This window comes from Parus major, chromosome 3 (genome assembly GCF_001522545.3).
Source record: "Parus major isolate Abel chromosome 3, Parus_major1.1, whole genome shotgun sequence".
Lineage (NCBI taxonomy): Eukaryota > Metazoa > Chordata > Aves > Passeriformes > Paridae > Parus > Parus major.
The window spans coordinates 55159091-55231179 of record NC_031770.1 but is presented as its reverse complement, the minus strand read 5'-3'; the positions used below and the strand labels follow the sequence as shown (position 1 = coordinate 55231179).

Sequence of the window (72089 nt, the reverse complement as noted above, 5' to 3'; positions counted from 1 at the left end):
ATATCTCTGTAAGTGTCTGGATCTCTTTCGAGTCCATTTGCTGCAAAAGTGAATGCTGAGCCTGGTTTGAGTGAAGGAGCATACCCTTCTTCCTGCAGGTTTTGCAGTGAGCAGTAGTTACCACTTCCTTCCTGTCCTAAACTGCCACATAGTGTCTCTGTACAACCTGGAAGCATTGCCACACACCTCCTGAGAGTTGTGTGCACTTCTACATCTCGTTTTCATGTACTGTATCAAGCACAAATGTATAAACATTTAACCAAAGAATCATATAGTTTGAACAAAGACTTGTAAAAACATCAAGCCCAGCTGTTAACCCAGTCCAAGTCCATCGCTTCACTTTGTCCCTAAGCATCACACCTACATGTCTTATAAATACCCCCAGGGACAGGGAATCAATGACTTGGCTGGGCAGCCTGTTCCAGTGCATGACAACCCTTCCCATGAAGAAATTTCCCTAATACCCAATCTAAACCTCCCCTGATGCAACTTGAGGCTGTTTGTTCTTGTTCTATCACTTATTAATAGGGAGAAGAGACTGACACCTGTGTTGCTACAGCCTCCCTTCAGGCAACTGTAGAGAATAAAAAGGTCCCTTCCTGAGCCTCCTTTTCTCTAGGATAAACACTCCCAGCTCCCTCAGCCACTCCTCATGGGACTTGTGCTCCAGACCCTTCACCAGCTCCGTTGCCCTTCTCTGGACACACTCCAGCACCTCAATGTCCTTCTTGTAGTGAGGGGCCCAAAACAAGATTCAGGGTGTGGCCTCAGCTGTGCTGAGTACAAGGGAACAATCACATCCTTGCTCCTGCTGGATCTGTTTTTTTCTGTTTGCCACTGGCCTTCTTGGCCACCTGGGCACAGCTGTTTCAGCTTCAGTGGTTCTTGACCAGCACCCCCAGGTCCTTTTCCCTCAGGTCACTTTCCAGCTACTCTTCCCCAAGCGTATAGCACTGTCTCTGTGCCCGAGACAGGACCTGGCACTTGGCCTTATTGAACCTCATGCAACTGGCCTCAGCCCATCAGTCCAGCCTGTTCACATCCCTCTGCAGAGCCCTCCAGCAGATCCACATTCCATCCCAGCCCAGTGTCTCAGCTGCAAGGTTGACTGACTGATTAAGGTTACACTTGATCACCTCTCCCAAATCATTGATAAAGACATTAAATGAAGGAAAGGAACTGACCCCAGTACTGAGACCTGGGAAGAACCACTTGTGGAACAGCACTTTTTATCCCTGAGCCAAAGCTCTCTGTTCAGCCAGGGCGGTCTTTCCTGCTGGCTCATCTCTCAGCGCATTGGGACAGCCTGCTCCCGCACAGTTAAGGTTTCCTTCCTGAGGAATGACCAGCCTTCCTGGACTCCTTTGCCTTTCAGGACTGCCTCCCAAGGGACTGGAAACAAGTCTCCTAAACAGGCCAAAGACTGCCCTCCAGATGTCCAAGGTAGCCGAAATCTCTCCTTACTTCTCCAAGAATCTAGAAGCTGTAAAACTGCATGATTCTTTTTCTACATAATTTTGTTTGTTGTACTTAAGTGCTTATGTTTTATATTTGAATGTAACAAAAACCTGGGTGAACAAATTTTGAGAATAAAATAAAGATACAACTAGAAGCCTGAGAATATATTCCCTCTAACATGAATTGTACAGAATTACATGAAATACAGAAACATACCATTTCACTTCCCTTGCATTGTGCTGAAATAAATACATATAGTGAGATGAGATTACACAAAATTATGTGGGAGTGGAAAAAAATCAGGAAAAACTTAATCTGCTAAACTAGTATATTATACTGTGATATGTGATGCATTCTTGTAAGTGAAGTTATCAAAATTATAACAGCTTAGAGATAATTAGGATTTATATGTACTGAATGAGTTCAATCTAGCATATGGCAAGAGTCAAGCTAAAATGAATGCATTTATTTCTAGTGTTAGTCTCCCCATTTTTTTCAAGAAAGTCATTATATCCTCTCAAAATGCATTGTTTTGACAATTTTCTCTTTATGCTTCACAAGTTACACTAAATTGGAAAAATAATACTAAAATCTCAAACTTCTATAAAAGAATGAAAAGTGGATACCCCAATGTTGTGTAAAATAGGACTCAAAGGTTATTACTTGAAGGTCTTAATCAAGCAGAAGAACTGCCAGCCTAAAAATCCCACTAGAAGCTGCCCAATCCAGCAGCAAGGGTGCCAGAGGTTGGTGTCCCCACATCCAGGCAGTAGCACAGCTGAGTGTGCACTCCCAAAAGGTGTGTGTGTGCTCATCGTGTGAATGTGCATGCACAGGAGCGTGGGGCTGCATGCACAGCTCAGCAGGGACCAGAACCACGGTGCTGACACTTGTCACAGGACCAGCCTGATCCTGCCTTATCGGGGCAAAGCCTGAGAGAAGAGTCTGTATGCAAATCCATATCCAGCCAGAAAGGGTGAACCCTCCCGCAGTCGGTGTGGAACACTCCATTGTGCCAGCGCTTGGCCCCTGGCCCAGTCTGCCCAGCTCCTGAGGCTCCTGAGCCCTGCTCCACTGGCAGGGAAAGACCCCCTGCCCCATCAACAAACACTACTCCTTTTTACAGGACACATTTTATCCTCTTAACCTTTAATTTGTCTGCACTCCTCTACCCACCATTGTGCCTCTGGCCCCTTGTGTGTTGTGGAGATGAGTCTTTGAACACATAACCTAACATGCCAAAGCATTTGCCAAATGCCAAAGCATTTTTCTATGCCAAAGCATTTTTTAACGATGCTTTGGCATAGAAAAAATTAATAAATAGGTAAACAAACAAACAAATAAATAAAATTGGTTTAAAAATTCAGATTACCATGGTAAGAGTAAATTCTTTGAAATGAACCAGTAGCACAAAGCAATCATGATCAGATTGTGCCACCCTGTGGACTGAATCAAAAAGATGTTTCCTTTAGTGCTGGGCTAAAAACATGCTGCAGGAGCAAGCCAAGAAATTCTCAGCCACCAAAGCAAAAGTAATTTTGAGTTTCCTTACATTTTGATAGAGACAAAATGTCCTTTTGAACTGTGTCTTTGAACAACACTGGGCAGAATTTCAGCTGGCACCAATCTCAAGCAAACACGGACAAATATCTTATCAGGAAAAGTCATAATACCTTGGTGAATAATCTTCCTGTTATATAACACTAGGCAAAATAATTGCATCTCTTAACTTGCTTGCAGATACATGTGTGAACAGAAAAAACAATCTATCTTAAATTATAAAGAAATCAAAATAGTTACCACTCTGAAATACAATATTCCAATCAAACAGCAAATCCTTGTGGTAAAAACAATTAACAAGATGGAAACCACAATGTGTGTCAGTAGCCAACGTAAAGTGATGATTTGGAGACTAAAATAAAAGACCGACCTGGTAGGAAGAGAGGGCTCATGGGAAAGTTGGGGTTATTAGACAATATGGAGCTGTCTTTTAAAGTGTTATGTAAGAAATTATGAACAGGTTATTTAGTAAGGGGTGAGAAGCTTGGTGTGCCCCATGAGGCAGCTAAAGCATCTTACAAGAACAAACTGATGTCAAAACATGAGAAGGCAGGTGGTATCAGTCAGAGATTGGAGAAAGCATTATTTTCTTAAGAAGAAATGGATTTTGGACCTCATTGCTTTACTTCAGTAGTTATAATCAGCATATGGGTCTAGTGTGAGGCTAATCTCCCTGATAATACAATATCTACTTGGAGGAAACCCTGGGCCCATGATATTTCATAATCTCTAACCAATATATTTTAGATTCTCATGATCCCTATCATTACTCAGCTATTAGCTGACTGACACTCAGTGGCTATTCTCTGTCACTGTCATTATGCTTGAAGTTTCAAAGCTGCATTTTCTGAATTCTATAGTGATATGAATACAAAACATATAAAAAAGAAAAACCTATTCAAATTAAATATCTAAAATATGTCTAGTATGGTAATTCTTTTAAATGACAAGGCATATCTGAGACACTGATCACTATTGCGTGAGTGAAAGAATTTATCCAAAATCTTTCCTGACCTGATTTTAATATACCTTAAATTATTAGGTGAAAGAGCCATCTTGGTATTCATGTGAACTTCCAAGGGCAGAAATCTGCCATCTCTGTGAAATTAATGTTATCAGATATTATTTTCTCTCCTTTAGTGTTGACAGGTAGCACCAGAAATTCTTCTGAATAATGTCAAGATTCCTTTATGAGACATCCATGTTTTTTATCATGTTCATTTTCATTCAGGAGCTTGAATGTATTGTCTAATAGCATATAATGAGTAGGAAGAATGTTATTTTCTATGAAAACAGATGGTGTTGTTTAAATCAGTATTTCAATTTCTGTAAAAAAAATGTTATTTAGAATAAGAGATTTAAGAATAATATAACTTAATAAAGAGACAATAAAAATAATGGTACACAAATCTCTCTTATACAGAGGCAGGAATTTTATTAAGAACAAACATTTTCTGAATGTGTAGATCAAACCTAAGAATGAAATGAGAAGATTTCTAAATGGCCAGTAGAAAGCCCAAGCAATGTTGTAAGAATAAGTTATCATGCCTACAAAATGTCTTTTTTCCCCAAAAAATTATGTGCTACCCATCTCTTTAACTGTGTCCACTGTTATATAAAGCTATGCTTTATCCTGAAGGTGGCTGCAATTTCATGAGTCATTCATTCCTATAATGCCTGAATATTTTTTCACTGGATGTTTTCAGTATTTAGCTGTGACTACAAGGAAATTAGGTAGTTTCAAGACTACATTGCAAAATTTATTTCAGGAAAATACTGTGGCATAATACAAAAAATACAGAATGTAGTTTAAATTCATCACAATAATTATTCAGTAAATATGCTCTTCCACAAGGCAAAAAGTCCCCAAGGGAACTCTTTCTTTCTATCTTAATGCTTTGGGTGAACATCTTTTCCTATGTAGACCAAATCATTGTTAAATGATGTTCTTAGGAGAACAAACAATCTTTTGGAAGAGGTTATCTGTTGTAAAAAATCTCTTATAACTGTGTCTCTTTGACCTCCAAAAATTAAGTTTTATAGCTGAAGGAGAATCTTAGACAGCCCACTGGTAATTTATATCCCTACAAGATTTTACTTCAAATTTCCGGCAGTTATAAATCTGTTTCTGCATGTTATGGGGACCATTATGCAGTGCAGTTTGCAGATGCCTTTCAGAGTCAAAGTTATGGTATTAAGGCCCAGATGCTTCTAGCTCTTCTGTGCTTATTTCTGGAGAATTCATAAATGTTCTCTGTTCTCCAGAGACTGATTTTGTTGTTGTTTATACAGATTTTGTAAAGTACTGTCAGAGAAGAATGGCCTGGGTTTGTATTCACGTTGCATTGGTAAGGATGACTATACCAGCCACTGTTCTGACTATCACCTCTGGTTTTGAAGTGCAGCACCCAAGAACTAAAAAGGCAACCTGCCACAGAATTACCTGGACCACCAATACTCTGCAGCTCAGATTTGCCACAAACTCAGAGCCTCTGAACACAGAAGAGAGTAATATGGTCAGTAGTGCACCCAGCATTGATAGCCTCTAGATCCTTTGGATTTCTTTTGTTTTCTGTTGTCTTCTGAGGCCAACCATATTAGATGCTCCCCATTCTTCTTCTCTTTTCTCATCTCAAAATTCCCATCCCAGTTCCAGTCAGGTCAACCCATCCCAGGAAAAATCCAAACAGTTTTCATTCCGAGGTCAGCCTGCTCATTTTATTGACTGTGTTTCAAAATAAGGAAAGAGCAAGCAATTAATGACCCAGTCAGAGGGTATTTTCTCTGATTTTATCTGAAGATCAAATTTAGGTTGTCATCACCATGCAAGAGTCTTTCATAATATATTCCTGAGAATTGGCAACACCCATTGTTTCAAAAGACATGTGACTTATCTTTGTCCTCAAAACTGTAAAGTGGAAGCATTCTTGCTGACATTAATTCCCCTACTCCTGCTTCCCCTTACAATTTCTGATGGTCATCTAGTTAATGGAATCTCCACCTACTTCTTGTTTATTTTTTAAATCTCATTCCATGCACTGTCCTGACCGTCTTAGGATTGTTCCCTGATCAGTTCAGAGATCTTTGGCTAAGATCAAGTAATCTTAATTGAAAGGTTAGCAGTCATTCCTGATGTATGTCCTTTAATTCTACATTTTAGTCTTATTGTGCTTTCTTTCTTTCTTACTGTGCTTTCTTTCTTACATTTCTTAAGTTTGACTGGCCCATGTCAAGTAGTCATGTTGTTGAACGCTTTGCCTTTGTCTTAACAATTTCATTTCCATAACATTTTCCTCATCTCTCATAATTTTTTTCCTGATATTTTCAATCATTCAGAACATGATTGTAAGTATGTGTGATTCAATCTACTGATGCAGAATTCTGTTTGCTAAGTATTTGTTTCAGAATTCCTACCTCTGAAATGTGCTTGTTGCCCAAGACCTTTACAGAATAAATCAGGAGTTCTGCTCAAAGTTTCATCACTGTAAAATTGAAAGCATGCATGAAAGTGCAAATGCATTCTTTCAAGGAATACCAAGCTCTTTGTACTTAGTGGTCAATGATTTTCTACATCTGGAGTTTCTGCAGGCACCCCATGCTTGGATGCCTGTGTCCACAGCCTCTCACCCTTACAGCACAAGATTTATTAAGCCTACTCTCCTTAATAGCAAGCTATCTGGGAATAGTAAAAATTAATGACCTGCAGTACAAAATAGTTAAATTAATTATTCACCAATTTCCAAAGGACCTTAATTGCATTTCCATTCTCTGTGGAGCTCTCCAATTAGCTTGCTGAGGGACCGGGGTGCTCAGCGGTGTGGAGGTTACAAGTACAGAAGTTTGTGTGGGTGCTCAGGAGTGAGGGAGTAGGGGGGATTGTCAGAGGTGGCTAGGACGGCTAAATGGGTGAGAGCAGAGGTTTGGAGGTTTATGACTCTGGAAGGTTCTTGAATGACTAGAAGGAAAGTGTATGTGAGAGGAGTGGCTACTGCAGTCTTACATTAGAGCAAAATTCTGTAATTAGTATGGGACATAACTTCTCTGGGACTCACAGGTATGCTGAGGGAAGAGCAGCTTTCATGACATGACTTCTATATTTTTCCCATTTAGGCATGATCAAGTATCTGCTTTTGCTTTTGACCACTTCCATACTTAAGACAAGGTCAGATAAACAGGTTGCTGCCAGAGTCTTCTTGTTACAGCAGTAAGTAATGGTCCTGTTCTAATAAACAAGCAAGACAAGCATGACAGACTTGGCAAACAAGCTCCCCGTGAAATTTCTTTAACCCTCACATGCTGCTTTCAGGGAAAGGCAAAGAAAATGAACAAAAATTTAAAAAAAATTAGTGAATGTAAGCTTGCACTCTTGCTTTTCATTGTGATATTTTCCTGCAGAGTACAGGAAAAAATAATTTGCACAAAAAAAAAGAAATGCAAATCATCTAGTCTCACTGTTATTTGTCTTTACAGAACTTAAGAACAGAGTTGGGATTGACAGATGGGAAGCCTTGGGGAAACCATAATAAGAATAATTAATTACAAACCCAAGTAAGCTAAGATGGCATACAAAGCATTGCCTGTGGACTTTATAGTCCTTAAAACCTTTACTTTCAGTGTTATGAGGTATTGTTCCACTGTATTTTTCTGGATGGTTGATTTTGGCTTCATGTACTTAGAACATTTTGAAGTCATATAAATTTGAATTGTCCGTCAGTAAATCAAAAGTACTGTAAGAGAGGAGTACAAGTCCAGCTAAATTCAGGAGTGGCATTTCAAGCTTGTTGGGTTTATAGGAGTAAATGGATACACCATGACTATGGTGTGATCCTGTCAATCAGAGGATGGGAAGATTAAATGTTCATGACTACTGAAAGGCAATTTCCTTCAATTGTTCATCATGCCTCCCTTCTTAACCCTCCTCATAGGATTTCCTCCTGCTCTAAATTTAAGAAAAGGGAATTTTTTTTACTAGACTTTTTATTGTGTTAGTAAACTGATGAAGGACGTTATAATTGTCAAACATTTCTTGTTGTTTTCCTTCACATTACTCATTTACCTATGGTGTGACTCAGAAAGCAGATTTTGACTGTAAAAAGCCATTTGGCTAGAAAACATAAAAGAAGAATATTCAATCTGTTCCTCTATCAGACAAATGGAGTCATGAAAATTAAGCAGTATGCCCACAGTAAACCTAACTAAATCAAACCTAAATGGTATCTGTGGTGGCATATGGCTACTGCAAGACTATTTTTTGTGACTAGCCTGATAGACCAGATATCGGTCTGGAAAAAAATAATTAAGTAATCCAGATATAATACTTTAGACTTGGAAAAATCTTATTATAAGATGACTCTGATTTATTTATTTATTTATTTTTTTAGCATTGGAATCCATTGAAGGATTAACTTTTGGAAACAGCCCTAATATAATCATATGAACAGTAAAGATTTTGTTCTTACCATCATTCTAGTCTCATTTTTTGAGAAAAATTCAGATATTCAGGATCTATAAATATCCTCTAGAGGCTTATTTTGTAATTTCACACATACTATGATATCTCATTATGTTTAGGGATATTTTCATTATCAATGATGTGTTTGGATTAGGCTCTTACCTAACACTTGTAATGAAATAACTGTGGGGAACCTGCAGAACCTTTCCACTAAAATGACTATAAAAATGGGCCCCAGAAACATACCTTGAATCCAGTATGCTGTTTCTTGGTTTGACTGAGTGATAAAATGAAGTCAATCCTAAATCCTAGCTTACATCTCAGCAGAGGTACTTAACATGCACACAGATTCACTGGTGCACAACTCCACACACAAATGGTAGTACACAGGAATAAATTCTTTTCTTGTAATAAGGGAATGCTGCATGACAAGTCCATTAAATTCCATGTGGCCACTTGGGAAAAATGCAATTCTGTTTCCAAACAATTTGTGAAACAATTGTTGTTTCCAAACAAATTTGAAACAATTTACAAACTTGTAAAGGTAAGTGAGACTTGTTGCTCACACCAGAAGACTTATGTCTGTGGAAGAGAAGTATCTCTCAGTGTGAACAAGTACAGCTACATGTGTGAATATTATTTCAATGAAAAGGTAAATTTCAGACTATCCTAGGGAGTGGAGAAATGGATTCCATTTCATTCCATCTTTTTAACAGCAGATTGGACAGAATGCAACAGCAGGAGATTGTTTTGTTATCCAGTACTGGTTAGGTGGAGGTAAAATTTTCAGTTACCACCGAAGTGTTATAATAAAATGTTGTTGTCATACTGGATTGCTTTTGGGTGCTTCTTTCTCTCCCCTTACTTGTTTCCTTTCTTATGGAGCAGAAGAAAGAATAGAAGAGCAATCTGAATTAAAGTAATGACTTTACTACATGTCATGCTTCAGCACTGCATGTTTCAGGACTTTCAGGGCAGCAGAAGTGAATAGAGACTCCGCAGTTTATCGCTCTGTCCTTTGACCTCTAGCATTAGAGCTGAAGACAAGAAAATATCGTACTCTAAGAACGTAGTGGTGAATATCTTTCTTAGATTGTAGGTTAATGCAAAACTGACAAATTTGTCCATTAGGTAAACATTTTCTACATTTTGGAAAGCATATTGGTGGATTTCATTTTCATCTGCTGTGTGGGAAGTGGGTTCACAGGATGCATTTGTAAGAGAACTAACAAATAAAGGATTTTTTGGCTTGCTGACTCCAATTTTCTGCCCCTATTAGCAATCATGTCATATAATCCTCTTTAGTTATTTGTGAAGCTTCAACTTGAAGCTTGAAACTAGATGAGTTTATGCCTCCATTTTAATTCCCTGTGAGGAAAGAAATTTTAGATAACGACAGTACCTTGTTTTATTCTCTTCTGGGATGGTTATTTCCAATTTAGTTTCCTGATAAAAGTTAGAGTTTAAGTCTCTCAGCTTTCCAAATCGCTAGTGTCATGTAGGTCACCACAAAATATCAATCTGCTAGATAGGAAATAGTGAGAGAGGAAGTCCCTGACTTTGAGTTAGCCTCAAATAGCTCATCTTTGCCCCCTCCCCTGTTCACATTCTTGTGTCCCCGAGGATGACACCCATTACTGAGGTGTGCAGATGGACTCCCACAAGCCCCATAATGCCAACTCTCAACACCATTCTGCCTAGCTAGCACTTGCCTGTGGGAATTCAGCACCAAGATCCTAAAACTGTCTTTTGCACACATGACTTACCACTATTGCTCCCAGCAGGACCCACTGTCCTGGGGTGATTCTGAGATACATTTTATTTAAAATATTTAAACCTGAATCAAAAATACTTTTTTTTTTTTTCTTCTCTGACCTTAAGATTAACCAGTGGTGAAATGCAATAATATAAAATATATTTTGCTGTGTATCCTCTTTTAATTCTCTCCTTTTTCCTTTTCCACCTACACATAAATACACACAGTCTTCAATATCACAAATACCATGGAAAAAACCAGGAATCAGAAAGTTGGCAGAAAGGAATTTCTCTCCTCAACCTCTTTTTATGTCTCTCAGTCATCTTTCACTGAATAATATAAGACTTCTATATTAGGGAAAAAATATGGTTTCAGAGTTTTGAGTTGAATATTGTATTTAAAAATGTTCCAGTAAACAAAAAGAATATTCATATACTGCACAGTGACACTGTCTTCTCAATCACATAATGGTGCATGACTAGCAATGAGGAATCTTCTTTTTATATTATGTCCTGAGGATTTCACAGCTCCCAAAAAATACTGAATGTCTGAAATTCTCTTGACATTCCTACCCACAATTCTTTCTGTGAAAAATATGAAGGAAAATTAGTAACAACTAACACACTCCCAGGAACCAATGTGCTTTCTAAGATGGTGATATTACTGCAGCCACTTTTCTGGTCATTCATAGCAGCCACATCATATTGGAAGGTGTATTCTGATAGAACCACCATGAGGCAGTAGGACATTTAACCTGCAGCTGGTAAACTCAAGAACTTTGCTGTCTGAACTTGAAGCAAGTCATTAAAGCCTGTAAATTCAAGATGTAGTGTTTCAGCCCTTTGTCACATTATGGACAGCATTTAACATTGATAGTTTGATGGTAGATAGGAACATTTTTCATCACTGGTCAAATAAAAAAATTCCTGAGTTTTTTCTTCATACATCCGGAGAGCTGTAAAACTAACCAAGGACAAATATGAGACTGCTGAAATATGAAACAATTAAAGGAAATCCCAGCTTAAATCATAATCTCCAGATGGAAAGGGTAAAAAAAAAAAAAAAAGAAAAGAAAAGAAAAAGTTTCACTGGATGCTTATTCTATTCTTATTCTTTTTTTTTTTTCCAGTGAACTCTGATTTTATTTCAAATAATAATATTTTGTAGGTTCATGCAGGAGTATTCAATATATACACACACCTTTGTTTCCTCAGGATTAGGGCTAGTGCTGCAGTAAATTCAAAGCACCTCCCCTAATTTAATCAGTGCATTCAAAACCTTTAAGGACAGAATTAAATTAGTCTTTTCAAAGAGTTGAAAGACTGCTCATTTGGTTGGAATTGAACTCACATCAGTAATGTATTTGACATCTCATCATCCACATACCCCCATATCCCATCAGTCAGAAGTGACAGTGGGTTATACTTGCCAGTATAATGAAAGATGATGAGCGTTTTTACCCATGAGGGTACCTTGAGCTATGATGATTTTATTTTCAGGAAAAAATACTTCTCAGTAAAGAAAAATGAAAGAACCTGTGGTGTTACCAGTTAAATATATTTCTGCAATACTCAGAAAATAAGGGAACAGAAATAAAATTAGTCTAACACTTAAAATAATAAATTAAGAAGAGTCTAGGATTTATCAGTCTGCTTTAGGTTTTTGTTGAAGATTCCACAGGTTGCCCAAAGAAACTGTGGGTGCCCCATCCCCAGAAGCATTCCAGGCCAGGTTGGATGTGGCTTTGAGCAACATGGTCCAGTGGAAGGTTCCAACCCTGCCAAGATAGAGGGGTTGGAACTAGATGATCTTTAAGGTTTCTTCCAGCCCAAAACATTATATTACTTTGTCTTAGGATGTGATATGATATAGACCTTTTTATGTAAATTTTGTTGCCCAAATAAGCAATTCTTCCTTTTTCTTGCAAGAGAAAGTAGTGGAAAGACAGTTTGAAACTGACCTGAGAGAGCCTCCTGCTTAGCAAGTCAGTATAAACCCACATCACCTTTATTAATTTATAACTTTGTTTGCTTCATTTTGCATTTAGGCATTGTGGGTGTGTGGCACAGTAAAACTTCAGGTTGTGCAGTTTCTCTGATCTGCTTCTGATAGTTGCCCATATCAGTTTTTTTCTGAGGAAAGCAAGAAAACACCCATCTTGGAACACTCTGTCAAGGCAGGAACTCTCCTATTTCTCAGTGCTATTGACTTTTCCACAAAGGTTTGTATTTAGTACCCTTGATTATGTTGTAACATGCAATTATTTGTACACATGTTCATTTCTGATCTCAGATGCTTTTCAACTAGATTGTGTTCAATTCTTTTTTACAATGATCATCTCAATAGATGTAGTCAGTAAACTGAAATAATTTAATTTCCTCATTTTAGAGCTTACAATTATTCAGTTTTGGTTTATTTCCATATGCTCTTAGAGCACAAATCTAACCCTAGTCAAGAACAATTTATTTTGTATATTTTTAGCATGTATTCTGGTATCAGCGTCCCAACTGAAACTAAAGAATCCCAGAATTTGTTATGAAGTTGTATCTTGTTCACAGTCATCTGAAAATCAGATCTTTTTAATTTAGGTTCTTAGCCCAGTATTTGATATGCCATTTTAAGCACAAGCTTTGAAAACTACATTTCCATTAACCATCAGGGTGTCTTTACTCAGTATTTTTAAAAACAAAATAAAATTGAAACGTAACAGAAAAGGTTCAGCCTTAAAATTATGCCACATCCAAATCTTAAGATTGGAATAGTCCTAAATTTAGGAGATTCTAAATATTCATTGTGAAAAATAAATATAACTAATTCTGGAGTTGGGCTTGTTTGGGGGATTATAGTACAAGAGAAAGAAAACCCTCATACACCTCTTCAGAGAACAGAGGTTTCCATTCACTGCAGAATGTTTAAGAAAATAGTTAAAACTCGGTTTTACAAAGTCATATATTTTATCCATGTCCATTGATTCTCCATTAATTCTAGGTCTATGTCATTAAACATCCTGGCTATTTTCTCTTGTAGCTATGTTGTTATTGCTATATGTTATATATAGCAGCAGTACCTACCATTCCATTGGGGAATTAACACTGCATTGTATTAAATGTGTCCAAGCAATTAGCTCAAAGCCTGTTTGTGTTCCAGGGAACTCGTATTTCAGATTGGAGTGTGGAAAGGAAAAAATTTACAGTTACACTCTCAGGCCCATCTAGTCCCTCAAACCAGCCAAGGAACAATGGTGAATACTTAACCATCCTCTACACTAAATTAATATCCTAAAGAATTGGTGTCCATTAAAAATCTCTTGATGCATTTCTTTCTTATTTCTTTCTTATTGAAAATTCCCACCGTAAACGATTGCTTTTTGGATGTTGAAGGAATGTCTCCAACACAGAAAATCCTTAAAGGAAAGAGAAAGGAATTTTCTTCTCTCTATCTCAGGAGTTCAAAAACTTTCAGAGAAGGAGGTAATTTGGTATTGTTCTGAGTCAATTTGCTGTGGCTGAGGAAATGACGAGAAGGAAACTACTTCCCTGTCTCGGGAACCGTGTGGTGTTCCAAGATAAGGCAAGCACTTACTAATTCGAGTCCACAAGCAGGAAATGTGATACATCCATTTCCTTTCAGGCAAACAACACAGTTCTGTGGCAGCACAAAAGCTTTGCTTCTAGTGCAAAATCTTCAACATTCAGAAAACTATTGCTCCTCTGTGGACGTAGCAATCTGTGTTTGCTATTTGGATGTTATGGATAAGAACAGTACTTTTCCTCCAATCACATGGCCACCAAAGTTTTGGGGTAAGGATATTGATTTTTTTTTCCAGATTATTGCTAATGTAGATGCAGATATTTGTTGTTGATTGCCTTAAAAAGTACCTCTATATACTTTCAATCCTCATGTTGGATGCAAAGAGTAATGAATAGGTTTTGTATTTCCTGCAGTGATAAGACTGTTTTCCAAATGTTTCTTTGACAAAGTTTTATCGTGTTTTCAAATGAATGAAGACAACAGAAGCTTCCAGGGCAAAATTGGTTGTTTCAAAATGTTCATTACTGCAGTCATTTGAAAAGGTGTCTGTTGACTTCAGTCAATAATCAAATCAGGTAGACATCCTCAACTGCTTAATGAATATACCTACACAGCAGACATGACCTGTTTCATCTTTTGATGAAAATGGGATAGCAAAGGCTAAATGTGTTTCAGCATTTGGAATAAACTCTTATTCCTCCAGAATGAAAAGTTATTTGTAATTTATTGTGCTGCCACATAGTGAGATTTTCCTTATTTTTTCCTCAATGTGTATTTAGATTATTACCTATTATGGCTGTTTTCTTTCACCCAAATCTGGGAATAATTCATAAACTGAAATGTATAGTATGAGGTGAAAGTACATTTTATACTGAAATTCATTCAGGGTAATTAGATTAATTGATTTATCTTAAAGGATTCTGTGCAATTGTTGTGGAAAATATTTCCCTCCAAAAAGGTCTATTGCTTGCTATGTTTAATATTAACATCTATGAGCAATTATCTTAGAATGAATTACGTATCTGGTTTTCTCTATTATATAATTGCTACTGAGCAATGATCCCTCCAAGAATCTGAACACTATTTAAAACTAAAAAATAACATGCATCAGCAAAATACAACTTCAGTTGCACAGAAGTGCCCCAGGAAAAGGGTGGAAAAAACCCCAAAAACATATAAGCGGATGGAAATAAGTCCCTTTTCTTTCCTGTCATAAGGAACAAGAATCTGTTGAATGTCATCTAGGCTTCCTTCAGTGACACTTATCTTTTCCAACTGAGAGACCATGAGAGACTCACCTAACTTTTGTCTCTTGGGCTAAGGCGTACTGATACTCAACATCTTTGATAAATACTTACAGATTAACTGAGGAAAAATTACCCTCATTACTGTTTCAGAGTCTTTTCTCTGGAGGTTGTGTGCTGGACTCTGAAGAACAACAATAATTTTTTTACAGTGAAGACAGATGTAATTCTAAAATGGCTCATTCAGAATAAAAACTTGCTGCATTTGACAACCCAGAGCAGGACACTCCTTAGCAGGCTTATTGCTGAAAGGGCCAGCACCTGCTTTTGTCCTCATTGCTCACCTGGCTTCTCTGACACTGTACCCAGCCCTGATCACATCCCGTCTGTTTAGGGTCTGACTGATGAACCTCAGAAATCGGATTTTTGTGAGGAGCTTGCATGATCCTTGAAGGGGAACTTCCATCTCAGATTTCTCTTGCTTTTCTGATAGATTTTAGAGAAGATAATATAATTTTCTCTTTGTTTCCTGTAGGTATATCATGTATGATAGACTAGGAAGGGTCACTGTATAGTATATGTTAGAAGATGATGACTGACATAAGCTCACTCTGTGGAAACTTCTCTTAAAATGATAGAAGTGTGTTTCCTGACATCGTGGAGATACATGACTTGAGGTAAAAATAAAACCTCACATAATAGATATAAATAAAATATAGTTCTTAATTAAGAATGCAGGACTTGGAACTGATTTTTTAGGACATGGCTTACAGACTGTTTTCTAAGCCATCCACCATACAGTACTGTGAATGTTACTACATTAACATGTTACATTCCTTCTTGCTTGTGTGACTTCTCAGCATCTTCCATGGACTTAGCCAAAGTGTAAACTTCAACATATGTGCAAAGATTTTCTGGGAGGGACTAAGTTTGTGAGAGAGAAATCAGTGCTGTAAAAATAGTCAAAGCAACTGTTCATGATGATGTTTAATCTCTTAGAGTTTTATAAACTGTCTATTGTCTAACAGCTGGTTCCCTATGCTGGAAAATATACAGGCATCCTGTTTTCTATAGTTGTCCAGCTTCCAGTGATAACTTCACACAATAGCTTCTCAAAAGTGACTCTAAGAATTTTAGAACAATGAACAAACTAAGGTATCCTCTGCTTACTGATATGTGAGCACATATAAATCTTTTTACAATTGCTCCAGGCCAGTGGAATTGTGCTTTAAGCAAGCTGTGTAGAGAAAAACAAGATATAAACACCTCAATATAAGTCATTCTGTGTGAGTTGTCTAAGTAATCTAAACACTTTCTCTCATGCAAAGATCTTAATAAATGATAACATTATAAAAGGATCAGTACTCATTTTTTCTCAAGGTCTGTTTAAAATCAGTGACAGACTGGAGAGTCAATAACTGTAATGACTTAGCTGTAGACCTTGCAGGAATTCTTCTTTGAATTCAGATGTCACCATCATCAATCTGCAGTATTTTTGGAATGCTAAATTATGTAGTGGAGGAAAACAAAGGAAAAGAAAAACATTAAACTCTTATTCTGTTTTAAATTAATGAATTTATGATAGAACTCCTGGCCCTGTCAGCAAACACCCACTGTGTTTAATGTGTCATAAGCAAAAGTTTTAATCCTGGCTCTCGCTTGGCTAGAGCTTTTTCCTACTACAGACGTTTCGCAAAGTATTTGTAGATATCCATGTCTGTTTCAGATAAGTTGTCTGAGCTACTGCCAGGATGCAGGAGCTCATTCCTGTTAGGTTCCAGCTTCTGTGGAAGCTAGGTAACTGCTGCCCACCCTCCTTTGCAGTGGGAATCCATTGTATGATACTTTGGAGGAGGTAAGAAGAGAAGCACTTAAAGCCAATCCCTGCTGAGCTCCAGCACTGCTGATACCACATCGTAACTGTAAACAGAGAGACTGGATTATATTTTTTATTACTAGTTTCAAAAGGAGGCTTAATAATATCTGAGTCAGAAATTCAAGGTTTGATAGCCATTCATCAACTAATAATCTCACTTTTTACTGTTTTAATATAGTCTTTCTTGAGTTCATTTTGATTTATAAGATAATGGTGGGAGCAAAGATGTTTCCACTTAAACCAGGAGTACATTTCTTGTAATTCCTAAAAACATTTTCAGTTGCACACAAGTAAATACAATAAATACCTTCAAGACAATCCTATTTTGTCAGCATAGATAGCAATATAATTTCAGATCACTAAATTTAATTTAAATAGTACATTTGATCAATGTGACAGCAGTAGAGAGAAAAAGTGTAAGCAGATTTTAATCAACATTAACTTATATCCCTAGCCTACCCTTCAGTCCAGTTTTACTCAAGTGTCTATTTAAAAATGCAGCCTTAAAATTTACTAACTTAAAAGCTTTATGGACAATCTTTTCTTGAATCAGAATCCAGGGTGTTATTTATTTGGTGTGGGGAAATAATGCCATATATAAGGTGGCTTCCAGCATTTTAAGATTGAAAACAGCTTGGCACATACTATAGACATTATTGCTTGGCTTCATAAGTTACAAATACACCCATGCTTTTAAATATACCAGATTTTGCCTGGTCTCTCCCTCAACCCACTGATCTTCTTATCATTAAAATGTGTCTGTTTGTTGGAAAGAAGTCAGACTATGTGCTCTGCTGAAAAAACCTCGGCACTAGGGATGAGTGTATTCTAATGCCTGGTGCTGTGTTTATTGTGTTCCTGGTGTAACAGCAATGGTGGCTAAAGGCTGTGCCTCATTCTCTTTATGCACTGGAGCAATGCTGGTGAAGGGCAGCACTGACAGGATCGGTATCACAGCTGCTGGGCACTGCCAAGTCCAGCTTGGGTAGCAATGGGGCACTACTCCCATTCTGGGATCCTTCAGGAGTGGCAGAGTAGAAGCACAAGCAAGAGATCCTGTTCTCTGCAAGTAGGAAAAGAAGCATCTGTGGTGGCCTGTGGATGAGCCAGGTCAAGCCTCTTGGCTTGCACTCAGATGCCTGTGTCAGCCCACTTCCAGCACACCCACTGGATGCTCTCCCCTCATTCCCTTTCCCCTGTCCCTATACTTTGTACACTTTCCATTCATACTTTAGCAGCAACAAAAGGCTCTGGGACCTGTCTCAGCTGTCCTGCTGGAGGTGTGGGCACAGAAAGACAGAAAGACTGCAGTTTGGAGCCAGCTGTGGAGCACTTGACAGTAAATGTGGCAGTGGCAGTTTCTCACAGGCCACTACTGCTCCTAGCCTGGTGACTGAAAAGGACCAGCATCTCGGCACCAGAGTCACCCAGAGAGCTTTCATCCTGGTACTGCTGGCATTGCTTACAGGGCAGAGGATTTCAGTGAGCTGACGATGCAACTCCTTTCCTGGCAGAAAGGGGGAAGTAAAGTTGTGACATAGAAACACTTGTAGATGGTTGACAGATGACTGAAGATTTTTTTCTTAGTAGAGAAAATCTTCAGGGTTGAAGCGGAAAAAAGAGGGAGGAAAACACAACAAAAATAGAGCTTTGGATTCAGGTGATCTATCAACCTCAATGCTGTATTTCCTGAATTGTTATTATTCTTCTCTTAAATTCTCTTTTCTTCCTTTTAAAAATCACCCCAGTGTGTGTGCATTCTTCCTGGTATTTTAATTCATGGCAATGAGCCAAAATAGAGCAACGTGATTGCAGACACTGCATCACCCGGAGTTTTTCCTTGCAGTTTGTCTGTTTTGTTTTGTCAATTCTCTATGGTTTGGAAAACACCCAGTAATTTTAAAAGTGTAATATTTGACAACATATCACATATCATAAGGAATTCATTGCACAAGGAATAAATTTTTTCACAGGAGATATAATAATTTTCTTCAGAGTCCTTGGGTTATATCACTGATGCCTACAAAGGTTTGGAAATGGGATGTGAAAAAAAATGAGCTTCTTTCTTTTGAAATTATTGTAGTGGAGTCAGATGACTTCAGACTTTACAGGCTCCTGTTGTTGGAAGTAGCCCCAATGGAAAAACAGAGACTGGGAGAGACAAAATACTTTCTATCAACCTCATCATAGATTCCTGTTGTAGTGTTTTAGGGAATAATTTCTTACACTGCTTACCCAAAATAATACGACTCTCCAAAATAATAGGTACTCTTCAGAAAACAGAGATCTAAAGTAAGGTATAGTGCAGAAATAAGTAGAGAGTGAGTTTCTGGTAGAGAAAATAGATGGTATCAGCATATTTCATGTCCCTATTTGAAAATCAGAGATAATTTCCCTGTGCTTCTTCATAAGAATGTTCTCAAGAGAAAGGTGATGAGGTAAAATTTGGCACATGGTCAGACAGAAAGACATCTCTGGCTTTGCAAAAGCTTTCTGTAAAAAAGTAGATTTATCTGAGGAGATGTACAAGAGAGATACAAAATACGATGCATTTAAACAACACTATGAAAGACAATGAAATCTTTATTTTAATATTTAATCCTTGAAATGTTTCCCTTCTTATTACCAGCTTTAAATCTACTACATGTTCTTCCTGCTCCTCAGTGAAATGATGCTACAAATTTAATAGTGAAGCCATATTTCCAGATTACTTCACCAAGTATTTACCTTGAATGAGTAACCTTGTTCATATGGATGAAGAGCAATTGCAATGTCCTTGCACAGTGAATTTGCAGAAATCAGGACTATGAAAATCCCATACATCTCAGTGGGGTTTTTAGAATAGGGGCCAGTTTTGCTTTTGTTACAAATGTCACACACAGGGATGTCAGACAGACCCTGAGAACACAGGCAAAACCAAATAATGTTGGCACTAGTAAAACTCAGCTTCACCCATATAAGAACTGAGACAGAATTTTTCTCCCTCTTGGAAAAGGCTGTAGGATTGTGCACCCTCACAGGCCTAGCAGCGCCAGAACAACTTTTGCTGCACGGCTTCCAGAGCTACAGATATTTCAGTTGCTTTCTTTTCCACTTCAGATGTGATCCTGATCTGCATGACAGTCCTGTGATAGAGGTATAGAAAAAGTCACATAACTAAATCACTTCTCAAGTGATAAGTAGTCTGAAACTGATTTAAGTATGCCACATAATTTGAACAACATTCTAGGGCAGGTGAGACCCACACATGCCACCTTTGCTCTTCTTGAATCTGGTAAGTTCTCTACAAGGAAGACTTTAGTGTCCTATCTATCACCAGAAGATCTTCCCTTTTCCACTTCCCCTGAGCTGACTTGAGTCTTGTGTCACAAGACTCAGTGGAGCAGCCTGGGCCAGTGACTCAAAGAGGACACAGCTGTCATATAAATAGTGGTGATACTGAGAGCAATGGCAACAAGGGTGTGGGTTTAACTGAAGGAAGATAAAAGATGGCATGTGATGGTGAGGCATTAGCAACAGCAGCAGCTGCATTTGAACATCAACTCTGCAGTGCCAGCATTATAGAATCTTATTCTTTTGTAACACTCAAGGTCCCTGGCTCCTCATCTGAAATCCTCCAGAAATATTTTCATATCAAAAAAAGAAATAAATCCATGATGTCTTATGTAATTTAAAAGGAAGGCATTTCTCATCTTCCCCTTCTCAACTTCAAGATATGTTTCTGTTCCTCCTCAGCTGTGTTCGGGAAAAGCTGATCTATGCAGCTTTCCAGTTGGATTTCTTATGCACATGGTGGTACTGTTTGTTGGAGTGGCCATGTCCTTTTGCTTCATAAATCTTATACTGTCTTCTGGAGGGGGAGAATTATCAAACTATCCCAAATTTAATATCATTATGCTTGTTTTTCTATCAGTTAGGTAAAAGATTTGATGAACACATGAAAGTTTTCATTTCCATCACTGAAGCAAAGGGGAGCATAACAATAGTCAGATATTGAGAAAGTCTGACTGAGAGAGGCTTAGACTGAAAAAGTTAATATGTAAATGCATTCCAAGATCTTATGTGCAAGCCTGTCAGAGAGATAAAAGTAGATACTAATGAGGAACTTATTTTTTTCTTTGCCCTTATTCTGGCAAGCACAAAGAAAAGAGTATTATTACTGTAGTTGGATGAAAGCAACAAGCTATGTCACAAAGAGAAGAGACCTGTCTTATTCTTGCATTCTGTCTATTTGGAGCACAATTTCTTCCTTGTATATGAATTATTCTTTTAAAGTGAGTCTGTCATCCTCAGGCTGTGTTTTGTGGCATCCTAATTACTGCTTTTCTGCTTTACCCACCCCACTATACAGCCACTGATTTATCAAGCACTTTTTACCATCTTTAGCAGAAAGGACACAAATCTGAGGCAGTACAAAGAGAAGGAAAGTTTTTTCAGGATACTATTGAAATAATAATCAAGCACACATTTTAACAATTACACCTACATTATTGACTAATTAAAGGGTGCTTCTCATTGTTACATGAGCTGCCAGAAACATCATTCTTTATCCACCAAGTGCAGAAATCTGGTCCATAGGAAACAAAGTATATTTCTTCTTTCAAGCACTACACCAGGGAATGTTTTGGCATATGAAAGTGTCACATAACCACAGCAGTTTAGGGGTCTGTGTTCTCCCCAGGAAAAACACCCTGAAGCTGCATGGTCACCTGCTAAAGCCTAATGGTGTTCATACTCACTGGTCTCAGCACACTGTGAGTGCCATGGCTCTGCCACAGTTCTTCTTGCAGAACATACTCAAGGAAAATGCTCTGTATATATACACAGCTTCCCATTTTACCATTGTAATTTATTTTAAACAGGAGTTAAATGAGTTTATAACATTTGTTAAAATCTTTGTGAGCCAAGTGTGTGGTACCACCTCTCTTAGACAGAAGATTAATCTGAAGCATGGAGAGGGAATGAAATGTCCAAAATTAAAAAAAAAAAAAACAAAAACAGGAGCAGAAGGCAAATCAAGGTTCATGACTGAATCTTTTTTCTTAGTAAGATTATTTTCATTTCATAGCCAAATCCTTTTGTCTGGAGAAAAAATAAAAGAAAATTAAAAAAGAAAAATCAGAAAATATGATCAACATTTATCAACATTTATCAACAATGTAATTTTCCCCTGTTATTCAAGGTAGAAGCTTCATATACAAAAATGTACTAATTCAAATTTTGAAACTTATTGTACTTACTGTACTGAAGTTTGCAGCAAGCAATCCTAAATTATTCTTCTAATATGATTTATTCCCTTTTACTTGAAGAGGCAGGAAAGACATTAATTCGATTTTCACGTATTGAAAATGAGACAATCATATTTTAAAATTTATCTGTTAAATGACCTCAACTGAAACTCCATCAAAGATACAAATGTATACAGCATTGCTATGAAATAACATCTGGGAAGTTTTCAGCAAAATAAATGGGGGAGAAAAAAATTAGTTTAATATAATGTATATGTACTTTGGACTCTGACAAATGCTCTCTAAAGGAAAGAGCCATTGAAGTTTCTGTTTCTCACCAGAGGCCTCTGCCTTGCTTCTCTAGCATCTTATTTGCAGAAGAAAATTAATTCCCTGTTTCAGACATTTGCATTCACAATCCAGCATCCTAACATACATTTATGACCTGTTTGGCCATTTGAGTGGCATCTGTTAAATTTAAAACTTTTGCTTTTAAAAATTATGTTACGTCAATACCATCTCTCCATCATCCAGGGTAGCGGGAGATGAATCAACCAAGTAAACATGTGGCTTCTTTGGGAAGTACATAAGTTATGCAGGAAAAATATAAGTAAAGGAGGAAGCCATTGATGGCTCTGTTAATTGAAAAGTGTAGGAATCTCTGGGCAAGCAGGACCTGGGCCAGCCTGGTGCAAATACAGACTCCCAGACACCACTGGCTCATGTGAGACGAGCACCAACATCCCACTTCATACTGAGTCGCCAGCCTGGATCATTTGTCCTGGGTCAAGAGGAGTTGACTAATACTCCAGATCAGTGATCCATTCATTTAGAAATTAAGTCAGCATTTATTAGCTTGTGGTTGCACAGATTTTTTTATGACTGCTGCTTAATTGGATCTTTTAGCCCACGCTGATATATTCATAGAAATATTTGGTGCAATCTCCCAAAAAGATTGATGTTCACCCAGAAAGTACTGGGATAAAGAAGGATCATTTTTTGAACCTCAGATAATTAACTGAAGAGTACAGTACTACCACATATATATCAACATAATTCTGTTCTCTCAAATTTCTCACTATTACACCTGTTTCCAGAGGAAGACATGCAGCAGGAGATTTTTTTTTTACATTTCTGGATGTAGGTCAGGTATTACTGTAGTGAAATAAAAAAATACATACCACTGTTCCTGCTTCTTGAATACTTGTTTGTTGGATACTTTAGAAAAGTATTCAGCAAAGTTCACAAACATCTCTCCATTCTTCAACTTTGTACATATTTTTGAATTTTCACCTGAAGAAGGTCCTTGTTTTCACAATCTCAAAAAAGAATGATATTGTAAATAGAACAGTAAACAGTATTTTCAATTACTATTTTTTAACAAGTAATTCAGAAGTTAGACTGTCAGCAGAACACACTGTGGCAGTATTTCAAAAGCAGTATGTTATGAGTGAGAAAGGACTCTTTTGGAGAAACTTCACAGTTTTGAGCCTCCTTCAGCTAGGAAATCAGTAGATTTCCTTCAGCTTCTGCCAAGACACTATGCTGCACAGCTTTCATTAATTTTATCTATGTTAATCATAGAATCATAGAGTGGTTTGGGCTGGAATTAAAGATCATCTAGTTCCAACCTGTCTGCCATAGGAAGGGCTGCCTTCCAATACCTTGCTAAGTACATGATGTGCATTTAAAGTGGAGAGTAAGAGTTATCAAACTATTAAAGGGAGATTGCTCTTCTCTTGGGAAACAGGGAAACAGATGAGCAGGTTGCAGGGGGAGAGGGAGAGACACTGCACTGCCAAAAGATAGGAGCAGAAACAGGGTCTTGCCTCTCAGGGGGTAGAAAGAGACTCTTGAGACTCAGAGGGATGTGCAGAGCTTTCAGCACTTACTGCAAGTGCTGCATTGGGAGCCACTGTGTATAGGATGCACTGGGAAGGCTGAGATGCTCCTTTCCTTCCCAGCAGAGCTAGTGTCTCAAGGCACTCAGAGCGCGCTTTCTCACTCTGAATCGCCTAAATAATTCCTCTCTATATTCTTATAAGACTTAAGCTTCCAGTATACTTCCTGGCTTTTGTGGGTTCTTAAAGTAAGAATGAGCTCCATCTGTATCTGGGCCAGGCACCGACAACAGAATTACTGTGGTGGGACTGGGTATGTTTTCTACATATTCCTCACCTCACATTCTTCCCAATAACTCCTTCAAATCCTTGTTCTACCTCTGGATGTCTTCTGCTTTCTTAAATGTATGCTGTGGGTTTCAGTATTTCATCCTTAATTTTAGCCATTTTAGAAAATTCTGATTAATTTTAAGGTCTGTTCATATATGAGATTACTTATTCTAAGGTATAAATTATTTTTATCAATTTAGTAATAAGTATAATGTCATATTGCACTGTGTCAGACTGTGATTTAGTGTTTGGTTTAGCTTTATGCAGATGCTGTATAGCTGAGCTCTGCTTTAGTGAGGTGGGTAAGAATGTCTGGCCAGAGGATTGCTCTCTGCATATGCAGAAATGAAATTCTGTTACTTCTTTTGTTATGCATTAGGAATCGCAATGAAACCACATGGTAACAAAGTATGCCTGAAGGAATCTTTGCTTTGTTTCACATAGTTGTGCCAAAGGCATTAAATTAAACATGCTGACATCTCTATCTTAGATGTTTCCTTCTGATTTTTACAATTAGTTTTTTATTTGTTATTCCAGTAAAAATCAACTGCCAGTAATATCAAGGGAACATCATTAACTCTGAGTTGGTTTGTGGGATATTGAGATGGCATATTCCAATCCTCTGGCCTTTTATCACAAGGAATTATGGTATTAGTAATCAAAGCAAATGTATTCTGGTCCATGAAGATAATTTTTGATATAACTGCAGATGTCAAGAAATATGAGTTTAAGAACAGACTGAGCCTTATGCTCCTCCACGATCACAGATATTTGCATCAAGGTAGAAAACTGTCTAAGTTTTACATCTTTAAAATTCTTAACACTTTTGCTGTGCCTTTGTTTGTCAAAGCCTCTGCAAAATGCTAGTCCTAAGTATTTATGATGATGCAATTCAGAATTTTTCTGTTTTGGAGGTACTATGAACATCTCTGTAATCTTCCATCGGAATGTTTCTCCATAGCTTTCTCTGGCTCCCTATTTTACTAGAATGAAGGTGGTTTCTGTAGAGTTTAGATTTCCAGCATCAGTTTCCAGCAGAGGGCAATCTTGTTCCTAGATAGGTTTCTCATTTGTGATGTTAACCCTGTGATGAACAACCAACCCTCTGCATTTCAAAAGGAGTATTAATCCAAAAGCATGGATTACCTTGTTTTTTTATTCTTTTTTTTTTTTTTTTTAACTTGTCATTTAATTAATAATCTTTCCTATGCTTCTGGTGTCTATTTGCTTACCTGATAGGAGAAATTCTTAGAAACTGCACAAAACTGCGTCAGTATGGACCTTGAGCTGTCGTTTGTTCTACCTTCTTTTTTCAAGACAGGATTAACTATGTTACAACCCTTGACTGATGTTGCTTTTTAAAATCTTTACTGGGGGTGGATGCACTACATGCCTGGATTATCTATTCTAGTTCTTACCTGTCCTCATAGATAGAAACAGATTTTTGGTTTCCTTTGCTTTATTTTAAACTCAGCACTTCTTATTTTATCTGCTGTGGACATAAAAACATCATCCTGTTGTTAGGTGAAGTGGGAGAATTACTCTCTGTTGCTGTAGAAAAGAATCTTTCAGTAGCACAGGCTGAATTAAGCATCCCTTTAGCAATTTTGTGTCTGAATGCAGAGCTCTGATATTTCTGGCAGCAACTCTATCTCACATATTAATTCTTAAGTCCTGCACAGTCTGCTTTTCTTTTGGCTTATTTTCACCCTGCAGATTCTGTTTTCTGGACATCACAACTACCAGAACCACCTTATGCTGTAGCCTGTCACTCTCAGCCATCTTAAAAGAGTCATGTGTGAAGTTTCTTGAAGTTTTGCCATGACTAAGATCACAGCTGGTTGATATTACGCAGAAACTGATTCATCCACCCAACTGAATCATGGGCTGCCTACAAATGATTAATGAGAGGCTGTTTTGCTAAAACAATTAGTGGCAGTTGGGAAGATAGTAATATCAACACTAGTCAGATATAAAGAAATTGCTTTTTTGAGCTCAGCATGCTAACAGTAACAAAGGAGTTGGCTACTGATACTAACCCCAGCTTTAAAATGATTTCTTGGAGCTGGTGGAACCTGCATAAAATTTTTAGCATTGCTAATCACTTCAAACTCTCTGTGGTGGGAAGAAGTGGTGGCTCTTTGGGCCCCAGGTATACTTAATTTCCAAGCTCACTGCCTGGGATGCATGAGGATGAGTTGCTGTAGCCTGTCCGGCTTAGAGATGTACATTTCCTATTGTTGAGGAATCCATTCAGTGCAGGTAGCTCAGGGTGCAGGGCCAGCTTGTGTTCTGGGGGGCAGGAGGCTGAGCCCAAGGCAAAAGCCCATGACCTACTGAACCTTTGCATATTAAAGGGCCCAGGGACCTGTGGCCCTGCCAGGGGACCGGACACTTGGATGCTCAGAGACAGCAGGAGCCAAGGACCCCAGATTTTCCCACCCTTGGACCGTGAGGGGATAAAAGCCTAGAGGCTTCTTTGTTCTGGGTCCCTTCTTGGAGGCACCAACTCCAGCTGTTATTTAGTTATTGCACCATGAATAAATTCTTTTTAGGATCTAGACATCTGAGATCACAGCATCTGCTGTGCCAGGGTTTGAGCTGGTAAGGAAACCTGGTCTGACTGTGTGGGTTGGGGGGGGTAGCTGCAAAAGGGCTTCTGTTCCAGCTGCGGTGGTGCCAGTGTGACTGCCAGACTGGCTCCTGGATGGTCAGACAGGGAGGTGTCCTTAACACTGTCGCTGTCAGGAAGTTGCTATGAGTTTGTTAAAACTCTGCTGGACCCTGGCTGCTCCAGTCTGGTTTTACACTGTGTTATCATCTCCCAGTGGCTTAGCTGAACCTCCCTTGAAACCTGAGACACTGAGACTCCATAAAAATAGTGTCTGAACCATTGTCACGCTCAGGTTAATAGAACTGTAATATGAAGAATGCAATTCATGCTTTAGTACACTAGCTGGTGCTCTATACTAAGCTGTGCAATGGATGTGTAAGGTGTGAGTTCCCGTACTGGTTTGTATGCGTTTTATACCAGCCTTTGTCACCGAGATTTCATTTTGGGGAAAGATCATCTCTGCAAAAAGAGGCTGAGCTGACTTTTTCATGTTTGGGATAAAACCCTCTACTAGTTATCAGGGCTTTCCATCTTTGGGTCAAGGCAAGCTGAAGTGCAAATGTGTGTGCGTGTAGGGAGAGGAATGCTTACCAACTTAAACAAGGTTGGAGTAACTGGCTTATGACATCACATAAAGGAGAGAGAGCTAGCAAAAATGTGAGAAGACAGGAAATAGAATGGAAATAAATTTAAAATTCTAAAATTTCGTTTTAAAGTATAAAAATGGCTCTGTTCCACTATATGTCACAGTGGCATGTGCTGATACTTCTTCTTGCTAATACAGCTGAAATCAATGAGCTTGTGTGTTTTGCCTCTGAGCTTGCTGGAGTGCATCCACATGGAATAAAAGTTGCATGTCAGATGCACAACGTCTCATGCTAGTTTGTGGCAGGTGGAAAAAAAGAAAAACAGGAAAATTACTCTCAGACATTTAAGTAAATGAACAGTCTTGCTCTGATACAGCGTAACTAAAATGTCTCTGTAGAATGTTGAGTTTAAATGCTGAAAAATGCTGTCCTTGGGACAAGCTACCTTACCACTTCTAATAACTTTAAAATAAAACTTCCATTGTGGTCTAGGAATGGTACTCCTCACTTTAGTGCCCCACTCACCCCCAAGGCTCTCCCAAACCAGACTCTGTTCACTCACTCTCCAGCACCTTCCCCCTCCAATTTCTTCCCCAGGGGTGGAGCTGAGAACTGGATGTACAAAATTATGAAAATTATGGGTTGAGATAAGAACAATTTACTGGAAACAGTAATGAGATAAGAAACAAACAATAACACCAGCAATAGTAATAACAAATGTATACAAAAGTGGGTGATTTATATGTAAAAAACCTCAGTGTGACATGGCATGATCTAGAGACAATGAACCAACAGGTCCCCAACTTGCCACGTGCTTTGTCCCACCTGAAGCCACACCCTTCTTCCTGGAAGTGAGAGTTCCTTATTTCCACCCTATGAGGAATACCACCTCAGAGTGCCCACACAGCTCCAGGCTCTGCCCCCTGATGGCTGTGTGGAAAAATTATCTCTGTGCTGGCCAAAACCAAGACAACTGCTCAATTATTACTCTTTGAATAAAATAGGAGCAATGCAATAACAATAACAACAAAAACATTTAACAGCTCTAAAACAATATTTGGAAGTCACCCACTAGAAACAAAATCAGGAGTGGAGGTATCAGCTCAACCTGTGGGTGTTTTCTGACTTCTTGTGCTTAGCAATAAAATGAGCAGAACAGATGCTTGGAAAGCTGAGTGGTTCTTTATTAGCTGTATTAGCTGTATTAGCTTTATTAGCTAATACTGGCAAAGATACAATTCTAATTCATCATATGTGATCACAACTTGACTAAAAGATGTTTTTCCATTTCTCTTTCCCTTGCATTCAGTACTTTCTCCTGTCTTCCTCCACCCCACCCTGGTTCATTCTCTGATATGCTGTCATTGAGGGTGCTGCTTAAATGATTTTGAAAGGTACTACTGTGGCCAACTGTAAAGTTTTCCAAAGTATATATTTGTGAGCATAAGGGAAGAAAGATCCTGTGCCCACCTTAATTTTACATCTTGGGGAACTTACCATAAGGGAATAGGAAATATATAAGTCCCAAGGATTTCCTGAGGTCGAGGAACAAAATCCTATTGCAGTTCATTGCAGCCAGAGCTGAGGGCAAGAGAGAGATTCCTTGGGAAAATGAATCCCCAACACAAATGTGTTTTGAATTCAAAAGGATGGTTGATAAAAATGAAAGAAAAATGAAACTCACAGAAGTAAGAGTTTGTCCTAGCATGTCTGCAAGCCTACATGATAGAAGCAGGATACTCTATCACATAAAGAAAATCTATTTTATGAAGATTTTGGGTTCTTTAGGGACCGATGCATCTATGATTGTGTTGCTATTTTTTGGTGAGGTATATTCCAAAGTGAGGAAGAAAAGAACATGGTACACTTCTGAGAAGGCTTACTGATTGGTTATGAGCCCCATTTGGTTAACCCTGCTTCAGATGTCCAGGCCAGATGGGAAAAAATCTTTTCAGGCCAAGTGCTAGGAAAATCATCTTATTAGCCAGTCTATCATCACATGTTACTAATAACATGTCTAAATTTCTCCAGTGTGGATTCTACGATAGGCACTTGCCAAGAGGTAATCAATTTGATAGGATATATGCAATCACTTCTTATATACAGTTCATAGAGAGTAATGAAATTCTTAAAGAAAGCTTCAGTGACCTAGAAAAAGTTTTGCACAGTAGATGCAATAATCCCCCGTACAAACCTGTAGCACCACATTTCCCTAACTGCATGTAGAAACTAGAGAGGAGAGAATGGAGAGACTTCAAAAGAAGTTGCCTGATCTGTATAGATGTTGGGCTGACAAATGTGCTGACTTGATGTTCAGATCTGAGAGTAACATTTAGAAGCTATGGGTGTTACTCTGGGTTCTGAAATTCTAACCTTTTTCACATGGTCATGTTGGAAGTCCTGCAGATAGAAAGGTAAAGTGGCTAAGATATGCAGTTGCTTTTTCACCTTAGCCTTTCATTTCTGGCTTAGTACCTCAAAGTCTGTCCTGCACTGTTGATAAAAACCTTTGTTCTTCACCTAGGCTGGTGTTAGAGGTGAGAGTGGAGAATTGACTGAAGTGAGGTACCTAATCTTTTCTGTTATGGCATAATCAAATAAAGCAGGCAGTGCGAGCAGCCTGAGAAACATACAGATCAAAACATATCTAGGAGACTGGGTCCTGGGTAGTTGTTTTAATTAGAAGCATCCCTAACTTATCCCCAGATCTTTCTTTTCACTGTTTTCCTTAAAAGCAGAGGACAGAATGACAGGCACAGCTCTCAGGAAACCCTAAGATATTACAATGGCCCCTTGGGAGACACTTGGTGTCAGTCACTCTGACTCCCCAGAAGGCTAGTTCTGCTCTGGCACTGCCCAGATTAATGAAGAGAAAACCAATTTGGTGCAGGTCAGCTGCTCCACCCAAAATATCAGGTGCAGAAAGTCCCACTCTGCCTTTGATCTTTTTCTCTGTTTGGTAATATTTTCTCCAATGTACCTCAGGGCTATGATTTCTAGACATTCTAAAGAGGACATCAATGGGCATAGATTTACAATTCTACAATATAAGGTTTTAGAACTGAATTACATTTCTGTGAAATTCATCCTCTGCAGGGAGTAAGCAAAGAACAAGTTTGGCCCATTAGTGTGACCCACAGTTCCAACTAAAGTCAGTGAGATTTTGGGAACAGAAAAAATGAAATGTCTGTAACCAATGGGTCTAGTGATATTTCTGTAATAAGAACCAAGGGGGTTAAATGTAGGTCCAAATAGAAAAGAGAGCATATGGACTCCTGGCAACTGAAATAGTCAGTGTAAACCCAGCTGAGCTTCATCAGGGTATAATTTGTCCCTCGATTTTCCCATCATATATGGAGATCGAGAAATGAAAGAACTAAACAAGTTAAAGCAAATGACGCCTTTGTCCAAAGGGATAATTGTCTGTGCTGTACCTCCAGCACAGGTGAACAGCACGTGGGAAGGACTGAAGAGCTTCACTCAATACTTTTGTCAATTCCCTTATCTGCTTTTAACAGTGTGAAACTCTGGTTAGATTGCGCAGGTGGTGAAAATTATGGCTTGAAGGATGCAGGGACAAATCCTCACTCACCATGGTGCATGGCAACCCCAGAGCCAGGTACACTTGTGCTACTTGCTGTGCTTCTGCTTGCGCTGGAGGCTGCTGAGCCTGTGAGATCCCCTTTGCCAGCTGAGAGCCCAAAGAGTTGCAGGGATATCTGGTGGCAGACAGCACCGAGCCCTGTGCCTGGGGATTCCTTGGCAGCCTCAAATATAACCCAACTAGCACTTGAGCTGAAGTGCAGAAGAAATGAGCACAAGAAAAGATTAATTCTTGTGCCACTTTCCCATAGCCACGCAGGGACAGCAGTAGTGCGTGGGAAGTGCTGTCTTCAGGACTCCCTCTGGGATTTATTCAACTGGAGGTCACCAAGTTTTGGCTCTCCCTTCCCACCTTTGGGAGTATGAGTAGGAACTTGCAGTAACAGAATGTATTAAATCTATGAAAATGGAATAATAAGCTATTCTTGACCAAAAGGGCACATTAAGTCCCCCTGCATCTCTAAAGATGTTTTACAAAGGGCAGAATCACACTGGGCTTGTGAGAAGAAGGCTGCTTATAAGTGATCTGAAGCCAAGTGTTGCAGTGCAGGATGCTGCCTGTGGGTTCTTGCAGAAAGGAGACTGGGCAGTCACTATTTATCTTTAGTGTGCCCAGTCAAAAGTTTTTGAGTTGTAGAATGAGAGCTTAAAGAAAATTTGTCTTTTAGGGTCAAGTCTGATCCATAACGGAATGAAAGGACAAAGTGTTCCTGAGAGGGAGCAGCCCCTGCAACAACATCCAATGCATTATCCTTGCCAGTCTTTGTTTGAAAAGGATAATGTTATAAGCCTACCTGAAAGCAGAGGTTACAGGCCAGGAACAATAGGATTGTAAGCCTTCCAAGTATGAATCATATCACTGGCAATTTTTCCCTGAAGGGAGAAAAGTAAGAAGGTAGATAGGAAAGACAATAATGACTACTTCTTGAAGTGCAATTAACCAATAAACATTTACATTTCTTCTACTGGAAGCAAAGCTAATGTTACTTTCCCCTTTCCTGAAGTGACCTGTCCTAAGTTTAAGGTGACTTAAAAGAATCTGTTCCAGGGCGCCAGCACTGGGGTGCCTCTGTCTGCAAGTCAGTCCTGCTGGCTCTGCCTGGCACCTCTCCTCCCTCCTGATGGTGTGCTGGCTGCTCTGCATAGCTATCACTCAGGCCACTCACTCTCCTTGCATATTCAGCACCTGCTTTGGCCAAGTCCCACAACTCAGATTCACTGTCATTACTCTGGGGTTTGGGAATGACTGTCTGTACAGCACCATAAATTCAGGGGAACTATTTAGCAGCTGCTAGAAAATTCTGAGCCTAGTCTCAGCTTGCCTTTTCTGGCCTCTAATGTATGCATCCCAGTCCTGGAGTTAATACCTTCTGTCTGGCACAGTGTTATTGGGCCTGCTCTTCAGTATGCTCTAGGAGTTACTCACCTTTCTCTATCTAATGAATACAATTTCCTTTTTCACAAAAACGCTTCACAAATATGATAGAACAGTACAGACAGAACAAACATTTTGCAAGGTGTCCCATGGATATTTTTTGCTTATTCCCTCTTTGCTCCACCAGTTGTCAACACAGTGTTCCTTCTTGTTTTAGATCCAAGCCCTTCTCGAATTTTGAGAGGATCTATAAAGGTTTTGCATTCATTTCAGGCCTTATCCAGGATTACAAATATATCTTGGAACTTTTTACAACAGCAATAATACTGGTGCTCACCTGCAAACTGAGTGAAGTTTTCTGAAGTAACTATTGTCTTCTTAGAAATATACCAGGAAGAATCATGTCTCTCCATCCTGTGAAACCATGTGGGAGAGGAAACAATCCTAGCCATGGGTTTTGTTTACCTGTTTGGGTTTTTTTTGTGATCTTGTAGTCCTTGAAAACATTTCTAAAAGAGCTGGAAATTTACTTTTCTTAATGGCAGATTAATCCATCTTTAAATTGGGCATTGGAGATAGGAAATATTCAAGAGATTTAGTATTATGGATGGTTATCTATGACCATAATAATTTAGGATGTAGTCATTTACATTAATTACTGTGAGGATTTAAACGATCTGTTACTCAGCAGTAAAAGGCTGGGAAGTGTTCTCATGTTGTAATAAATACAGGGCTTACTCCACTAAGAACATGGCAGAAGGTACATCACTGTTTTAATTGGTGAATTTGCAAACACCTACACACAGAATGTAAAGGTCTATAACCAGGACAAGCCTGCTTAAATCCACACCTCCTATTTCTCAGAGAAGAAAATACTTGGCAGTTTTATAACACTTGGAGCTGGTGGGTGGCTGATTCTGGAAAAGGCTAAAGATTTTCTTTTCCTTGGTATGGAAACTGATGTTAAATACATTATTTTCTGCATGTCGTTGTTGAATTATGCAAATTAAACAAGCAAGCAAATAAACCAAAAAAAAAAACAAAAACCAAACAAAAAAACAACAAACAAACAAAAAAAACCCAAAACCCCCAGAAACCAAACCAACACAAACAAAAAACCCACACAAAAACCCCACAAAACACCAAAATGCTGTATAGTAAGAGCACCCTCAACTGCTGTGTTTGTGTTGTGAAGTTCATGTGTTGCGAAGACCTAAGGGCCTGTTCATCTTTTAAGGAGGCTGGAATTTTAATTTGATTTTCTTGCAGGAATATCCTTCAGGGTGACTTCATTAACTTTGACATTAATTTTTGCTGTATTTCAGAGCAGATAACAATAGCCTTCACAGTGTCCATGGTGATTGGACTGGTGATTGGAGGCATCATCTGGGCATTTTTCACCTGCTTGTCTCGTCGCAGAGCTAGTGCTTACATTTCCCAGGGGAGCCCCTCGTCCTTCAGCCGTCGGTCCAGACCTCCCTCCCATGGCCACGCTGCCAGCAGGACTGGATTTTACCGCAACAGCAGCTGCGAACGTCGGAGCAACCTCAGCCTGGCCAGCCTCACCTTCCAGCGGCAAGCCTCCTTGGAACAGGCCAACTCTTTCCCCAGGAAGTCAAGCTTCCGTGCATCCACCTTCCACCCCTTTCTGCAGTGTCCTCCCCTGCCCGTGGAGACGAACAGCCAGCTGATCACCCTCACTCCCACAAATACCACCACAACCCTTGTGGGAAGCACCACCAACAGCCTGAGTCGACCTGAATTCCACTGGTCTAACAACAACCTCCGCATCTGCCACTCCACGCAAACCCCACCTCCTGCCTATGAATCCATCATAAAAGCCTTCCCAGAATCCTGAGTTCGTCCTCGCTGCAAACACACACGTCCATCTTAGGAGGAACCTCAATTACCTCCACGATTTTCTGTGCATGATGAAGATCTCCGAGATGTCTCCAGCTGCAGTTGCAGAGGGGACATACTTTGCCAAGAGGCGTGTAGCAGTGACTTCATGGAGCCCAACATCCCACTGTCTGAGAGATCACTTGTCTTTGCAGTGCTGGCTTTTATTTACTGCTCTGTTGTATGCTTGCTTATTTATAGTGTTGTATCTTTAATTGCAGCCTTTGTCTCTTTATTTTAGAGGGAAAAATGCTGCCACATAAAAGCTAAATAATTTTCTTGAAGAAACAGATAATACTAGAGATTACTGATATACATAGCACATCAATGCAAATTTCACTATTCCTTTTCTTTTTTTTAAGAGGTTTTGATTTTACATGTTTTTGTTATGTTTTCAGAGAGCACCTCCCATTACCCACCTTCTTGCTGTAACCCCAGAAGAACTTCAGTCTGAGGAACCTTAAATGCAGACCTCATAGAGGAAGCACTCCTGGCTGCAACAGACATCCTGTTCTGTTGATTGCAAAGATCTGATCTGAAAAGACTCCATATTAGGGATGCTTGTTTAAAATTCCCCAGTGTGGGAAAAAACTGTGAAGTATATGAAGCTTCATGCAGAAAGAAGTTTTGAACAACATATCAAATGCATGATGACAATTCTAAGGAATTTTCTGTCTGCAGCCAGCAGAACAGGTAGTCGCATTTTAATACTCAGTGAAGCTGTATGGGCAGAACTCCTCATATTTCATTTTTCTAATTCTGGTTATCCAGATAAGCAGTATGAATGACAACTATTTTTTGTAATTAAGTTTCCTGATTTCCTATGGGATTAGTCATTTCCTTATTTCAAATTGTTTTTCTCAAATTGTACCAACGTTTAATTCTTTCTTTTATTCTCTGAAATCTTGTCTTTCACTAAAACAAGATTTCAGACATCTGTGGCTGAACACAGGGATTCTATAATGAATTGGGATATGAAGATAAAGATGAAGTATTAGTTGAGGCTTACATATATTCTTGACTTTTATATGTGTATCATGACAAACTAACCCCCGGCTTAGTAGAGACTAATTGCACTGATGTGACAAAATATTCAGGATTTGGAAATAACAGAGACAAATGGGACCCGAATTAAGTCTTATTGTATCTGTTTCCTGTTAAATATTTCATGTTCAAATTAAGGGCGAAGAATTTCCACAACTAGAGGAGCTGTCCACAATCCACATTTGCAAATATGCCTGTTGTTTCTAAAAGGCTTGGGCAATACCAGCCTCAGGACTCCTGATTCTGATGGGGCTTCTGTAGGGACAATAAATTCTTATCTCTCTTCTGGGAGGGACAAAGATTCAGTAGCTTCTGGGAATGGGCAAAATGCTCAACATCTCCCAGGTTTTCCAGGCTTTTGGAGACTGGCAGCTTGCATCCCTTTGCTGAGGTCAACATCTCCTGGGGAGCACTGACATTGACCTTTGATCCTCAGTATTCCAGCCCAATGTCCACCCATTCGCAAAAAATGCTACAAACATTAAGCTTATAAGCAATACTTACTGTAAACAAGAAGTATTCCTTATTGTAAAAGCAAATTATTTTGCATATATTTACTGGCTGGATTTCATTGTTTTGCTTTTAGTGTGCAACACATCTCTAGAGATGTGTGTCATTGCTAGAAGAAACATTTACAGAGTTTACAGAGCATTTCACTGCAGACACCATGGGTTCTAGCACACACAGAACTGGCTGGAACACTGCATTTGGCTGACCACAGGCTACAGACTTAAAACAACAGTCCTCTGAAGAAGGAAGGAAAGTTGTGCCTTTTCATTCATTAATATTTTTATTTCTTTTTTTCATTTAGAGTTTTTCCAAGTCTGTTGAATTTCTTTGCATGCAAAAGTATGTTCAAAGTGTCCTTCCTATAGGATAGGTGATGCAGCCTATTCTAACCTGCCTATAAAAAGTAGAATTCAAGCCTGCTCCCTTTGTTTAGTGGGTTTGATGAACTGTGGAAGAGACAACTTAACCTACCAGCTGTGTACCCAGTGTGCACCCAGCTGGCTAAAACTGCTTGTTCTTTGAGAGTGAAATAATTTTAGATGAGTAAATTTTTACCTCTGGATTTTAAGTGTACATTATATTACAGTAGAACTTTCCACAATTATTACACAATTGTAACTTGTATTACACTGTATTTAGTAAATAATGTAAAGAGGGAAGCTTAAATGTACTGTATTATTTTTCCTCCTGAAATCTGCACTGGACATCAAAACATTTCTTATGTGCCCTGGATTAGGGAGACTAAAACCACACATTTGGTGCATAGCCAATATGACTGTCAGATGCCTAAAACTTGTTTTCACATCTGAAATGTTTTGCAAGCATTCAGGAAGCTTCAGAATGTGGAATAAAGTTAGATGCTATAATATCAAGCTCATGTTTTTTCTTAATGATGAATACGTGACTTGCATAAAAGATCTTTTAAAGGGAAGAGTATTATCTTTAATTATGTAACCTGAGACAGTTAGAAATGTGAATGAGGACTCTCTCCTTCCTTTGCTTCTGTGGGGAAACACCCCAAAACTGAAGATGTTACTTGAAGTCAGAATTTGACCTATGATAACAGCTTCAAATGATTACAAGTGAGAAGGTCTCTCACAAGTATCAGTGCTTACAGGTATCAGATCCACTGGTTTATAACTATTTCGCCTTCAATTCACATTGTGTTTGAGCAAATGCTTGCTTTAAGCAAAAGGGCAATCGCTATAAGGTTCATGCTTAAATGGACTCATGCACATTTTATTTCATTAGGACCAAAGCACACTGCACAGGACCAACCCTGAAATTAACACCATGATTCAGGAATCACTGTGTGTCCGATCTGAAAAAAAAGATTATATTTGATTAATAAAATTATCTTTTATTTCAATTTAAAATACTAGAAATAAGAGCTGAATTAAAACAGTGTGTTACTGCAGATTTCAAGATTTCAGAGCATTCACAAGCATGCATTGAACTTGACAATTATTTTGCATGTAATACAATTAAAATGATGCTCCCAGAATAACATAGGGACAGATAGGCAGAACCAACATCCAGATATCCTGACACCTTGTTCTGCATAAGCACAACTATCCTCTTCATGAAGAGAAATGCTATCCTGTTATTGTGTACATCCACAGAAAGAGTCACTCCAGTTACGGGTTCATATAGAAATTTGACAGCTCTTTGTCAGAGAATATTTTTGTTCCATCTTATCTACAAAAGTAGCTCGTGCCATATTCCTTGACCTTTCCTCACTGAACAGCTGCTGATCACCTCTTTAGACAGCTACTGATTACCATACCGTAACACACTGATCATGCAGTATCTTTGCCAAATCACATTTTTCAAGTTCACTTTTAATTTATCATGAAGCTTTTGAATCATCTCAACATCCATTCTTAAGTATAAACTGAAAACTCTGCTCACTGGAAATATCCTCTCAGAGGTGAAATGACACATGCCAGATCCCTGACCTATAAGCATTTGATAAAATTAGGTGATGTCTATGATGCAGTACAGCTTCTGGAAAAAGAAAAAGAAAAAAAAAAGATAATACTAATTGGAAATTTACCTTTGCCAAGTCCAGAACAGACTAAAGAAAAGGGTGGTGAGATAACTTCAAAATACTTAGAAGAGTATTTTAGAAGCTAAATTTACAAAGTCTTAAAACTCAAGGAAAATACCTGTATCTTAATTTGGTTCTCTTAATAAAAGTGAGTTTTTAAAGGGTTGAGTATTTTGAGTTCCCATATGACTTTGTTTAGCTATTACTTTTCTGAATACTAAAAAGAATGACAAGATCCTAATCTCTTTTTCAATCTAATATCAATATTGGCTACAATTGATTCAATAATTTTCAACCAGCTGCAGTAGAGAGTTCTGAGAAAACTACTGCAGCACCCAATAGGTGAGCTACTGCTGGCAGCAGCTCTTTTTGAAGCACAGAATGCAACAAACTGCCTGGCACCATAGCAGCAGCAGTGACTCCACTCAGGATCTCTGGCCTCACTGTGCCAGGCAAGGTCTGTGCATTATTCTGCACTTTTGCCCTCAAACAGTTTGCAGGTTAGGGAAACAACTCAGGAGGAGTCTGGCTTGTGGGTCTTGTTTCTGCTTTTGACTTCAGTGGAAGCTTTTGGCTCCCATCAGGTTTCTGACGACACCCGTGCATGACTGTGGCAACGCCTGATGGGCATGGACTGGATTGAGGAGCTATTTCAGTGAACATGTTTCCTGTCTGCATTCCCAGAGATGTTCTGCATCAGAGACATGTTTTCATCTATTTAGCAGCAGAATCAAGTGATTGTGTGCTGAAGGCTGTGAAGGAGCAGTTGCCCTATTTTAGAGCAAGGAGTTCTTTTAAACAAGAGTAGCTTAATCATGAAAGGGATTACGCATAGTGATGGGACTGAGATAGCAGGAAATTGGATTTGCTGATTTAGGACATAACTGTCTGATGTGCCTATGACTAGGAACAGCATGGAAAGGCACTGGAATGCAAAATTATTCCTGTCTAGTTCATGTCGGACCTGCACCCATATCAATCCACTTTAGTTTATAGCAGCATGTTGATGTGTACGAAGGAAGGATGATTCTGCTCTCTTGTTCCAGCTTAAGAAGAGCACAAATCACAGCTGGCAGTGATATGCATTTCTTTGACATGTATGGAGAAGTTGCTGATGATTAATTGCACATTGAAATGGGATGAATCCCCTAGATTCATCCTGATCAGTCTGAGGCTTGAGCATATGGAGAGACAAGCAAGAGTCCCAATTTTTGTCCATGCTCTGTTCCTGTACTGGATATCCTGGTGATCTTTTAAAGTTTTTTGGGGTGTTTTTATAAGAGGGAGGAATACCCTTTAAACCTTTTCTAGACAGATTGTAGATTTTCTTTTCTCCTTTAGTGGTTCTCCATTTAGCTCCACAGAAAGCTCTATCTGTGGATAGTATGATGATAAAAATACACAAATCTTCACTCTATCCCATTCTTTTGTTGTTCTGCCAGAACTTTTCTTATACAGAAAATCACTTTGAGGAATTGATTGGTTTGTGTGTGATAAGCTCTCTAGCACTAGTTTGCCAGCATCAAAGCACTGATCCATTTTTTATTTTTTTTTTCCCTAATCCTTTGGGCAAATGTCAGGGAAAGATACAGACACCTTTTTGTCAGTACTAAATGGGAGACAACATTTAGCAAAATTTTGAATTGCCTAGCAAAATTCTCATACCTTCACAATGCACCAATTCATGCTGAAGATATTTTTAGATCATTTTTGGTAATATAAAACTTCTATAAAAATTCCTGCATGCACAAGAACACATTTTTGGGTACTTGTATATACACTAAATTAAATCTTTCAAAGCTTCTAAATGCTTCTAGGCATTGAATCACTTCTGACAAGGAATCTGAACATTAAATATGTTTCCACATCATGTAATCATGTTTGAAATGTATTAGCCTAAAAAAAAAAAATTAACAGTCTTTGAGACACCAAAGTTAAGCATTTTCAAATTTTTATCTCTTTCACCAATACATGGAACTTGATCTTGGGCAGAGATATTCCCAATAAAGCCAAAAATACATAGGAGAGAAATAAGAACACTGAAAACTCAGTATAGATTGACAGGATTCAACTAATCCAAATGCTTTGGAGAATGGCAGATTTGCCATGACTTCGTAAAATAAGGGAAGTGTGTGTGTGCTTGACAGTGTTCCTGAAAGATACATGAAATGGTCCTTCCTGATCATTCCCTGATCCATAATAAAGCATCTGCATTTGCATGCCTTCTCACTGAGGTTTTAAAGGCACTGAAGGCTAGATGTCATCACAGACCTTTGAGCGCATTTTCTCAGTTCACAGAGGTATAAATAGATGCTCCTGTTTCATTCAAAGCACCTGTAAGGCATTAAATGGCTAGGTGATTTAAAAGCTGCTTCCAGTGCTGGGCACTACAAAGATTTAAAAATAAACCAAGAATGTTTCAGACAGTCTTGTGCTTGTACTCAAAACCCGAGTCACTAGCAATAAAAAAGTCTAGAGAGTAACTGTTTATTTAACAGTACAACAAAACAGTTGTGCCAGTTTTGGCCTGGGTTGGTTGTCTTCACAGTACAAGTATGGGAGAACAGGGGTATTTTTTTGATTTGTGCCAGGGATGGTTTTTTTACTGCTCAGCAAGGCTTACACAGAGCCAAGGTCTTTTCTGCTTTTCCTACTGCCACATGGCAAGAGAATTTGGGAGTGCACGGGAGGCTGGGAGGAGACACAGCAGGGACAGGTGACCCCAACTGACCAAAGGGATATTACACCATGCTCATAATGTATAAAGCCAGGGGAAGAAGGAGGAAAAGAGGATTTTTGGAATGATGACCTGTCTTCCCAAGTAACTCTAATCTGTGATGTGGCCCTGCTTTCCTGGACACCTGCCTGCCCATGGGAAGCAGTGGGTTAATTCCCTGCTTTGCTTTGCTTGCGTGTACAGTTTCTGTTTTCCCTATTAAACTGTTTTGTACCTCAGCTCATGAGTTTTCTGCCTTTTACCCTTCAGATTTTCTCCCTGGTCCTGCTGCTGCAGAAGTGTCTGAGAGGCTGAGTGGGCCTTGGCTGCTGGCTGGGTTAAACGACAATAGTGAATCAAAAGAAAATAAAAAATATACTGTATTTTATATTGCTGTACTTAAGTGGTAGGTTTGAAACTGGGGTATACTACACACACAACTGAGAGCCTTGCTGCACAAACCCAGTCCAGAAAAAACTTGCTCACTATCCTAAACCTATCCTAAATCTATCCTAAACCTTCCAAATGCTCTGTCTGACTGCTGGTAGTTTAATCTATATTACTCCATTATTGGCTGCAGTGAGATTACTCATATATTTAATAACTCAGTTGAATCAGAATATAATTTCATAAAGCACATCATTCTGGTTTAAGAAGCAGTTTTATGCTAATTTAGGAATAGAATTTTTATCTGTCAAATGATTTCTGTTTCTTGAAAGTTTCTTCCCTGTGAAAGCACAGCTACTCTGCTCATCTCGCTTGCCCGGTCTCTTCCTGAGCATGTAAAAAGTTCTGTAGGGGAATAAGGGTGATCCTTACATGCATGAGACATGAGACACATGAGAGGCTGAGAATGAAGGACATGGTGAATCAACGCTTGGCCATTCTTTTCTATTATTTCATGTGAGAGCAGGGGCAGGAAACTGAATTACAGCTTTGTTTGAGTCTTGGTAGTTTTTTGTTCGACAGAGGTTTTTGCATTATCTCATGTCTCTGGATGATGCGCCTATGAAATTGGATAAACCAAGAAAGACTAAAGAGAAGTTTTTCTAGTCTCAGTCTGGTAAAGATCACTTCTGGAGGGGCATTTTAGAGGTGGGTTTAGAAAGCAAAGAAGAGCATAAGACAGCCAGTCTCTCCTCTGGCTGTTGAGGCAAACATTACAATGATCCCACTTGTAAACAAGACTGTCTGAAGACAAACTGTCCCCAGCAGGACAGTCTCTTAGAAGCTTGTGAAAAGATTGTTTTTAATCCTTACTGTCTGTAGACAGCATGAGGAATTGACAAAATGCATTATTCTGATAGATCCTGAGAAATGTCCCTTTGGGTTCAGCTTTGTCTGGAGCTTTCTGGAGGACAAGGCAAAAAGGGGTCTGGAATTTTTTTACCGACTCCAGTTTCTGGCTTATTTCTGGCTTATTTTATTATTTATTTTTTCATGCTCTTAAATTGGTACATGACATGCATTTCTCAGTGACCCTGTAACCTTTTATCTATTAGGACAATTTTATTTGGCTTTTACTGTGTGCACAAATTCTGCACAAAGGATTGTATTCAACCTTATATGTAAGCACAGTAATTTACTGGGCAGTGTACATAGCAGGTGGCTAAAATATGACTACACTGCACATTATTATGCTCTTCAGCTTCCAAGCTGACAATCATTAAGTTTTTCCAGCCAGCCAGTGGTAGTCAAGCTGGGAGATGCACCCTTGTTTCTGCTTGGGAGAAGCTGATCTTTGACCTTGTGCAGTCACAGACACCTGAACCACAAGTTGTGCTGAGGATGAGTTTTCTGAGCCATAAAATTCTGGATGGAGCAATGTGCGCAAGGGAATAGAGGCCAAGACAGGACTGTGGATTCAGCTTCAGTTTAAACTGCCTTTTGTCTTAAAAATCAAGATATACTATTCAACATATTTTTTTTAAAGATCTGAGAAGAGGGTAAACCTTCTTGAGCCAATTGTTCTGCTACCATTTCACTCTGAAGGTCTTTGAACCCAGTGTTCAAAATTACAACAGTTACTGAGTAATGTCAATAGATGAAACCTTGTATGGATAATCTTCTAACCATTCTTCAAGATCCTTCCCCCACTTTCCAAACTGAAGCTACTAGAAGCAACCTGAGAGCATCTCTGAAAATAAACCAGGAAGAATACCTGCAACAGATGACCTTTACTTTCCTTTTCACACCTGGTGTTGCGTGTTTGTGTGATACAATTTTCTGTTGTGACATTGTGTCATTTCACATCTATGGAAAATCTTTCTATTAAGCCAGATAATATTTCAGGCCAGACAAAAAAATTACCTGTGACTTGGACTGCTGGAAGCATACAGAATAATTACCTACTACATGAAATAATACTTGAAAATCGTGTAGTTATGTGCTGGAAAATAGTTACACAGTTATTTTTACTGTGCAGCTATCGATGTAACCACATGATTGACATGGAGTCACCAGGAGCAAGATTCAAATCAACATTAATAATTTATGAATTCATGCTTTAGTACAATTTGAGCAGAAAGTTTAGCAAATTTCAAGGTGCTAAGGTCCATGGCTTAAGTCCAACAATTAAAAACATTTTAATATTGATATTCAATAGGGCTGATCCTAGTGCTGAATGTTTCACTTCTTTCTGCAGAAATCATTTTAATTAATTTGTCACGTTCAAAAATGCAAACAAACTGCAGAATATAATTATACACATACACAATGACAGCACACAGGATGACTATGAAAGGTGTTGCTGTGCCTATTAATGTCTTTTATCCTTTTGATAATCATCATTTCCCAAAATCTCTTAGAAACTTGTGTATTGGATCTATTCACGTGTACTTAAAAAAGGGGAATATATTGACTGTGGTGCTATGTTTACTGGAACACTCTTAATGTTTCATGTAAGATGGAAAGGGTAATTAGCCATTGATGTATTGGCCAAGAAGCCAATTAAACAAGACATAGGAGTTATCGTTTGTTCGGGTGACCTGTGGAGTTGAACTAAATGATAAACTAAGTTGGAACTGTATCTCTCTTGTCCATGAAGACTACATAAATTCTTTCAAAAGCAGTCAAGCTCAAATTATATCAAGGATGATAAACAGGTTGATACTTTCTTCCATATGGCTTCTTCGTGGCAACTAAATGTGAATATAGATTTCCACAGCCATAATAATGCACATTAGGCTTAGAGTAGTGCTAAGAGACAGCACGCTACACTATGCCCTTTATACACATGGACAGTTTTAGAAAACCTTTCTCAGCTCTTTTTCCATGAAGACAATAGTGGTAATTGCTTGAGACTGAAGCATTTTTAGCTTGTTTCTGCTCTAGCTTTTAGATGGTTTCTTTTTTCAGCTTGGTAAATAAAGAACTTGTGATGATTAGGTCAGTTCAAGGGATAAAGTTATCCTGGCATAATTAGCATCTTAAGATGAGCCTTCCAGCCCGACTGACGTGGTTTTTTTTATATCCTGAGCTGGTATGTCTGCTCTCACAAGCTTCCAGACAGTGCAACAGTCGCAGTATTCACTGGGGAAGACAAAAAGAATTTGGCCACACAGCCTAGAACCAGCATCTTGTATTATTATACACAGGAAAAAGGATCTATGCAAAACTGGGGAAGTATACCAGTGTTTTCAGCACAGATGTTACAGTTACAACCCATGAAAAATTCCTGTTGTATGGTTACAAATGTGTAAATGGACTAAATTCTCTCATTCTTCATGGGTCCTTTCGTAGTATAAGAATTAGGTAAGGAGGCAAGGAGACTTCTAAGACAGCTTGCCTGCATCTGCAGATGCACTCCTAGTCATTAACATTGTTAGTGTCCCAAGGAAGTTTGGACTGCCCAAGATCCTGATAAACTCGTAGACTACCTAAGGTGAGTGTCAATAATGAATCACAGTGAGATAAGGCACCCCAGATGGGTTTGGTCCCAGACTTCTAAATTTTGAACTCCACTATGTCAATGTTTATGGGTTTCACTTTTAACAGATAATCCAAATGGATTTTGGAGGTTATTTCTATTCTGCATTCCTTCTGTGCAAGTAGAGACAAAAGGACTTCCATAAGGTCACATCCTTTAGGACAGGTGACAGGCCTCAGAGCATGGGGAAAATGTAGGGACATGGGTTTGAAAGAGTGTTCTTAGTATCTGTTCTGATAATTAGATATTAGCTAAGAGATATTTACACATGTAAGAACATCATGAAAATAAATGATTTTTCAAAGGCGCACCATAGAAAATCCAGTTTTGTATATCCAAAACCATGAAAAAAAGAGCTGGGTGAAAATTAATGGGAAATTCAGACTGAATGTTATGACATCTAAAATACACATTCTTGTCATATACAGAGATTATTTTAGATTTGCAGAGAAAAGGATTGGGTTGGAGGAGCTGCAGGAGGAGGAAAACATATCTGGTGGTGAAAGAATCATCTGATCCTTTGCTGAAGTTTGAAGATTATAACTCTGCTGGTAGAAATAGGACATATTCCAGAGAGCTTGTTCAAAACAAAGAATACAACACAACCAAGCCAGAAACTACTTTGCTTCCTGACAAACTTTGGATTAACATGTGGTTTTCTGGGCTTTAAGGTAAATGGAATTCTTTAAACAAGTCAGGTGAAACATTAAAAGGAAATTTCTTCGAACAAAAACCAGATCTATTAAAGCTCCTGTTAAAGCTTGTGTAGTCACAGATGCTCCTGAGGTATGAGTGCAGAATATATGTGTGATATCACATCCATGCTAAAGAATGAGAAGGAATTTAGACTGACACTTCTAGGACAACTACATATCATGAACCAGGTGGACATGAAGCAGTAGTCCACACACATACCAGACAACATAAGCTTATGGAGAACAAAATGTCTATCCCAGTTCCAGTGGTTTTGAAAACTGGTTTTGAAAATTGTTAATCTACACAGATTAATAATGCAAAGGTACCACCTGGAACAGGAGGAGCTTGTTCAAGTGGTGTAGATGGTATCATTTGTTGATACAATTTACATGGTGGAGGAGTTCTCTTCAGTTGATAACTCTGCTCTGAAGAGCCACACTTTTGACGTGAAAGCAGGACTCAAAAAGGGTGAAAGAGGAAATGAAGGCTCCCTTCTTCTACCTGTGTAACCCTTCCACACCCTGGGATCTGAGGAGGAAAACACTATTCTCCTGAATGCTTCTTTTGCAGAAGGCAAGTCATGAGATTTTAATTTAAAAATATTTGTCTGTTTTATTCTGCTTGCCATCACAGTTCTGAGTCTGCAGAACTCACTCAGGCTAAAGGTGTGATAGAATGTGGATTGTACTTCTGTAATAAAACTTACCTAAAAGATCAAACTGATGGCTTTCTCCTTATTTCTTCTAAAAAAACATTCAGACAGCTGCAAAGAAAGTGAAGCTGGAAAAAGTTTCAGCATTTTCATTTCAGCATTTCATCCATTTTTCCAAACCAGGTGATATTGAGGAATATGAGTATTTATGGGAGAGTGGGATCCAGCAGTGCAATACGATGCTGAAAGCAGGTATTGGAGAATATGCTAATCATGCCATTAAAGGATTAGAGAAGGGCATGTCAGTTTATCAATTCTTAGTTGTATTTTTTTATTCTTCATATACAACTTCTTGAATTTTCATCTGTTACTCTTTTGTGAAAGTTGAAAAAGCAGTTCTGTTAGCTGCTGATTAGTAGTGCACCATCAATCTGCTCTATAAGCTCTAAAAACTCATGGATCAATGTGCTATGGCTATGGGATCAAAGGCAGAGTTTCTGAACTCACCCACAGCAACATGAGCTGTAATGCACAAGGGACATTCTGCTAACCCTATGATTCGTAAGAGAGAGCTCATGAGTCAGTAGAAGTTTTCTTTTCTGATAGAATATAAAAGTCCTAAAACAAGTCTCTTAGTATTTATATCTTTCTTTTTTTACCAAACAAAATGTTAATTCTATTTCTGATGTAATTCTCTTTTTAAAATACAATTACATGATAAATTTGGTAAATGCTAAGCAGGTCCTTCATGGAACTAAGCAGATTTCTCTCATCTAAGGATTTGTCTTTAAGAGATTTTTAGCACATCAATTTCAGAACAGTTTTACATGTTAAAAATAGTAAGCAAATCTAACTAACAAACCTTAAAACTTCCAAATTTCTTTCTCCAGATGATTTAGCTATTTTAGGTAATACTTTATTTATATACATTACTCAAATTTGCATACAAATGGTAAGACAAACTTTCAGAAAAATTCTGCTCTTTGGTCCATCTTGTCTAATTGATTTTACATCATTCCTAAATGTTGTAATTTTATAATTGTAACTTTTTTTTATTTTCTTTTATTAAGTGGAACATTAAAGAAGAAATTGAAGTGAAAATGGAGAGTAACCAAAAGATATTTGATAACAAATGAAATAAAGATAAAAGGTTCAGTAAATGTGAGGGTACTATACCTCAGGACTCCTGTAAAAGTCACTGAAAAATACTTGATTTCCCAGGAGTTGCCTGTGTTTAATTATTATCCTGGAGAAGCTCCCAAGCACTATTTTCTCCCATGGGACACTTTTCTGAAAGGGCATTCTTTTGCCACTGCAAAACAGTGGGAGCTACCATCCTAAAAGTGTTCATCTGCCTAGATCTTAGAGGCCTTACTTAGGATATTAACAGAAATGGCTCTTTTCTCCATTTGTCTGTCTATAAAGAATTATTTTTCTTTTAATGACTTAATCTTATCAACACTTATTCAAATGTGTAAATAGTAGTGTATGTAAGCTTCAGCACAGAAAAAAATTGGAAAAGATAGAATTTGGATTGCTGTCCCAAATCCTAGTCAGTCATCCCAAACCAACCTCCTTCAATGAAAATCCTCTCAAGAAATGTGAGGAAGGACTAAGGAAAAAGGGAGAGGTGGCATCTCTTCTTCAGTTTGTCTTCAAGTGGAGGAGATGGTGGCCCGCAACAGGGTGCTGAAGGGAAATGCAGACAGCTGTTAGTGCAACAACTGTGCATTAACAAAGTGTGCTTGGGGCATGTGGGGTCAGTTCAAAGCTCCACTGGAGACTTCCTGAGTAAACAAGAGGAACCACTTGATCTCCCTATGGCTCAGTTTCTTGTCTATAGAACAGGGAAAATAGATGGTATTGTAAGATTAGCTGTACTACAGATTTCTCAGACCGTTTAAGGGAGCTCTAGAGAGGTTTCTTTATCAATACTGTCATCCCCTAGAGAGGTTCTGAGGCCACTTTAGCCACCCTGACAGCACGTGGTCCAACCTAGTGTACTACCTGCAAAGAAGGGGAACAAAGTTACGGCAAACCAGATTCACCAGGTACGGTATGGGAGGATGCAGGTACATCACAGCCCCAGACGGTACAGTATGATAAGAAAGCCCTGATTTGTAAGTGATTCTCCAATTTTTAGTCTACATACATCTGCTCAGAGCACTCAGCCACCCATACTGCACATACATAGCAACTGACAGCAGACTTGTTTTTCACGTATCCCTTAGACTGAATTGGCTGCTCCCCTCCTCCCTCCCTGGGACCGCAGTCCTCAGGACTCCTGCGAGACCCCCTCTACAGGCTGCGCTAACCCTAGCCTTGCTAGCGCTGGGAGGAAACTTCTTTCTTCTCCTCTTCCTGATGCCAGCAGCGTTTGGCTTTTCCCGCAGCGGCGCCCACGGCGGGAGCGGGACTGAGGAGGAGGAGGAGGAGGAGGAGGAGGAGGAAGAAGAGGAGAGGGGCTGGCACATGGGCCCGAGGAGCGGGAACGCGGGCAGCCGCGGCCCCCTCGAAGCCGCCCTGGCCGCGGGGTCCCGAGCGCCGCCTGCCCTCGCCGCTCGCTGCTCCAGGCCGGGAGACTGCATGACCGCAGACTTCGCAGTGCCCAGCCACGCGTCCCTACGCCACGCTTTCTCAAAGATGGCTTTCTCCTTCCTCTCTCCTCTTGCAAGTAACTGAGTGAAGTCCACTGCACTTCCCCAGGTCGTGCACACGCCCAGCTCCTCAGCGCCCTAGCCGGGATATTTCTGAAGCGAGGGGAATACGGTGCCATTGATGCTCATCCCGCCATTCCGGAGCAGAATAGCTCCTTCGACCCCTAGTTATGTAGTAACAAGGGGAAAATTTCCTGAAATTAGACTACTGCAGGAACTCTGGTTTTAGTCACAGCTGTCATCCGAGAAACAAATTTCCAGGCATTTTTAATCTAATCCACTTATTCTTTATGTAACTGAATTAGAAAATGTGATTAAGCATCGCAGAATCTTCGGCACTGAGCCTGCCTAACCTTTAGTGAAACATGAAACAGAAAAACTTATTAGAAGTAAGAAGAAATGGTGAATTCGGCTGTATGGATTTGGTACAATCGTTACTGACTGAGTAGGAGGATTAGAGGCACAAAAGCTCAAGTTTAAAAAAAAAAAAAAAAAAAAAAAAAGGGAAAAAAAGAGGATAATGACCTTTACAGCTGAAATTCTTCCGCCCTTGTTTGGCAAATATTTCAGGGCACGCACGGAATAGAGACGGCGCGAACTCTGAAGAGGTGCTTGCCTGAGCAGCGCTGTCTTGCCGGCCCGCCCGCGGGTCCCACGCCCACTTCCCCTGTCCTTCTTTCTCTGCTGCCCACACATCACTCTGAGGCAGGGAAAATTCGAAGGAGAAAAATCAAAGCCTTGAGTCCGATTCCCCCTTGCTGTGGCATCCCCGAGGTTTGTGCTCAGGACACCTTAGAAGGAAGAGCAGATCCCGCTCGTGCTCAGGGGCGTTTCACACACGCTCCAGCCGCGCTCCCTGCGGGCCCGTGCCGGCGCTGGGATCCGCGGAGCCCTCACAAGCACCCGCCGTGCTTGGCTGCACCAAGCGGCGCTTGGATGGGTTAATCCGTGAGCCACGAACAAGCACGCAGTTTAAACAAAATAGGGAAGAGTAGTAAACACCCCGAAGGCTGCTAAAAGTCACACTAAAGCCCTCAGGAAAATTTTGTTTTCCAGACCAAAACGAGGTGCTTCCTGCGCATCTCGGGCGGGAAGCCCCGTCAGGGACTTGCATGTGCTAGGGCCGGAGCGGGACCAGCTTAGCGCGGAAACACCGCCGAAGAACGGGGGAAAGGAGCAGCCCCGCGGCTCGGAAGGGGCTCCTCAGGGAAGCACGGGGGCCGGGGATCTGTGGGGGGAGCGGAGGGACCCGGAGAGTGCAGCAGCCTCTGCTCCGACTCTCCCGGGTGCGGGCAGGGATGCGCGGTGTGGCGTGCAGACCCCGACGGGCGCCTGCTCTCCCGCCTGGCGAGGCGGAATCACCCCTCCGACGGGGCTCCGCTCCTCCAAAACTATGTCATTAACATAAATCAAATAATGGCCGGGGGGAGGGGGTGGTGAGAGGAAGGGGGAAGAGGTACGCGACTGCTCATGTGTTAAATATAAGTCTCTGACTGTCCTGAACAAAGCGACCGTCCCCTTGGGAAGGGTGACGTCTCTCCAGTAACGTGATTGCCTCTTCGGAAGCAGAAACGTGTAAACGCTATAAAACGCGGTGGCGCGGCGGGCAGCTCAGAGCGTGCGGCGAGACGGAGCCCTCCTCTTCATCCTCCTCCTCCTCACCCTCTGCCGCCGCCCCGGCAGCCGCGCAGCGGAGCAGGGCGCACTCGCCCAGCACCGCTCCGCTCCGCGCCCGCCCAGCCAGACCCACCGACGGACTCGCGGCTCCGTGAGTAACTTTCTCCCCGCCACAGCGGCAACTTCCCAGAGGATGAAGAAGGCTGTCCCCGTCCCGCACCCTCGCTCCCCTTCTCCCCTCCCGGACCTGCAGGGAAGACATCCCGGCCGTCGGGGAGCGGGAAGAGGTTCTGAAAGCCCAGGGCAGCCGGGGCAGGACCCTCCCTTGTCACCGCTTGAGTCTCTGAGCCCCGAGCAGCGCTGTCCCTCGCACCGGGCCGGGGGTCGCCTTCGGGGATGCTGTCCCTGACCGCCGGCAGTTCCCCAGCCATCGCCACCCTGCTGGCAGGCGGCGTCTTTCGGGACGGGGACCGGGATCGGGAGCGGGGTCGGGGCAGTCTCTCTGGGGCCCGAGGCGAAGCCCCGGTGGCCCGGCGGGTGCGGGCGGGCCGGCTCGGAGGGTGACGGCTGCGCTCTTCCCTCCGCAGGTGGCGGCCATGGAGCACCGCGGCGCCTCCCCGCTCCTCCTCGCCCTCGCCCTCCTCAGCGCGCTCTGCTGGCGGGCGCGGGCGCTGCCCCCGCGGGCCGCCGCCTTCCCTCCCGTCCCGCGGTAAGGCTCCGAGCTCCGCTCCGCGCTCCGAGCCCCGCTCCGCGCCCCGCTGCCAGCCCCTCCGCCCCCAGGGCCCTGCCCAGCCCCTGCCGGTGCCCGAAGGGGCTGTGAGAAGCGCCAGCCCTCCTCTGCTCCATCCCAAGGAGCGCGCAGCGCGGCGCTCCCCGTCGGGTGTTTGCCCGGTACCGGGCCGGGGCGCGGGGTCCCCGCCCAGCGGCTGCGGTCGGGCGGTCCCGCCGCTGCCCCCGAACCCACCCTGTAAAAGCCCCCGGAACACGGCCGCACCTCCCGAGGCGGCTGCAGCAGCGCTGCCCCACGGGCTGGGGCGGGTGAGCGAGATGTGCGCGGGGGGCGGACGGGATGTGGGTCACGGTGAGCCCTGGGACGGGAACGGGTCCATGGGGACACAGCGGAGTTCTGCACCTCTGCATGCTTGGGATGGTTGGAGCCGCTATTAGTGGTCCAGCTAAATTAAATCAGGTGGCAGAACGGTACGGTTTGCAATTAGGTAAGAGGAACATAAAGTGTAGGAGGACCAATGAAAAACAGACAAAAAAGCGCAGCGACTGACTTCCAACAGGAGTGACTTCATTTTACACAGCAACTTTGCACCTTTTTTTTTTTTTTTACCAGACAGAAGACTTACATGAATCAGGTGTATAAATAGTGCTATATAGTGACTTTAAAATTACAAGGGCATATGTCTATCTTAGTTTTAGTATGTGATTTTTGAATGTCATCACACGGAGGAGTTTCCTACAATGATGGGAGCCTCTCGTCTGCCACAGACTATCAGAGCAGCCAGAAGGAATGATGCCAAACCACTGCTATGCAGTTAGGCTGCCCTTGATAAAATATGACGCTTCATAAGAAACCGCAGTTTCCGAAAATGTGAAATAACATCAGTTATATAGATGCATCAGTACATCAGCTTATACAGACCAATTGCCATGATGCATTTTAAGAGATTGAATGTGAAGATTTTTTAGCTTCTAAAACAAGAGAATAAAAACATCTAGAGATATACGACTGCACTTTTTATTTAGTTTGAAATTCTCGGTGTATTTGCTTTCTTTGGAGAAGGCCTAAGAACTGTTTCATTCTGCATTTCAATGCACATCTTATATCTTAACTGGGAGGTAAGTACGTCACAGGAACAGTTTTCACTTTGCTTGGGTAGAGGAGGCTGTTAATTTCATCCATCATTTATACAATATACAGTTGTTAAGAAAAGCTTCAGGGTTGTCACTTGTGATGTGATTGTCATGCATTATGCACTGGAGTAAATTGCATTCAGTGACAACATTTATCTAGAAAATATGAATTTGAGAGAAGAATCTGTTATGTCAATTAATCTACAATTAAGCATGGATTCTACCTGAAAGTGATTTTTGAATTATCCATATTTCTTTAAAATGCCTTACCAATTAAAGTAGTTAGATGTGCATTTTGACACAAAACCAGACTGTTAACTCTAATAAGTGTCTCATGTCCTCAGCTAGCTGTACTTTCCATGGTTTCTTTCTCCAACAGATTGGGAAACAGAATGCCATTTGATGGAGCCAGTGAACCTGACCATGCCCGTGGGTCATTAAAGTCAGAATCAGATATTTTGCAGAGCACACTACCTGAAAATGAGAAATTCTATTTTGATCTGTCCAGAATTATTGATAGGTGAGTTCCTTTATTATCATAAATACAAGAGATGATGGACTACTTGATTTCTGCCAAAAAATCATTCACATTTTTAAAATGAGAATTAAGAAAAGAAGAATCAGTTACGGAAGAAAATCCCACAGCCACTGCTTGAATAGTGGCAGCAGTAGGCATGCCGGCAGAAATGTTGGGTGTATTGCCATTCTGGCATGATGAGTGCATTCACTTTCCAGGAAAGAGTAAAAAGTATATTGTGAAAATCTGGAAGTTGTTCTATGAAATTAGTTCCCTTTAAGATGTACAATAGTTAAATTAAGGAAAGCAGTATGTTTACAAAATGAACATTATCAAAATTATATGAACCCAGGCTGTATTGTAGAGTTTATTTATTGTCCATTTCAGAAATGCAAGGCATGCTGATGGAATTTTCACCAGTGTCTACAGCCATCTTTTGGCTAAACTTGCTGTGAAGAGATACATGCATTCGCTTATTAGAAAACGAGTTAGGTGAGGTGACACTTACATTAGGTATATTTTTTTTCCTAGCTGACTTTATCGGCAATTTTTTTACCATTCTGTATCCAAGGCCACCTTTTTGTGATTTAGAGATACTGAAAGAGAAGCTTATGTAATTATGGGGGAGCTAAAAATCCTGTATAAATATTTAGTGATACTACTAAATGAATATGTTACTATTTATTCCTGACACAGCTGTGAGAGGTAGAGCAACAGACACTGCACAAAGCATGGATAATGTGTACTGGAAATATTATAATGATTATTATGCTGAATTGCTAATTCTTTTTATCAGTAGTGTTTTTACTAGCTTGGTGGATGAGTGGCAAAAGTAAATACAAAGCACTACTCAGTACTTACAGGGGAATACAGGGAAATACAAAATGAAATCAAGAAACAATTGGTTTATAGTGAAATAGGTATAGTATAGTAAAGGTACAGTTTTTTTCCTGCTGTAAAACACATTGACAGATGTTTGTGAGATTGGTATTGCAGCGGAATTCAAAAAGAATGAGGCAAATTCATAGACCAGGGGTCTGGATGCAACTTCCAGATCAATGCCTTCATAAACTAATGGGCACAGGGTGCTGAGTAGGATCACTCTATACTTTCCTTGTTTTCAAATCCATAAGCAGTAACTGTGAGCCACTGTGACAATACCACTGAATGTCTACTTCATATGCTCAAAAGCTGAGTAAAAATTAGGTCCTTTGTTTGTGTCAATGCTGCCTTTGTTCCAGAACATACAGTTCCAGCTTTTCATATGCTGTAAACTAACATAGACCATTCAAAATAGAACATCCCGACATTTCCCAAGATTGTGCACAAAGAAAAGGCCTCCAGGTTTCACTTTCATAAGTTGTGTTTTGTATTCTGAAACCTTAGAACAAGCATTTATCTATTTATGTGATGCTGCACTAACTTTCCTCAGGGGTAGACTCCAGCTCCTATGAGTTCAATGTGAGCAGTGATGAGATCCTTTAAGAACTTACTGTGACTTAAGCCAGGTTGTACCTTGGCATTGTACTGAAATATATTCACACAAATGACAGAAATTAGAATAAAATCTGTTTATTGAAAGGTGCAAGCTGGGGTGTGAGAACAGGCAGGAGAGAGTCATGAAATCCACACTTAACCACTTGATCTTGCAGAAATCCTGGGACAAGGACTTTAGAAATCATTGACTACGTATCCAAATTGCATAGGCCATAGCAAAACTGAGAAGAGAAAACAATCAGTCAGTGGAAGGTGTGTGCCAAAAGGCTGAATAACAATCTTTGGAATTTGAACTTTGTTATTAAAATACATAGTAAGCAGTGGAAGCGATGGCTTCTTTTCAGCAGAAGAAAGATCCAAAGTCATAGATGGAAATGAAAGCTGAAATAAAAATTTGATTTTATTAGGCTAATCAATATCATAAAACTTATTTCACTCATTTAGTAGTATTTTATTTTGAACAGATATCATCTCTTATTTTTTCCTTTGTAATTATTTTGTTGCCAGCTCCCAGGACAGTCCTGTCAAACGCCACTCTGACGCTGTCTTCACTGACAACTACAGCCGCTTTCGAAAGCAGATGGCTGTGAAGAAATACTTAAACTCAGTCTTAACTGGAAAAAGAAGGTACTACAGGAAAGCACATATGTATTCTTTCCTTACTTCTATGGCATTAAGACAGAAAAAGTTTACATCCATGTTTGTATACAGAGAGGACAAGCAAAAGGCGCTGAACATTAATGACTTCATAGCATGGTTCATAGCATGGCTTTCAAATACAGACAACATTTTTTCCCTGACTGGAACAGACACCATAATCAGATTAGAATAGAAGAATAAAGAGAAGATGGCATCTGGCAATTTTAAAAATCTTCTGACAGATCCTTTAATTGTTTTTTATTAGAAAAAATCTTCTTAAGGAAAAAACCCATGGAGCTATGGAACACGAGCAACAATTTTATAAAAAACACCTTGAAAATTTGCCTCTCTGTAAACACATGAAATGAAAATTTGTAAATCCCTGATATGTCCTAATCGGTATAGGTGAGATGTGCCACCATGTGTTTTTGTAGACCTTGCATTCCTTATTTAAACAACCCATTTAAACAATTGCTTTTAAATATCAGGTCTCATTATTCATTAAACATGCTGTTTCATATGATCTGTAACACTTTGGTCTAAGTGCAAGAAAAAGTGAAGAAGCTACAGTTAGAAGAAGGCTTTGCTTTCTTTGCTTTTTCTTCTGAAAGCAATAAAACTTGTTTCTGATCCTCAACAGCCAGGAAGAGCTAAATCCTGCTAAACTTCGAGATGAAGCAGAACTTCTTGAACCATCCTTTTCAGAAAACTACGATTCTGTAGATGAGCTGCTGAGCCACCTCCCACTGGTATGCCAAGATTGCCTTTTCTATTGCTATCTGTTACTTGACTTGACCCATAAAATAAGATTAATTGTACATGAAGTCTGGCCTATCAGAACATCAGAATAATCTCGGAAAGGGAGTCATGTTCCATGAAAAGCTTTATGTTTCTACAGAGATTGTGTCCGAATAAAATAATAATAATTTCAATAATAAGCTTTAAGTTATCCCATGATTGCTGCTATTGACAATTCCTAATTAAATGGCACTCTTCATAATGCACCCAACTCACTTGGGTGTTTCAACCAGTGTGCACTGCAGCATAAAACCAGAAGTGAATCATTTTTAATTATAAAGATCATTATTTCTTCAGAGAACAAACTTAAGGATATTTCTTTTAATTAAAAAAAAAAAAAGCTGCAGATTTTTTAACATCTTTTTTATTAGAAAGGAGTTGCCCCTACAGCTAAGAGCATCAGCAAGATGAACCTTATGCTTTAAGAAAGTACTTGAAGTGCAAATCTTGCAGTTACTGTTTTCTATTTAGCTACTACTATTTTTATTAGTCATTTACAATTATTTTTTCTTTGGTTTACTGAAGAGTAAACCCTTCTACATCAACACTTGCAGGAGCATAACATTGAAAGGGTAAGGTAGAAGAAAATTTGGCTTGGTATTGTTGAAAGTGTATTATGAAATTGATGATAGTATAGTTTTTAGCATTCAGCTATGTCTCAAAAAGTAAGAAAAAAAATTAAAAGGCTATTCTTGAAGATAAAATTTGGATATGTCTTTAAAAGACATAAAGTATGTCTTTTCTTGTATCATCCCCAACCACCCATCCCCCTGCCCCAAAATAGATGTTGTTTCCTTTCAACTGAAATAAAATGAGAAAGTGTTCTTTTCCTTTCCACAAATGTGGCACTTCCTCTAAAGTTCCTAAAGGTTAGAAACAACATAAACTGCTTATGCATTGAGCACTTAAATAATTTGTAAGAAACATGATACTGGAAAGAAATATTCTTTCCGTGGAAGATTAATGCAAAAAAATATCTGCTCTTGGATTTTGCACCTTCTCAGAGTTCTGGTATTAGCTAAGGGAGAAAGAGTAGTGGTGCAGCAGGTCACAGATGTCTTCCTGAAAACATTTTCAGTCCTTTCTGTTTTTATTGACTTTACTGATGAGGCAGGTCTGCCTGGTGGTGAATCAGTATTGACTGTTACTTGTCATTTTACTGCAGCGCCCAGTTGCTAATGTAGTGTGGAATGAGCAACCTGAATTTGTGTATCCATTTCAAGGATACAGTTTGGTTTTTTCCAAAGTGAGCAGCTCTGTGCTGTAGGCTAATGTGCAGTAACATTTTCCTCTAGTCCCTCAACCTTTCTTTTCTCATCCCGTGGTCTTGTCTGACTGCAATGCCCACCAAACTCCTGTGAGCAGCCACATCTCAGCTTGTCAGCCCCAAGAGCAGCAATTGTTTTATATCAAGTGTTACTCATTGCCTGCTGTCTGCCCTCATACACCTCATGATGCAACTGCTTGCAAAATTGACTTCTAAAGCACATCTCTCCTTTGCTTTTCAGGACCTCTGAAGGACACCTGGTAAAGTCTGTGACAAGAACAAGCTATTTTTGAGTTCCACATAGTATTTCAAAGAGATGACTTTAGTCATCAAACCAGAACAAATATGTTGTGAAGTGAAAGTTGTGATATATTTGTTTCTTACGTAATAAAAGTTGATATTTACATTGTAAATATTACTCTAGAGTTCTCTACTGAAAGCTGTACATATGGATGCCAGTTTAACTCATGAGAAGTCTGTGAGTCCATATGCTGTAAATCCTTTACTTCAATAAATTCATTTGAAAATGAGTGTGCAGCTGAAAAGAGCCCATCATGACTAATTAATTGGCTTATTTTAGGTGTGTTACAACTTCAGACAAACGTGTAATAACAAGGAAACATTTCTAGATAGCCTCATAAAGAACATGTAACAACATGAGGAGAAGAATGTCCAAAGTGTGTAAAACTGCTTTGCAAAGATCTCTGAAAGTTATTGCCATGCAAAAGGGAATGCTTTTCACCAAGCAACTAGAAAAATGAATAAGAATTAAAAATGTTTTGACCTCCAGCAGTATCTTTACTTCTGGTTCACATTTTTAATATTTCACAATGTAAAAATGATATTAAGACCAGAAATATCTCCTTTATTTTCAGCTGTATTTCAGATGCTCTGGAGCTGGCAAAGCGCTAAAAGAATGCAATCTTTTGACTTGTTTGATGCCTAAAGTCATCAGTTATTCTACATTTAATTGTCTGTAGCTTTGATGATGAAACTATTGCTTATATATAAAATAGACCTGAAGACAGTTTACTATTTTTTCAGAATGAATGTAATTTACAGATTATGCAGACAATAAATAATTTTATTATCATGGCAAGCTATTACTGGTTTGAATCAGTGCTACAGTTACCTGGAACAGCAGAAGTCCCGATAAGTGCTGCCTGTACTATAGTAATAGGGGAAGATAATGTTTTTAACTGATTTATTCTATATTATTTTAGAAAGACAAGTAAACAAACATCCAGGCCCCTTTTCTTCAGCTTTCAATTGTTGTAGAAGACCATGGAACTGAAAATTTGCAGCTGTTTGATTCACAGCACTGATGTAGAAAGTAGAAAAACTTATCAGACCTACTTACAAACTCAATTTGGAATTTCAAATATATTTATAAATCATACATATGCACACATAGACAGTGATAAAACTGATTTGCAAGTTTCACTTACAAGTTTACTGTTCTCATTTAGAAAGAAACTTCTAACATGATAAAATCTGAGATTTATGGAGACTAGTTCTCATAAATATGTAGCCCTCCGATTTGCAATTTTTTTTTTTTTTTTTGAATATTGGCAACTGCATGTCAAAAGAAAACCAGCTTTCACAGATCAGGTGCTAATATTGCTATTTCTATCTAGCCTTGACAGAATCTATTTTAGCCTAAGCCAATGAGTGGTTCACAAAAGTTATATTTTCACAAAAGTCATAATTTTGAAGTCTTCTCTTGAAACGTGGTTTTCCACCCCCAATTCCTATCATGTTATGAACATCTGAAAGCAAAAACGTCTTTGTAAATACTTGAAAGATACTAACAGACTGATGCTATAATACTTTCTTAGAAATTTTCCTCAGTGTAGTTTGAACTCTGTTAGTATTTCTGTGAGCTGTAATCATTAAAAAATAAGTGAAAAAAACAACCAGAAGCAAAGCTGCATATGGTCTTTCTACACTGAATTATTTTTAAATGTATGTCATTCACTCAATTTAAAGTATCAAAAATTGGAGCAGTAAAACTTTTGACTACAAAATTCCAGAAATATTTTTTTTCTAAATTTTTCTTTCAACTATGTTTTTTTTTATTTCCTGCTTACCAATAAGTCATCTGATGGAAGAACTTGTCTTTCATGTCTAATGTACTATCTTCCTGATATTCCTGATACTTTGTTCCCCATAGAAAACTGCAGAATTTGGAACCTGTATTTTCCCTGTTACATGAAGACAGAGAAGAAAACAGAGAAGCTTATTAGGAAATCATATATATATATATATATAATACCATGGTAGCTTCCCCTGAGAGTTAGCAAATAGTGACAGTCTAAAAAGCATGCTGAATTTTGTGTACATTGTAGCAAAACCGAGCACAACATCTTTGACTTGGAATTTGCATTAAAGGATGGCTTCCAACTAGTTATAGCAACCTTTTGACTTTCCAGAAAGGATTTAAAACCCAATTAATTCAGTGAGAGGAGTTAATTGAGGAAGAAGTAACATTGTTCACCTCAAGCCCAGGGGCAAGTGGTCACAGTAAGGTTAAATGATAAAATTGAAGAGAAATTGTAACATTTCACTGAATGACACAAGTTTTCATCCTTTCCATGATTTGATACATCCCACCAATCTTAAATCCCTTCTGCAAAATATCTTAAGAGTGGAATCAAAACACTGCATTATTAGGATAATGAATAAGTCAGCCACAAAGGGAGTGTCAGGAGAACTGCTTGGATGGAAAAAAAATATCCTGGAGATTTAGAAGAGCACCACTGACAGGGAGAATGCAACCTCTGGGGAGGAAGGAATAAAACTCTGATGGGTTATTGGGGTGTTTATTAAAGGAAAATCTCACGTTTCTTCAGAATTTCACTTCTAACACATGGTAGGAATACCTGTGGTCTTCCAGGATAGAACTAATTAGTTTTTGTTTTATAGAATGGTGTTTGCTTTTTAAAGCTTCCCTTTGGACCTTTTAAAGAAAGGTGGAGATTCACCTTTAAGTGCATCTTCACCAGCACTAGAAGAGGATCTTTTTTTGGTCCTAAATCCATAGAGAGGATTTACATGCTTGTGTGCATCTGTGCATTCATCATCCATTCAAGAACAGTCAGAATTGTGTATAACACCATGAGAATTACAAAAGTTGACAAAACAATTTAAGATTACAGCCAGTAAAGCATATTAAAAACAAATAAACCTCTAACAGCTCCTCTGATATTTTAAATGGATTTGAGGGGCTATGAGTGTTTGTTCCACCTGAAAGTCTGAGAAAAAAATTTCTGTTGAAAACTATGGAAATGGGTAGCTTTGATCCAAAGCATAGTTATAATTTTGTATATACACATATTGAATTCTCCCCAAAGAACAACCTTTTGGAAAGAGATGTATTCATACAGGAATAATTTATTTGCTTACAAGGTATTTGGGGCAGGGAGATAGAAAAGGCTGCCAACTGCCTTTAGTGATATTACTTATGCTTTCCACTACCTCTTTTATTTTGCCTAATTTTCCCTCTCCCTCCTCCTACTTACCACAGGCTTTCCCACACTTTATTAATCTCACTGTTGCCTTGCAACGTTGGTGTATGAATATATCCCTTCTCTTTTGAGAAGAGGAATTAGAGCAGGATTTCAGTTTAGGATGCAGCAATCTAGGAACTGCCAGCCTTGTTGATGGAGAGGAGTGTTGCAGACAACCTGGCACAACCAGATTTGCAGGAGCAGCCTGTCCTGCTCACAAACAGTCCCTGACTTACCACTGGAGACTTCCCATTTGCTGTGTGGCTGGCAGAGAAGACTGACCTCTCCTTGGATACGTCAAACAGAACGCGTTTCCTCCCGGGGCTTGCTCTGGCTCAGGCAACTACAGTATTTTCAGCTTTTCTCTTTTCTGACCTGAAGCAGTCACAGATAAACTGCTTGCCAGCTTCCCAAATTGGTTCAGAGCTGGAAGTAGGAAACTAGGCACCCATCTTTTACACCAACCTTTAAAAAGTCCGAAGATTAATTTGATGCATCTTCTTCTTCCGATTTAAACAAACAGGAAAGGTTTCATTTCACTTTTGCACATACATGCTGGCCACTTAGGGAGGGGAAAAAATGCAATTTTTCCTTGTGAGGATAAATATTTTCAAAAACTAAATTAATCAACATTTGTAAATAAAAATATGATTGACTATTCAAAATTAAACTGAAAATTACATAAATCATAATGATACATTAAAAAGAGATGCCTATCTAAATATCAACATTATCATGGTAAGAACAATACTTTCAGTAGATCATATATTTGAGAAAGAATGGGGTTGTTTCCATAATGAGATGACAAAAAGAGTAAAATGATCTTGTTCTTCCCCATTAAGCAGATTATTTAGTATTAGATCAATTTTTGCATAGGATAATATGCTTAGAAGAATGTACATGAGAAAGGTGCATAAGTTCCATTTTCTGTACCCTTTTCTAGAAGTGCTCTGAACACTTCAAGGAGACCACAGCATCTAATAGCCTAATTTATTTCTAAACATGGGATATAAATGTTTTTAGTATGTAGATGCAGTTATTTAATAGTTTTCTAGTCAGAATTTATCCAACACATATCTTATTTTTGGAACGGAAGGAAAGCAGAAGAAAGTCTAAAAACAGTCAGTCTTCTGTTAGATGAGATATAACTATGAAGACCTTTCTACTTAGGAAGTGTACTCAGAGCAGCAACTTTTGTCAGTAGCTTATAGAATAGCAAAGCTGTTGACTGGGAGGTGTCAAGTTTTTACACATCAGCTTTTTGATAAAGAAGAATTCATTTATATGAAGCCTGGGAGGCTCCTAGTTGTTTGCTTGCTTTATGCACTATTGAATTGCTTTTCACAGAAAGTGGTCACAAGTATGTTTGACAGATGTCTTACCACCATTTGTTTCTATTCTAACCCAATTCTTAATCTTTGTTTTTCAGACAGTCCCTCTTCCCATAATCACAGCCAGAACATCTGCACACTGGTTTAAGCAAGCAATTTTCTCTTATTAGGGAGTATAGAAAGCAAACTACTGCATTCTAGGAAGATTCCTCATGAAAATGCTAAGGATATATAATTTATGCAGAAAGACTGAGTCTTGGTTAAAAATAAAGTCCGAAAAATTCAAGATTTGGTGTCAATAGTTTCAGTCTCATCTGATGATTTCTTCCACAGCAGCGCATTGTACTTGGAGTTCCAAAGCTGGTGTCAGAGCTCTGGGCTTGAGATTGTAGTAAGGAAGAAGAAATTGGTAAATGTTGAGGGAGAGCAGGTGAAGACAATATCTTCAAAAAAGTACCTGAGGTTAAACTTAGTTTATGTAGGACTGTTTGTTTCCTGTAGGGTTAAGACTCTTGCTTCGAGAAGAAAGAGCTCTCTCTTGCTGTCAGAGGACCTCACATTATGCAAGTTCATTCATTAACTCAGCAAACTCCCTTAGGAGCACAGCTGGATTGTTTGTCCCCTAATTCTGATGCTGCACAGATCTAGCAGCTGTACTTGTTGGGAACCTTCTTTTTACTGGCAGCCTAAATTCATACACATATTTTCAAACATTTCTTACCATTCTAATCTCCCCATTGTAGGAGTACCTTTACTATTCTCAGGGACATGTATTCCTAGATACATTTATAGACTGCTTTTCCCTCCCAGCCCTGTTTTGTTAGGCTGAATAAACTGTTTGTCTTGTCCAATATTGTAAATGAATCCATATTTCCAAGACTGCGCTGGAACCCCATGCCCAGTGAGCTCATGTTCTGTAATGAGTTTAACACTCATTTAACACTCTTAAATTACTGTGTGCTAGCTGAATCTGAAAGTCTCTTCTTTATTGCAGACATTTAGGAAAAGTGAATTAGTGATTTTGAAGGCCTCTGTCTTGAAGGTCTTCGAAGAGCTGATTTTTCAGTCTGGCTATTTTTTTGGTTGTTGCTTCTCAAACATTTGTGAGTTTTCTGAAGTTGAGAAAACAGAATCACTGAGACTTGATATTGGGTACCTTTTTTGGAGCGAGTGGAGGAGTCACTCAATTCAGTCTAAAATGCATGTAAAGCAAAACGCCATTCTTAAAAAGGCAACTGCCCAGATTACTGGGTAGTTTCATGTAGATCTCTGCATCTTTTCTACGTGGCTATAGCCTATATTTTTAATTCAACTTTCTTAACCTGCAGCCAAGGAACTGACAAAGGCAGTCCTCATGTTGCCCTTCCATCCTCTATGATGCTGGATAGGTGGGTGGCAGCAGGAGCAGCCCTGGTTCTCTGCTGATGTTTAGCAACCTAAGGAAGGGGAAATGGAGATCAGTTCACAGCAAAGCCCTAGCATGCTATCAAGATTCGGGTAAAAACAGCTATATGTCCTCTGCCTTGCCCTGTGAGTAGTACAGTTCACACACTGGCCTGTCATCCACATTAATTCTTCAAAAGGAAGATGGAAGAGAGCCAGAAAAGCACTCATTTGTGTATTTATGTCATATATATTAAAATACCATGCTGAAGTGCAGTGCCAGTGATGCTAAGGGGCTGAGGGTCTCCTTTCATCCATAGCTAAAGGATTACAACAGGGATTACCTTCTGGATCATTAGTCTACTGCTGTGCAGGAATAAAGAAATCCAGCTGAGTGGACTACTTGGGTCATCGCTCTTTGATTTATGATTCATACTCTGTTCAGTACAGGTGAGAATACAAGTGCTCAATGTACCCTACTTTCATAGAGAAGGGGTTTGATTATGTAAAGATCAAATTTAATTGGGTATTGCACATTCTGTAACTTTCAGGCTCCATTTAAATGTATTTTCCCAAAGAAGGGCTAATTCAAAATTTCATTTCCCTAGCCTTAGCACTGTTGAATAGCTTTTTCACATTTACAATGTTCTGAAGGGTTCTGGAATCGTATATGAGGTAATTAGGTTGCTTTTCACTGTTGGAACAAACAGAACTTCACCTGGTAAAGTCAGAATGACATTTCAATGGGTCTTTTCCTTGGCTATGCTTTATAAATAGGTTTGCAGGATCTGATTAGTAAGAAAGTCCATGGCCACTAGACAACTTCTCTCTATAAAAAGAGCTAATCCATGTAAATGCTTTATGTTACATTTCTAATTACATTACCTCTTAACGATTCCCTGAGAGAAATATATCAGAAATTCTGCTTCAAAGACATATTAGGTTTTATACTCATTTTTTGTTTGTTGAATGATACTCCTCAGTGTAAAAACAGCATGCTACATAATTATAATGCATACAGACTATTAAAATATTTTCTGTTAAAAAGTGAAGAAATCAATGAAGGAGAACCTTTCCTGCCCCAACTTTGCTCTGTAGCTGCCATGGCAGACCACAGCAGAAAATATAATGGTTTCAAAGACTTCTACACTCTTTCTGGTAAAATTTAAAGCGGATTTTAAGCTGTTATAACCTTCATTGTGTGATTACATTTTTTAAGAGTTGTGTATCGATAGAAGAGTTCTGGCAGGCTCAGAAACCACAGTCTGCCAAATTCAGTCCATGACAGATACAGATAAAGAGCATTCTTTTTGGCTAGCTTTGACTGGTCAAGATTTTATTTTTTTTTCTTGTGCATTTCCCTGACTACCTACTATAATTTGGGGCTTCTTTTTATTACTGGACATAAACAAAGGAATTTGAAAGAATGTCTCATTGTAACTTATTCATATCACAAGATGCATTATAGAGTGACACTACGAGAAAGAGACAACTTCATGAAGTATTATCCATTGTGGGAGAATCTGCCACTGAAAAAAGAGCAATCTGAGTCCTTATTAATTTTTAAGTAAAATCTGATACTTAAATGAAGAATTGTAAAAATATTTACATATTTTTTCTAGTTTCTACATTGTCAGCTTCAGAAACAGAGACTTGATTAGGCCTAATTTTCTGATATTTTCAGCTTAAATGTTGGAAAAAACTTCAGATTTTAATGCTTAGATGCACTAGGCATACCCTCATAGAAAAAAATAATTAATAATTTCATTTTTTGCTTTTTGATATGTTACTTCTATGACAGGTTTTCAGATGTTTTAGATTAAAGACATTCGTTCAGACAATAATTTTAAGTAAAGTGTACAAATAACAAGTTACCAATGACATCTGTTCTAGCTGTTATTTTCTTTTTGCATTCTGCAGCTTAAACTGGTATACATTGCTAATGTTTTGCACAAGGAAACAGAATAAAAACAAATAAGTATAAATTGAAAAAGAAATTATGTTCTATTTGTACTTGGTAGTGGTAGAAAGTTTTAAGCTGAACCATTCAAACGCACACACCAAAATTTATTTAGACTTCTTAAAGCTGGTTGCACTGTAACCCAGGCAAATTAATGTTTTCAATCTTGTTTTCCTTTTGCTAATATTCACTGCCAGCAAAAAAAAATCCAAGAAACTGGATTTTGAAGAGTGTCTCAAATAGCGATTTAGCTAGGAGACGATTTATTTAATTAATGAACTGCTCACCTCTGGATCAAATACTTGGAGAACCTTTGAAAGCAAAGTACTCTTCAGATACACCATCACCTTTCTATTTTGATGAAAGGGCCAGCATGCCTGTGACTTCTCTGAATTATTGTGGCTTATAGGGATGTGACCCTTTCTCCAGATGCACAACTGCTGTAGCCTCATCTTGGATGGAACTCATTGCTATTACTTATGTCACAGGCAATTCTGTGGAGTTACATTTAATTACTGTGAAGACTGTGGTTTCATGTGTTTCCTGATGCTTCACATTCCTGGTTAAATTTCTTTTAGTTATGAAGATCTTAAAAATATTTCCCTAATCATGTAGACATAAAGACCTGTCACTACAACTGTGGAATGTAATCAAAACCACCACTTTTGTATTTGTTCATTGAGTCTTATATTAAGTATATGATATAGAGGTACTACAAAATAGTAGCTTGGTGAATTGGATTTTTATTTTTAATATAACTTCAAAATAAAACAGCACCTTAAAGGTGATATATTTTCCTTCAATAATTTTCATAATTTCCTTTATATTCCATCAAGAATATGTAGGAGAAAGAAAGCATAAACAAAAAGGATAATGCTTGTAGAAGACAAGTTGTAAATTAACAGAGAATAAATTTAGGTGAGAAATGAGATGAAACTTCTAGCTATCATCAAGCTAAAATTATGGAAGCATGCTACAATTTGAATTTTAAGCTGCTGCTTCATAAATTTAGTGCATTTATGAAACTGGTAATTTGATATGGTTCTTCTGTGATAGCAAGGACTAGATCTCAAATATCCAATGGATATGAGTGCTCTATTCCAAATCAACATATAAGAAAATCACATATCAGCAAACAGTAAATATTAGTACTATTTATTTACTATATTTACTATTTATTATTATATTAGTATTATTTATTTACTATATTTAAATAGTAAAATTTTTCACTATGGATGTCAGTTATTTGTCAAATTACCTGAGTTTCACACTGGCTGTTTTGTTGTATAGATGTTCACATTTAGAGAAACATAGACAGTTGACAATATTGCAAACATACTGATTTTACTTTTTAAAAATATATCAGTAAATGCAGATATGTAGAGAATAATTTATATTTTGGGTCACAAAAGACTTCCAGAGACAGTTGCATGGAATAAAATGTTGCATGATAAATAAAATAAAATAGGGAAAATATGCTTTGCTGCATGTTTATTAGTTTGCTTGGTGTACATACAAATAAATACAGATATATTCCAGCACATCTTTGCATCCATAGTTGTCTTTCTAATTCTTGGAAAGTATTGGGCTTTCCAGGGAAAATGATCATTTGAAGGAAACCATGCAGCGTAAAGCACAGACATGGTTAATCAAAGGTTTGTTTCCCATTACCTTCAGGTTCATTATATCATCAAAATGAGTCATTGGAATCCAGCCTTCATGACTCTTCATGAAATTCCTTGTGGAAAGAATTTACTTTTTAAATTTGGTTTTGTGTTCCACAGGAAGGAATGAAGCACTTGAGGCCTGGATTCTCTGTGGACTTTTCAAGTGCTTGCAAAGTCATAGTTACTTGGCTGGCTCTATAGGTCTACAAAAAGGAAAAATATATCCAGATCACATATAATGTTGTTCTTGTGTACCCAAAACACCCCCTGACTCAGCAGCTGGGGATAGGTATGAAGATGGACTATATCACTGTTTTTATGGGTAAGCCAAAGAAAGAACCATATAGGGAGAAAAACTGAATTGAATCCCATTCAAGACAATGAAAAATTCTGTGGATTAGGATAGAAATGCTACATTTTGTTACTTTGAGTTCCTTCTGTATAGTGCTACTTAGAAATCATTTGCTAAACTGTTGTATTGAATTAGTTTATGAGAGAAAACAGATACCTGTTTTAGGCATTGTTCTGCTTCTAATTGCTTTTCTATTTGCATATCACAACTCTGTTAAAATCAAATAAATAATGCATTGTTCCAGGTAACATCTTTAAACTTGAAATTTGTGTCATAATGCAACATGATATAAGCAAAGTATCCACATCCATTTAGTCATAGCAGTCAGGGTGTTAGGTTAATTGAAGTCCATTAGGTAGAGAGCTCAGAGAGTTTAAGTGCATTTAATAGGAAAGAAAAGAATGATCAGGTGAGTCAGTCATCTCAAATTATTTCTCAATTATTGAATCATAGTTTAAGATTTAGGACATGTTAATTAGTTTAGAATGAAAATTCCTGCCTAAGAGCCAGTTGTTAACACAGCCTCTGGATGAACTGAAGTTCACAATAAGTCCCTACCACAAGATGAGAAATTATTCTGTATCTAAAATAGCCTCTTGACCTAGAGAAAGATCCCAACCACGTGTTTCTGGGATGATTCACATACATAATTCAGAGGTGATTAGTTGTACTGGTTTCCATACTCCTCAAGGAATAGGAAAGAAATGGGGAAATTAAGAGAGGAAATGTAATTAATGAGCAATGAGGACTTTTAAAAAGGTAAGCCTGATTGCAGAGAACAACTGGGAAATCTATTAAGAACACAATTAAATTGTTATTTCATCCAATCTGTAAGAGTTCAACTTGTTATAATGGCATTCCTGGACCAGACATGATTTTGCAGATGGTGTTATTACTTTAAATGTCAAGGCAAGCCCCCAAACTAAAGGGGGAAAAAAAGTCAAATGGTCTTTCCTCAGGTGTTTTTTCTCAAATTCCTTTCCTACTGAATTTGAATCTTTTCAGAGCCCTTGAATATCTGCTAACATAAAAATGTCACTCAACCACGCATACAGATGCTTCCTCTCCTGCTTGGAAGGGATTTTCTTAGTAGGCAAGCAAGGATAAATATCACCATGGCATTCCCTTCGGAACACTGCATTAATGTGCATTACAGGACTTTAATGGAGACTGACTTGGAACAGAAGGGTTGCTTGCCTCCTCTGAGATCATGAAGTACAAGAATTTTACACTTTCAAGGTATGGAAGAAATGACTACAACTCAGTTTGCACATATAACATTACCTATTCCCTGATGATTCTTTGCAGAAGCAGCTTTTATTTGACAAAATCATGTGCTGAAGTTGCAGTTCAAGAAGGAAAAACCTTAAAAGGAGTCTGAAATATGAAATATAAAAAAATAACATAGCATCACAAGGAAATTGACAAAAAAAGAGAAGATACACTGATTTTCCCTTTCAGTTCATGACATGTATTTAGAAGGCACATTATAGCATTTTCAACAAAACTCTTTGTTTAAAGGGTTAAAATATTTGATGATACTAAAACACACTGATGATATTTCCTGTGATAATTGAATGCATCAATCCTTCTTTCTAACTGTAGTCACTTATTCAGATTTCACTGGTATTTTGTATGTATCACAAATATAGTCTTACCTGCACCAGCACACTGGAAAGACAGAAAAAGTTTCAGTCAATCTAAAAACTGAAAAAAAATCACTCCAAGCCTTCCACTTGACATCTGGCTCAGTACTGCAAGGGAGATAAACATGTATTACAGGCATTTGGCTAAATAAAGCCTCACTACAGCTGTTATAGAAACTCTGTGGAAGTGATGTCTTTGAAAATTGTCAAATCTCTGTGGCCAGAATCCAGGAGCTTCGTATTTTTACAAAATGAGATTACAAGTTCGCAAAAGTTTCTTAGTTATTTCTGGTTCTTACTGTAAGAAAAGCTTGAGTCTGAATGTTTTCCATGGAAAGTGTAACAGTTGATCTATTAAAGGGTATTTTTTCTTCTCACAGACCTGGTTATATTACTTCCTTGATCTGCTTTGGTTGCAACAGCCCTGATGCCAAGATTCTGCAGATGAATTATCCAATGAGAAGTCAAGATTTAAGTTAAATATTTTGAAAGATGCCATAGGCAAAACCTGAGATATTTTCTTGGTTGAACATCTGTAAAGCAGGACCAAGAACATACAGAGTGACATGCAATCTTTAATGTTTGCTAAAATGGACAGCTATGGTAAATCTACCGATTATTTCCCTTTCAGATATCAAAAAGCTGTAATTAAAAATGTATTTTATAATATTGAATTCACTTAGTCATGTTCCTAGAAGGAGTATGACACTTCTAGGATACAGAATATTGTTCTATCTGAATACATTTTTAGCTCAGCAGCTGCTAAAAATTCAGGTTGTTGATGCACAGTGTTAATTGGTAAGTACTGGTGAAGACTACAGATTAAAAAATAAGATTGCATGAGTTAATAAAGCTGTGTTTGCTTCTTGATGTGAGGGGCATTAAATAAGTAATTGCAGTAATGAAGGTGTCAGATGACTTGGAGAGAAATCATGACTTTTACTGTTTACAGTCTATCAAAGCCAACTGTTTCCAACTGTGTCTGATTAGTTTTCTTTCCAACAGTTGCTTTGCCGCAGGAGGCTTTCTAACACTCATTCTACCTTTATTCCCTCCTCGTCTCAATACATCATTGCAATTAAAACTTTGCTTTAAAACCGCAGTTTTATGCTTGTTTAACACCAATGGTTTTACAGAAATTATACCTGTGTGAAACTGGTTGTGCTTCATTGAGCTAAGCATACCACAGGCAAATTTCAAATTTATTCTTTATGCCCATCATGACCAGCAGTGCGTTAGATCCTTGGCATATTTTCCACAGCTTCAGGACTTTTGATCTATTCCATTTCTATTACAGCTTTAAATAAGTTTTTACTAGTCTTAATTTAGAAACTTTCAGGTATCAAGGAGCTAATGGAGAATTTCAGTCTTACACTGTTTGTCTGTGGGTTTGTTTTCTGTTATTTTGAGTATTGGGTTTGGTTTTGTTTTGCATTTTTCCAGGGCAAAGCAACATAATATAGTGAAAAGGATCCAATTTGAAAGGATGCAAGGTACATATATATATATCTGAAACAATGATCATGATTTATGTCTTTCTGGTATCACAAATAAAAAATTGATTTGTATGCAGAAAATGGGATTCAGCTTTTTAATACGTAGTCAGCCGTGGGGGAAGGAACCATGATTCTTTTTACCTTTTCAATGTCTGTGCCATAATTTGGAATAATCATGGTACAAGCCATGATTATGTAATTCATAACTAACTGCTTTTGTACATTCAGCATGTTGGTGGTGTTTACACTGCAAGTGGAAGGTATATTAAAAAGTCAAAGAAGAAATAGGAGTAGCACTTCTGATAGCTGAACTCTGATATTTAGTTTGATATGGGAAATCTGTGTCAGTTTCAACTGGGAAAAGGAAATACATTTCTACTTCCTCACTTTCGTTACAATTTAGATAAAGTTAGGTGTATATATCCCTTCTGAAATTAATATTTGATACAGGTTTTTTGTGTATTATTTTGTGTATAACTTGGGTGGGTGGAGTATTTGTGTTTTAATGTAAATATGTTTATTACCTTCATACAAAAAATAGCCTTCCATTCATAGAATTACAGAATTATAGAATGGTTTGTGTTCAAAGAGACCTTTAAAGAACATCTTATTCAATTCCCCTGCCTATTTTATACTAGAAGAAAAGGTATCACATGGTCATTCTTTTGGTTATTTGTGAAATGATGAATTGTTTGAACATGGTGGGTGTCTATACCCAAAACAGAACCCTGACAATGTGTTACTGTGCCATCTTATATTAACTGTAAGATAAGCAAAAATATCTTGGTCTGTGTCATTGTGAGTTGTAACAGAAGTAAAAACCCTCAGTCTGTTGAAACCCAATTTCGCACTATTAGACCTCCATTTTGCAACTGTACATCCTTTAGTATCTTCTCTGTCATGAGCTGTACTTGCACAAAAAAGCTAGAAAAATTATTTGCATGGAAATAAAATTTCCTCCTAAACAATTGTTACCTGTCAGTCACTAACAGTATGGAAGTGAATCCTAATATTAAAATTTATGCAAGAGGTATTGTTAATTCCAGTTGCCAGAAAATAATGTAAGGATGACCACAAAGCATGAGAGATTTTTCTTGAAAAAATCTATTTATCACAATGCTGGCTGAGCACATCATACATATATAGGCATACAAACAAGGAAACAAATGATGATAAATAATATATCTTAATCACAAACCAGTGAGCCTTTTTTCATGGGAGACAAAACTGCAATTTGACTTCTTCAGAAGAGAAGAAATCTCAATCAAACCCTATTGTTTGTGGTGACTGGTGACATTACAAAAGATTAGGGAGCTTGATGTAAACTTGTTCTTGGACTGATCACGTGTTTCAAGGGGACGTGCTCATTGTCAAGGCGGTGGCAGCGATGGGGACAGGGCAGCTTTCATGGACCCTGCCAGGGCAGAATGTCTATAGCATTTCTAATGTTCTATTCCCAGCTCAGGATGTCAACAACCTACTAATCCTGATATGTGTGTTTGGCAGGGTGTACCTTTATTATTTTCTAGGATGCATGCTTATATTCCAGAAAACAGAGACGTGTGGTCGAGCGACAAAGGCACAAAGGCAGCCTGGGTTAGCCATACACTCAATCTTCTTCTAAATCTTCTAAATCTGTTCCTTCTTACACCTTCATGATAGATGCCCTCCACCATGAACTGTACAACCTGAGAAAATGATGAGTCATAACAGTAATAATAATCACTGAGTTGAGTTTACAATGTTCAGTTATACATCAGATAGCAATACATAACATATACATCAGATAATGATGCATACATATTTCAATGTATACAAAGACAAATAATACTTCTCAATTGGCCATAAAATAAGTTTCCTATTAAAAGGACTGACATCTGTTTCAGGAGAGACCAAAGCATATCTCATAACTGATCTGCAGGACCTGAGCAATGAGAGTC

General features: G+C 38.8%; 2 protein-coding genes across 3 annotated transcripts; both read left to right on the top strand.

Moving 5' to 3' along the window:
• Positions 1–13838: 13838 nt before the first annotated feature.
• MYCT1 (MYC target 1) lies at positions 13839–36839 on the top strand. The gene is made up of 2 exons (XM_015623382.3): positions 13839–14026; positions 33781–36839. The coding sequence occupies exons 1-2, from the start codon at positions 13975–13977 to the stop codon at positions 34311–34313; spliced, it is 585 nt and encodes a 194-aa protein (XP_015478868.1). The 5' UTR covers positions 13839–13974; the 3' UTR covers positions 34314–36839.
• Positions 36840–50128: 13289 nt separating this feature from the next.
• Positions 50129–57908, top strand: VIP (vasoactive intestinal peptide). Of its 2 annotated transcripts, XM_015620299.3 has the most exons (7): positions 50170–50375; positions 50812–50933; positions 52467–52607; positions 52992–53096; positions 54609–54728; positions 55381–55489; positions 57047–57908. In XM_015620299.3, the coding sequence occupies exons 2-7, from the start codon at positions 50821–50823 to the stop codon at positions 57053–57055; spliced, it is 597 nt and encodes a 198-aa protein (XP_015475785.1). In that variant the 5' UTR covers positions 50170–50375; positions 50812–50820; the 3' UTR covers positions 57056–57908. The 2 variants fall into 2 exon arrangements, with proteins under 2 accessions (XP_015475784.1, XP_015475785.1); XM_015620298.2 differs by lacking the exon at positions 52992–53096 and having other exon boundaries at positions 50129–50375.
• Positions 57909–72089: the final 14181 nt, after the last annotated feature.

Coding starts and splice junctions, on each gene's coding strand:
- MYCT1 (XM_015623382.3), top strand. CDS start 13,975: ATGGATAAGAACAGTACTTTTCCTCCAATCACATGGCCACCAAAGTTT. Junction 14,027..33,780: donor ATGGCCACCAAAGTTTTGGG/GTAAGGATATTG, acceptor GCTGTATTTCAG/AGCAGATAACAATAGCCTTC.
- VIP (XM_015620299.3), top strand. CDS start 50,821: ATGGAGCACCGCGGCGCCTCCCCGCTCCTCCTCGCCCTCGCCCTCCTC. Junction 50,934..52,466: donor GCCTTCCCTCCCGTCCCGCG/GTAAGGCTCCGA, acceptor TTTCTCCAACAG/ATTGGGAAACAGAATGCCAT. Junction 54,729..55,380: donor GTCTTAACTGGAAAAAGAAG/GTACTACAGGAA, acceptor GATCCTCAACAG/CCAGGAAGAGCTAAATCCTG.